The sequence below is a fragment of the Nicotiana sylvestris genome, chromosome 6, assembly GCF_000393655.2.
Source record: "Nicotiana sylvestris chromosome 6, ASM39365v2, whole genome shotgun sequence".
NCBI lineage: Eukaryota > Viridiplantae > Streptophyta > Magnoliopsida > Solanales > Solanaceae > Nicotiana > Nicotiana sylvestris.
The window spans coordinates 64,164,740-64,236,828 of NC_091062.1; the positions used below are offsets into that span (position 1 = coordinate 64,164,740).

At 39.8% G+C, this 72,089-nt stretch overlaps 2 protein-coding genes across 2 annotated transcripts; both read right to left on the reverse strand.

Annotated features, from left to right (window-relative positions):
* Positions 1-40,589: 40,589 nt before the first annotated feature.
* On the reverse strand, positions 40,590-42,109 carry LOC138870706 (uncharacterized). Its single transcript, XM_070148538.1, has 4 exons — positions 41,621-42,109; positions 41,429-41,556; positions 41,210-41,303; positions 40,590-41,129 (listed from the first exon to the last, which is right to left on the reverse strand). The coding sequence occupies exons 1-4, from the start codon at positions 42,107-42,109 to the stop codon at positions 40,590-40,592; spliced, it is 1,251 nt and encodes a 416-aa protein (XP_070004639.1).
* Positions 42,110-62,949: 20,840 nt separating this feature from the next.
* LOC104244181 (protein SUPPRESSOR OF GENE SILENCING 3) lies at positions 62,950-68,144 on the reverse strand. Its single transcript, XM_009799542.2, has 6 exons — positions 68,014-68,144; positions 65,615-66,635; positions 64,935-65,229; positions 64,576-64,820; positions 63,653-63,810; positions 62,950-63,274 (listed from the first exon to the last, which is right to left on the reverse strand). Exons 2-6 carry the CDS (start codon positions 66,614-66,616, stop codon positions 63,067-63,069), a joined length of 1,908 nt encoding a protein of 635 aa, XP_009797844.1. The 5' UTR covers positions 66,617-66,635; positions 68,014-68,144; the 3' UTR covers positions 62,950-63,066.
* Between the last annotated feature and the right edge of the window lie 3,945 nt (positions 68,145-72,089).

Consider the following 72,089-nt stretch of genomic DNA (forward strand, 5'->3'; position numbering starts at 1 on the left):
AGTTACATTATGTTATCGGGCCTATATGAGATAGGGTGACGTGGGATCACCCCCGGGTATGTGCATGGTAAGGTTACTCAGCGATTGATGGTTTTCGAAACAACTCTGGGCACGTTTGAGAACGAACATATGTTTAAGTGGGGGAGGATGTAACGACTCGACCGGTCGTTTTGAGCTTTTGCACTTCGCTCGCTAGTTCTCGGGTATGACTAGCCCTGTGTGATGTATTATGACTTATGTAAATCGCCGGTTTTGGTTTTCAGGGTAATCAGAATAAATTTGGAAGAATAGTTCTCAGTTTGAAACTTAAAATTTGAAAGGTTGACCAAGTCTTGGCTTGTTAGTATATGATCTCGGATTGGAATTTTTATGATTTGGTTAGCTCCGTTAGGTGATTTGGGACTTTGGAGCGTGATCGGAATGTATTTTGGTGGTCCATGGAAGGTTTAAGCTTGAATTGGCGAAATTGGAATTTTTGCGTTTTCCGGTTGATAGGTGAGATTTGATATAGGGGTCGGAATGGAATTCCGGAAGTTAGAGTAGGTCCATTGTATCATTTGTGAAGTGTGTGCAAAATTTCAGGTCATTCGGACCAGGTTTGATAGACTTTTTGATCAAATTCGGAATTTGGAAGTTTTTGGAATTCATAGACTTGAATCCGATGACGATATGATGTTTTGATGTTGTTTTGAGTGTTTCGAAGGTTTGAACAAGTTTGAATGATGTTATGGGATATGTTTGCATGTTTGGTTGAGGTCCTGAGGGCCTCGGGTGAGTTTCGGGTGGTTAAACAGATCAATTTAATGTTATGAAAGTTGCAGATTTTCTGGTTTCAGTTGTAGGCATTTTTGTTCTTCGCGATCATGAAGAGAAGTCTGCGATCGCGTAGGTTTAGTTGGGCAGAGGTGGAATTTGTTCTATGAAAGCGCAGAGTTAAGGTTGCGATCACGTTCGCTTGTGAAGTTGTGCTTCGCAAACGCGTGGGCAAGGCCGCGTTCGCGTCGAAGAAAGTGAGCTTGTGAGAAGTGGAAAGTATTTTTCTATGCGATCACGTGAGTTGGCTAGGTAGTGCTTTGCGATCGCATAGGGTTGATATGAGGGTCAGTCCTTTTTGTGCTTCGCGATCGCGAGGCAATTTCCGCGATCGCTATGAAGGAAAAAACTGGGCAGAATGTTTAAGTTCAAAATCTAGGGTTTAAGTCCAATATCACAAAAACCATTAGAGAGCCCGGAAGAAGGTGAAATTTGAGGAGATTTTCAGTGGAGATATTGGGGTAAGTATTCTTCAGTCATATTTAGTTTAATTCCATGATTTAGTCTTGAATTTCATCATTTAATTTGAGAAATTAGAGTGGAAATTGGGAAACAATGGAGGAAAAGTTTGAGAATTCTTTTGGGGATTTGAATGGGCAATTGAGGTCGGATTTTGATGAATTTATTGTGGGTAGACTCGTGAGAGTGTAAGGATTCTATTTTTGTAATTTTTATCGAATTTTGAGTTGTGGGCCTGGAGGTCGGGTTTGGCTAATTTCGGGATTTTTGATGTAAATTGGTTATTTTCGAGTGGGCTTTGTTCCCTTAGCATATTTTGATGGTATGAATCTGATTTTGGTTAGATTTGGAGCAATTGGAGGCCAATTCAAGGGGCAAAGGCATCGCGGGCTAGAATTTGGACCGGATTGAGGTAAGTAATGATTGTAAATTCTGTCCTGAGGGTATGAAACCTCGGATTTCACATTGTTGTGCTACTTTGAGGTGACGCACACACTAGATGACGAGAGTGGAGTCGTGCACAATTGGGGATTGTGACTTGGTCCGTCCCGTAGGACTGTTAGGTTGCAAATTTGATTGAAAACTGTTTGATATCATTGTGTTTCGAAAAGTATTGTTATGTTTTGGGCGGAATGCCATATTTAGGCCTCGTGCCAACTATTTTGGACCCTTACGGGGCTTTTTAACTACTGTTCCTCACTGTTTTGACTTAATAATTATACTCAGTCGTGCTGTGTTTTATTGATTTCTTAACTCAACCTTATTTACTAAATTTTGATACTATAAATGATATGTTGAGCTGAACGCCTTGTTTTACTGATAGTCCGAGTGGCTTGTGAGGTTGATGGTTGAGAGAGGCCGAATGCCTGATTGTGAGGTTGATGTATGAGATACACCGGGGGTCTAATTGTGAGGTTAATGACTGAGAGAGGTCGAGGGCATGGTTGTGAGGATTATATATTTATGGATAGGGCTACACGTCGCAACAATATATATGTATGTGGATCGGGCTGCATACTGCAGCGACATGTTGGATCGGGCTGCACGCTGCAACGATATAGCGCTTGGGCTGTAGGAGCCTTTCTGAAGTCTGTACACCCCCAGTGAGAACAGTCTACTATATATATGGATTGGGTTGCACGCCGCAGTGATATATGGATCGGGCTGCACGCTGCAGCGGTTATGATAGGGTACCTATTGAGCGTGAGAGCTATGAGCGCTGATTGCTGATAGTTGAGTCATGAGTGACTGAGTGGCTTCTCCGAGGGGCTATATATATGCACATATACGAGTGATGCTTTGCGTGAGGGGCCTGTTTATGAACTTACTATTTTTTTTTCACTCCTCCTTAAAGTGAGTTTCTCTTGAATATGTTGATTAAATTACTGTTTTCACTCATCTTTAGACCAAGCCTCTATTGAAAATGTTGAACAAATGCTTTAAACAATTTTTATTTAAACTGAAGTTTTTACGAGGTGCTCGAAATTTAGTCACTGATTTGGCTTTGTTACTTCCTCTGAGATTTTTAAGTTATGAATGATTATGAATTTCTGTTTGCCGAGGGGCTGTATACGAACTATGTTTTGCCCGAAGGGCCGATTATGATTTTCATCACTTTCACTATATATATTTCATTAAACCTCTATTGAAAAGGTTAGAAAGATATTTTCTAAAGGATTTTACTGAAGTTGGTAAGTTAATGAAATGATTTGAATGGTATCCTGTTTTGGGAACATATTGTAACCACAGTGGTACTATGACGTGGTTTACGTGATTTCTTACTGCTTAGTCTTCATTTACTTTTATTACTTACTGAGTTGGTGTACTCACTTTACTCCAAGGTGCAGATTCAGGTATTTCTGAGCTCGGTGGTAGGTTCATCGGAGTTAGCAAGGTAGCTGCCTGGCAATTGCAGTCCTACTTTTCTCCCTCCTTATTCTTCCTTAATGTATTCTTGTGATTTTCTCGGCCATGTTGGTTTTTATGTTGTTAGACAGTTGTAGTAGCTGCTCATGACTAGTGACACCCCGATGTCGGGCTTGTGTATTTATTCCGCACTGTTCATTTAGACTTATATCATGAGATTATTGATTAATAAATGGTATAAAAATGACTTTTATTGAATAATGGTTGATTCGGGAATTATGTTGGCTGGCCTAGTTTCACGATAGGCGCCATCACAATCGGGTCGGTTTTTAGGTCGTGACAATTAACCTTTAAAACCCCTCAATAACTTCATCCAGTGACACCTCTAATTAGCATGCAACTAAGAATAAGATCATTAAGATTTCTTTCCCACCACCAAATAGAATAAAATTTAACATTGAATAAGATGAGCTCCTTTATTTTTTTATAGAAAATGTCTTCTAAATATTTCTAAAACGCATCTTTCTTAGAAAGATTTTGCTATTAACAGCGAAGTTGTAGCTTGTTCCTCCATGCTACTAGCTGAAAATTCAACAAGAATCTCTTTGTGCATCTCCATATTCAGAAACTCATATTGATTGGTTGAAGGAAAAAAAGAAATAAGTAGATATATGTTGGAGATGGTGATAGAGTAGGAAAGAAGAAAGGGAGGGTTGGGGCCGAGTAGGGATTACAATAGGAAGGTAAGGGTTTGAGAGTTTGCGAGACAGTGCGAGTTTGAGAGTTTGCGGTTGAGGCGTGGGTAGGGGTAGGTTCAATTTTTAAAATAAAAAATTATGTGGGGCAGGTCGTGGGCCACGGGTTGGGGATTTAACTTTTTGAACTAGCACACATAAAGGCTAAACGTTATAACCCTAATCTCAGTTTCACTATATTGACCTAGCCAAGTTCTCTCTCACTCTCTCGACAGACAATGACTCATCTCTCTCCTCTCTCTCGATGATCAGAGAAAGTTACAAACGTTCCAAAAAGTGACAAGAATCTAGTGATCCATTTACAACAGCTTTCAAACCTACTCCCAAAAGTTTTTATTTTTAATCAGTCTCGCAAGATGTTGTATAGATGTTTGTGGCATATTTATATAATGCAACTACCGGCAAATAAACAAACCAAAAAGAGACAAATTTTAATTTAAAAAAATTTGCGGGGCGGGCGGGTTGAAATTTTGCAGATTAAGATAGAACCAGTATAGCACCCGCCCCGCCTATCCTTCCTAGGGGCGAAGAAGAGAAGGGATTGGGAAGGTAGGGAGTGAAAATAAAAGGAACGGTGCCCATTTAATAAATATGCTCAAAGATAATGAACTAAAAATTAAAGGAATTTTGACCTTCCGATACTATATATGAAACTCTATTACCCTCAGTAATTAGGTTTTAACTTAATTATATGAACATATGCAATTAATTATATACAAATTAATATTAATGAGTATCCCTTTATATTAAAAATTGAATAGGGAATCGCATCCCTGCTCTCTCTCTCTCTCTCTCTCTCTCTCTCTCTCTTTCTCTTTCTCTTTCTCTCCTTCTCCGTTCTTTTGCCAGTTTTTCTCCCTTGATTTTCTCTGACTTTTATCTCTTTTTTTCTAGGAAATACATCAATGAATTTTAATTGTTATAATATAGAGTTTTAACTTCGGAATTTCCTTTTATGTCGCACAATTGATGTTCGAATTCTAATTATCAATCAATAAATTTTGAAGGTATTTGATTCTCTACCATTGATACCCATTAAAAAGCTTCGAAGCTTTGAATTCGAATTTGAGTTTTCAAAACTATTGTTTATTTGGATTAGGTGTTGTTGCAAATAATTAAAAATATTCTTTGGAGTTTATATCTCAATTTTAAGGGTATTTGGTGAAGATTAGACTTGATTTTGACTGAATTTCATATTGAAACTCGAAGAAGAAGAAGAAACACGTGACATACAATATTTAATGGATTGTATTAAAGTTGTATTATAGTTGTATTTAAATTGTATTCTATTGTATTTATATATATTTTTTATTTGAATGTTGTATGAAAGTTGAAAAATAGTTGTATAATTATTTACCCTAAAAATCGAGTAACAATTAAACTTGTAATGTGGTTTTAAGGATACGTGATTTCACTTAATACCAATTAATTAATTTAGAGATAAGTGATGGGAATTGACGAGAATATAAAACAAACCGTTGCTTGGACAACGCCCTCGAGCTGATGAACCCTCGAGAGTAGTAAAGAAAGAACAGTTAAAGAATAATAAGTTGATGAACAATAGAAAAATATTATATTGCCTTGATCTGTATGTATGTAAGGTGTTTACAGATGACGGGGAACCCTCTTTATATACTAGAGAAATCCTAATTATAGTACAGTTCTAATTACGGAAGTAAATCCCATGATTGGTACAAATAACCGCCCTTGATTTGATCTGTTTCGAGATTTTTGCCGTGATCTTTGATCGGTTACGGATATCTCGCCTTTCCGTTATGCACTTCACTCGAAATCGGTCATACTTAATCTCAATTGTTGCTTTCTCGATCTCAACAGACACTTCGATCTTTAGACTCGATGCCTCATCTTCGAGCTTAGGTCTGATTCATTACGAGGCTATCCCCGATGCAACTCCCTTGTCTCGATCAAATAGTAAAATTGGGTAGGCCCGATTTTGACCGTATACAGATAGTCCCCTCATTTCTTGGAATGTAACGAGAAGAAATGAACCGAGCCTTCAATTTAGTACCTCGACCAATTATGACGTCACCCTCGTGACGTAAGTGATGGAGACGACTGAACACCGCATCTGCACAGTTCTGAAGATCATTAATTAGTGCCAATTGATGGTCGGCCACTAGTGTTTCAAACCATCATAGCAGGTATTATAAATAGACCACATTCATAGTTTTCTCAAACTTTACTTTCAAAATTTCCCTAATCTTTAAAAACTCTTATGCTCCCTTCATGCTTATCAATTCTGCAGGTTCTTCAAATCCCATTTGCCAATCTTTTCTTAAAACAACAAGTTTCATCTTCTTCTTTCTTTGAACTCATATAACAATGGCGAAAGCATCAAAAATCGTTCCCCAAAAGGAAAACACTTCTTCATCGCGGCTGGCCAATGTGATCCGGGGTCTTGCAATCTTACATTCGACTTCAAAGTCGAGAAACACTCTTCAGTCCCTGGCTGATGTGAGCCCATGTTGAGATATATATGTTCGATAGCTGAAGGCGATCTCGAGTAGATTAAAAAAGATTGACACTGAGAAAACAAAGAGGTGGTGATTCCTACCCCCCAAGAGGATATCACCACTTATGTGAAATGGTTTGTAAGTATTTATACTTACCTTTTTACGCTGGGTCCCGTCGATCCCATTATTATCGACTTTTGCCGCTAATATCACATAACCTTAGGCCAAATCCGCCCCTCTTTTTGGCTCATCGTTATTTTTCTTTGATTCTTCATGAGCAAGGTCGAAGGGATGCCATTTACCCTCGACCACCTCATTAGATTGTATAGACCCCATCTCTATCGAGGTGGATTAATAAGGCTCCATCGCCGAGCCACAAAGGTACTATTCTCGAGTACAGACAATGACAAGGATTAGGGATGGATGGGTCAGTTTGTCCGGGTTAGGACCTTCGATATAATCCCGGTCGAGAAGATGCCATTTGCCGAGGAATGGAACATAAAGCGTAAGTACAAACCCATCAACATCTTATGTTGATTGCTTTGTTTCTTTTATCTTCCTTCACCCACATATTTTCTCACCCACATTTTTTATTATGATGTAGCGGTTTCCTGGGTGCCCGGTGCAATCCCTATCCTCGAAAGCTAAATTCAGAAGCTAGTTTCGACTTCTACGTATGTTTAGCTCTCATGGCGCACTTTAGGGAGGGGCTGATAGGAGTCCAAGAATCATAGTAAGCTTATCTTATGTGCTTTTGATGCTCATCTCTGAAACATTTCTTTTCATTTGTACTTGATTTCCTTTTATGCAGGTCTCGAGGATGTTGCCGAAATGAGGCTGCACCCGCCTAGGGAAGAGGAGGTTCCGAAACCGTTGAAAGAGAAGAAAAGAGAGAGGGTCTCGCTTTATGATAGTCCAAAGCCCAAGAAGAGCAAGGATCGTAAGTCAAAGAATGACACTGCCGCTCTGCCTGCTGGCATAGCCCAAAAGCTACGAGATGAAGAAGAGGAGAAAGAAGATGCTGACTATGAGCTGGTGGCTCAAAAGAAGGGAAGCGCCGAGCTGAGCCAGTGACGGTCGAGGAGGCTCATCTTTGGACCGAGGAGATCTCGGAAGATGGACCGAGCAAATTCCCTGAGTCATCGGGGGTTGAATATGTCTCCCACTGTGACGAATAACCGGCGAGTGTTCCTGCCCGCCGTGACGAACAATTGGCGGTTGTGCCTAAAGGGTCCGATTTTGAGGCCCTCCGTAAAGGAGAGAGTGCCCTAAGTTTATTTCTTGGGGCAATCAATATTGATGATTCTCATCCCCTCCCCACATTTTCTGAAGGGCAATTTTGGGAGGCCCAGTCTAGGGAGACCCCCGACATGGGAACGTCTCATGAATGGGATGACTTATTCTGTGGCTGCTTTACGAGGGTCGATGATGTTTCCGACCTGGATGCATCAATCATTTTCGATGAGGCTTAGCGACTCCTGAACCAAGTAGATTTCATCCCCCATTATTAGGTTTACGTTTTCTTTTATATTCTTTTGTTTGATTTCCTTCCTTTCTCCATAGGCTGTGACACTTCATCGAGAAGCATTTTCCATATTCCAAGCTGAGCTGAACTGGTGTAAGGCCGATCTCAAAAGGCTCAGGAGGAGAGAGACACCCTCAAACTCCTCTATGTGCAAAAAGAATAAGAGGTTAGGAACCTCCGAGCTGAATTGGCAATAGCTCATAAAGAGCAGACCGATCTCATCTAGTAGGTAATGCAAATTTTTGGGAGCTTGACATATCAATTTAATATTGGCAAGTAACACTTAGATCTTGTAGGTTCAGTAAAAGGCCGAAAAGATTGAGCAACTTTGTGAGGAAGCTGAGATGAACGAGGCAGAGACTTTAGGGTGGAAGTAGAACATGGACCGACTCGCCTCAGAGAAAGTTACTGCTCGAGCCTAGCTATCTTCGGATGAGCGTCAACTCCAAAGCATGAAGGAAGTGAGCTCGGCCCGAGCCAAGAAAATTGAAGAGCTGGAGACTCGCTTGGCTGCTGAGCTTGTAAAGGTCGCATCTGTAGTAGAAAGAGTAAAAGCCGACACGGAGGCGGTCGTGGCTGTCTACTGAGCTGATGCTGAAGCAGCTAATGCTCGAGCAAAGGAAATTTCTGATGCTGCTCAGGTTCAATTATCCTGCGTTGCCGAGCATGCTAAATTCCAGTCTCGAAGAGAGACTCTTGAAGGGATTCATGCTCGTGGCTTTGACCGCACGGCCGATATCGAGAATGCGAAAGTGCTAGAGGCCAAAGATGAAGCTTTGCTCTCTGATGATGATGACTCCGGGAGTGCGAGCGGATCCGAGAGCGGAGAAGATAAAGATGAAGCTCCCGGGGAAGATTAGGCACTTAGAATTTTTTTTTCTCCTTTTTTTGGATTTTTGTGCAAGACCCTGAGTGGTCTTTGTAAATACTTTTGCATATATGAAAGATCCTTTTTCTTTTATTTTTGTCTTTGATTTCAGTTTCGTGTAAATTTTGTTTTGCTTTTGCCTTATGATAATTCTGATATACTTTAGGTCTTGTGAGAAATTTGACTCACTTCGTTGCCTTGTGAAAATTTTGTTGAAATCGGTTTACTATAGTTTCTATAGTCGAGTGAGTACTTGCTCGAACTCACAGTAGAAAAAACCCTTAGGTTTTGGTTTAAGTGAAGGCGGGTCCTCGAGCTTGACAATGTAATGGCCCTTAGGCTCTTGAATCGGGCCGATATGGCCTCGAAATAGTGGCTGGGTTTAAAAGTTTAATAATATAAAAATTTGTTATGCCTTAGCAAGAGATAAATCTGTAGCCATTAGGATTCAGTGTTGTCAAAATTTTTTGTTATGCCTTAGAATAAGTTTGTTCAATTTGGTACCTCTTAAGCTTTTCGAGGGTTTATGTTATTGAAACCATATGTAAATTTGCTGAGGGTAGCCCTTTTTCAACCGGTTTTATGAAAATATTTGAAGGCCTATTTGATTACGGAATTTGAACGTCTCCGAACCATGTTAGTTTCGCCGTAGACTTTAACTTGATACTTGTCCATTGGGCTTGTCTCTCGATCATACTTCAAACTTTTTAAAAGTATCTATCCCCGAGAGTGGTGGTCGTGGCCCATAAAATCGAGGGCTGCCTTTTTAAGGTCTTAAGATTTCAAAGTTTAACAATTCAAGCATGTTGATTTTTGGACGACAGTGTAAGGCCCCGTGAATTTCCTACTCAGAACCTCGAATCCCGTGGTGCCAAGTTAGGATCATGTGTTAGAAATAATGTTTTCCAGAAAATGGGATTCTGCGGTCGAGAATGCGGTCACATATCAGGTATGCGGACCGCATAATCGCCGCAAAGTGAGTTAGTGTATTGGTCAAATTTGAGGTCAACTATGCGATCGCATAACCGATATGTGGACCGCATAGTCGTCGCACATTTCCCTTTGGATTTTGTGAGGGGCAGTTCTACGATGCATTATGCGACCGCAGAACAGGTATGCGGACCGCATTTCTGCCGCATACCCAGGTAGTGTGTTCAGATTTTGGGAGCACTTTTGCAGTCCATTCTGCGGGCCGCATTTCCACTTTGCGATCGCAGACCTGACTCGGGGCTCTAATTTTCTAAATTTTAAACACGACCCCTTATCGATATATTCGGTATTATAGCTCATTTTGAGCATATTTCCTGATGCTTTTAGAGAGAGAGAGAGAGAGAGAGAGAGAGAGGGTATTAGAGAGGGAAGTGCTTCCCATCAAATTACTCCATGAAACCTTGCCAAATCTTTGAAGATAATCAAGTGAGGGCACCTAAATCTTTATCCCAAGAGGTAAGACTTCATTACCTCAGCTCTTATTCCTATGCTTAGCAATAAGGGATCACAAGTGAAGTAATTCATGGGTGTAAGAATGAATTTCTTGCATGTATATCACACCATAGATTATTAGGAGGTAGTGAACTAAAAAGGAAAGCAATTGGGATATAAAATGATAGAAATTTCTCTCAAAAGGGCCTAAGATCACAATGCACATTTAGTGTTTGATAGTATGCTCAAAACAAGCTAGAATCTCAATCTCGTCTCTAATTCTCGATTTAATTTGTAATTCTTACACAATAGATCAAACTTTATGAGAAGGGAACAATGCCTTGATGAGGCGACCTAGCCGATCGGGTCGAGATCAGACTCCGCTCAAGATAGCGGTGGTATTGGAAAGGTATTGTGAATGAATTCCGGGAAAGAAGGAAAATGAGATTGTGATTGAAGCATATGTCTCAAATGAGGCAACCTAGCCGATCGGGTCGAGATCGGACTCCGCTCAAGATATTGTGAACAAATAATGAATAGTATAAAATGCCCCAAACTAAAAGCTATGGGAAGATGATGTGAAAGTTGTATGATCCTTTTATTTGATAATGTGGTGATTGTTTAAAGTTTTGAGTTATACTTGTGATTTCTTATTCTTGTATAAAAGTTCTTTCTAATTTGATGGTGTTTAGTTATATATACTAGTGCTATTCGATGGCACTAACGTCCCTTTTGCCGGGGGCGCTATATTTTTCTTAAAATGAATGTAAGTGGCTCCATAGCGGATAGTACCGATCGTGTGTAGTGGAGTATCCTCTTTTCAAACTCTTGGTGAGCCCCTTTCTCCTTCAAGGGGTTTTGTGACATGGCTTTTGTTATAGATGTCTCTTTTGAGGTATAGCTGGGGCCTTGTCCCTGGCGTTGTTATCGTTGTCTTGGGTATTCTTAGAGGCTCCGTAGATATATGTGTGGGTTATGTACGGGCATTGGATGGGTCTACGAACTATGATGTAATTCAAATTCTCATTTTGCTAAAGTGTAATTGTATGTAATCTTGGGAACTTAATTATGGATTAATGTTGTGATTTAAAATGAACTAACTTTGTAGAATGCACTATATTTTCTCGTCTAAGCAAATGAATGAAAGCATGGTTTCCTTATTCGTATCGAGTTGGGTAGGAAGTGTTTGATAAGGCTTGATCAGTTGGGTTTACTCGATTGAGCGTCGGTCGCGCCTCCCGAGGTTGGGGCGTGACAGACAGTCCCCGATTATGGGCTTCGTAAAATATCATAAGTACGAAATTGTAAAGTAAAAAGTTCACTAAGGCATGGACCATCTGATAAGGAAAAAGTACTTCTTTCAATAGATTATTCCTGTGTACATGTTTTGTCATTAGAGCTCAGGCAATCTACATGGGCAAGGTTCGTTTGACCGTTTGTCCCTTTACAAAATTTTCCTATCGAGACCCTGTTGACACGAAACATCATCCTTGAAAACAAAACACCCGAGGGTGATGCCCCCCAGTATTCGAGGTTGATTGTAAAGAAGTCTCGGATAATGTTGAATTGTCCCTAGTTAGCACATATAATTGTTGCCTCATTAAAACCTCGCCGAAAAAACCCATTTGGGACAAAAACCGATCTAAGGGAAAAAGAGTGCAACGCGTGCTTTAAAACCTGAAGTCTTTGTGTTGAAGAATTTCCTACTGTCTTCGATCGAACACATGCAATATGTTAGGATAAAATATTGATGAAAAATGGAGAGTCATACCTTAGCAATATTATCGTTTGAGGAGTGATATGTTCCAATTATTTGGCAGTTGTTCGTCGTTCATCGTGCCAAGCGTGTACGATCCCTTTCCGATGACACCGAGGACCTGATATGGTCCTTCCTAATTTGGGCCGCGTTTCCCCTCGTTTGGATCTTAGTGTTGAGAGTGACTTTTCTCAAAACTAAGTCCCCTATTTTGAAGTGTCGAAGATTGGCTCTTTGATTATAGTATCTTTCGATTCACTGTTTCTAGGTGGCCATTCAAACGAGGGCGACATCCCGTTTTTCGTCTAACAATTCGAGACTTGTGTTCATAGCCTCGTGATTTGATTCTTCTGTTGTGTATCAAAACCTGACGCTTGGTTCCCTGACTTTGACCGGTATCAGAGCTTTGGCACCGTACACCAATGAGAACGACGTTGCCCCCGTACTGGATTTTGTCGTTGTCTGATATGCCCAAAGAACTTTGGGCAAATTTCTTTCCATTTCCCTTAGCGTCATTCAACCTATTCTTTAGGTTTTAAATGATGGTTTTGTTCGTTGATTCGGCCTGTCCGTTCCCACTAGGATGATAAGGCGTCGATAATATCCTTTTTATTTTGTGCTACTCGAGGAACTTCGTTATTTCCCTGCCGATAAATTGTTTTCCTTTGTCGCACATTATCTCAGTGGGTATACCGAATCGGCATACGATGTGATCCCAGATGAAGTGTATAACTTCTTTCTCTCTGACTTTCTCTAAAGCCTGTGCTTCAACCCACTTAGAGAAATAGTCAGTAATAAATAAAATGAACTTAGCTTTACCCGGGGCCGATGGAAGAGGACCAATGATGTCCATGCCCTATTTTATGAATGGCCATGGGGATAGGACCGAAAGAAGTTGCTCTCCAGGTTAGTGGATCTTCGGCGCATGCCTTTGGCATTTGTCACATTTTCGAACGAACTCCTTAGTATCTTTTTCCATACTGTCCCAATAATATCCTGCTCTGAGGACTTTGTGAACTAGTGATTCGGCACTGAAATGGTTCCTGCAAGTGCCCTCGTGAATTTCTCGTAGGATGTAGTAGGTGTCCTCCGGACCCAAGTATATTTCCAACGGCCCATCGAACATCCTTCTGTACAATGTTCCATCTTCGGCAAATGTAAATCGTGCAGCTTGCGTTCGCAGAGTCCTCGATTCCTTAAAGTCCGATGGAAGATGACCGATATATTTGTTCCTCCATTATCTCAGCTCCCAAACTTTTAGCTAGCTAGAGACTGCAATTATGGCCTTATACTCGGCCTCATTGTTATTCAACTTAGGGGTTTTGATAGATTGTCTAATCGTATTGCCTGTGGGTGGCTTCAAAATTATGCCTAGCCCGGACCCCTTCACATTCGAAGCACCGTCTGTGAAAAGGGTCCACACCTCCAAGGATGTACTCAATTTTAGCAATAGCTCCTTTTCGACCTCGGGCATGAGGGCTGGTGTAAAGTCGGCCACAAAATCTGCTAAAATTTGAGACTTGATGGCCGTTCGGGTTTGATACTCGATATCATACCAACTGATTTTGATGGCCCATATGGCCAGTCGGCCCGAGAGCTCGAGCTTGTGCAAAATGTTGCGAAGGGATAAGTGGTTATAACACAAATTGGGTGATATTGAAAATATGGTTTTAATTTCCTAGAGGCGCTTATTAGAGCAAGCGCTAATTTTTCTAAGTGTGGGTACCCGGTCTATGCTTCACCTAAAGTTCGGCTAACATAGTAAATAAGAAATTGCGTACCTTGCTCTTACCAAACTAAGACACCACTTACCGCGACCTCCGAGACTGCTAAATATATGTAGAGTTGCTCGTTCGTTGTCGGAGTATGAAGCAATGGTGGGCTCGAAAGGTACCACTTTAATTCTTCCAATACATATTGGCATTATGGGGTCTAAGTAAAATTGTTCTTCTTTTTGAGAAGTGAGAAGAACATGTGGCTTCGATCAGAGGACCTCGAGATGAACCTGCCTAAAGCAGCGATCCGTCCTATTAGCCTTTGTACGGCCTTAATGTTGTCCATGACTGTGATGTCTTCGATTTCCTTGATTTTATCAGGGTTGATCTCGATTCCCCGATTTGATACCATAAATCTGAGGAACTTGCCTGAACCGACCCCGAATGCGCTCGGGGTTGAGCTTCATGTTGTATTTTCTCAAGATGTCGAAGGTTTACTGCAAATGTATCAAATGGTCCTCTGCACGCAGGGACTTAACTAGCATGTCATCAGCATAAACCTCCCTTGATTTACCTATTTGTTCTTTGAACATTCGGTTTACTAGGCGTTGATAGGTAGCACCAACATTTTTTAGCCCATCCGGATTCATTTATTTTTGGTTGTACCGGGAGTAGGTATCGAGAAATCTAAAGATCTCGTGGCTGGCCGTGGCATCGATCATGCGATTGATATTTGGCAGTGGAAAAGTGTCCTCAGGCATGCTTTGTTTAAGTCTTAATAATCTACACACATTCTAAGTTTATTCCCCTTCTTGGGGATTACAACTACGTTTTCTAACCATTTGGGATATTTTACTTCCCGGATGGATCCTATTTTGAGAAGTTTGGTTACCTCGTACTTGATGAATGTATGTTTTACCTCGGATTGTAGCCTTCTCTTTGGCTTTACCGGTCTGAACTTCGGGTCCAAGATCGATGAGTGGTGATCTCCAGTGGGATCCCTGTCATGTCAAGGTGGGACCAAGCAAAACAATCTATTAATAAGGAATTTAACGAGTTTTTCCCTGAGCTCGGGAGTTAACCGCGTGCCCAGCTATACCTTTTAATCGGGCAGGTGCTCGATCAGTAGACTTGTTCCAAATCTTTGAATGTTGACTTTGTGGCATCAGAATCATCGAGGATTACGAAGGTTTGAGGTATCATGCAATCATGATCCTCGATAATTTCCCGCTATTCCGATCTGGTCGAAACCAGTGACTATGGTCTCTATTTGACCTACTATTTTTCCTTTGATTCTGGTCCCTTTGTTGATGTTAGAGTCGATAATGGTATCACCTCATCAATTGCAAACATCTTTTTGGCTGCTGGTTGCTCATCGTACACCGTTTTGACTCCTTCCGGTGTTGGGAATTTCATGACTTGAAGAAGCGTTGAAGGTACTGCCCTTATATTATGGATCCAAGGTCTTCCGAGCAGTGCATTATACCTCATATCTCCTTTGATCATATGTGTTTACCGTGAAAATGGTAATAACAATTAAATTTGATTTAGTGGTTCTAAAAATATGTGATCTATTTTTATGCTAGTTGTTATGCAGTATATGCTATGTGAAAGACTAAGAAACGAAATAAGAGCTTAAGTGCGAGGTGTTAATCAAACCGAATCGTTGTCAATGGGGGCCTTGAGCTTGCCTATTCGAGGGCCTCAGGGTCAATTCTAGGTCTCGACTGGGAGCTATCGAAGGCGATCGATGGTGACACTAACAATAATAAATAAATCAAAGACGGTTGTTATAGAGCAAAGAGAATGTTCTTGTATATTAGGTATGGAGCAACAAATGTTTACAAAATGATAAGGATCCCCTTTTATATAAGAGGGGGAATCTCAACATAGTACAAGTGCATTTATTACAAAGATATGGATATAGGATATCTAACTAATGCCACAATACGGGCTCAGACTAGCCTAGCAGATTTTGTCGGCTCTAGCTTCATGCCTTGGGAACTCCCCATTTTCTTCCTGTAACTATCGGCCTCATACTGTCCCGAGGTCGAGTGTCGATGTCCCTCGAGGGATGAACCCGACCGTGATTTCGAGCCTTCAAGATATTATACTGATGGGAAATTGGACCCTTCAATTTTACCGTATACATATAGTCCCCGCGTTTCTTAGAGTAGAATGACAAGAAACGACCTTGATAACCATCTTTCCAAATCTCCCATGATGATGTCATACTAATGGCGCAAGCCTCCATGACAACCGAGATGTCCCGTCATTTCATCTTTCCAGAATCATTCAAAGCATCACCGTTTCTTCTTCTCCAAATCGGTAACGTCGCTGCCGGTTTAGCTCCAAAGGACGCACTAAATGCGCTTATTGTTACGTCTTTCAAAGACAATAATGGCACCGTCAGTTACACTGCCGCCCCTCCTATAAATGGGAGCCTCCTTGAACCAATTTTTTATTCAAGTGTTCTCCAATTAACCTTTCTCCCATTTCTTATTCATCTTCGCCCTCAGAGATATCATTCTGAAGGACCGAGGTGAGACTCCCGAGGAGATGGCGCTCGAAGATACTGCCACCGAGGATGCACCCTCGAGAATAGGCTACGCTCTAGGCTTTTACTATATGTGTACCTCTTTGCTTCTTTGTTACTGTGTAAGGACCCCTTGTGGGATTTTGTAATCATATGTAAGGACCCCTCATGGGCTTTTGTAATTGAATATCTATGAATGAAAAATATTTCTTTAATTTGTCTCTGATGTATACTATTTTCCCTTTATTCATGCTTCTATAGAATTTGAGTGCACGACCCTACCGATTGGTGCAGCTATTGAGCCCAGGTGCGGATGTTTCTTCTAACTTTTGATTGATTAACACTGCTCCCTTTAGAACCCTTTGTCGTTCCTTGGACCGACCCCGAGTTGGACTGATAAACTCGGGTCATCGGAACCCTGACTTCGGATTGAATGAGAGTAGGTCTTCGAACCCCAAATCGAGACTTAGACTTTGGACCTTGCGATAACCTTTGAGGGGGGATTTTCTCAGAAGCTCGAGAATGGAGACTGCCTTTAGGCTTTCGATAATAGTCCCCGAGTGGAGGTTTGCTCAAACTCCGGCCGTCTGGAAACTTGTCTTGAACTCAATGTAGGTAGCCTAAAGGCGTTGTAGATAGATTCCGTATGAGGGACTGCCCGGGTTTAGATGGTACCCCGAGGCCAAGCCTATATGAAATGGCATTTTAAGTGCTGATTTTTACCTTGAGAAGAGCCTTTGAAACCGAGTACCATCTCGAGTCTTGTGATGACACTGATGGCCCTTTGGAGAGATCCCCGAGATCGGATATCATCTCAGGACTGGAAATGATGCCAAAGGCTTCCTGGAGCCTTTTTTCTTTTTGGTATAGGTCCTCGAGATCGGGTACCATCTCGGGACTGACAATGATATTAATGGCTTCTTGGAGCCTTTCTTCTTTTTGGTGGAGGTCCTCGAGATTGGGTACCATTTCGGGACTATCGATGATGCCAATGGCTTTCTGGAACCTAACTTATTTTTTATGGAGGTCCTCGAGATCGGGTACCATCTCGGTACTTGTTTGGTGTGGGGGTCTCCTACCCCGAAATGTCACACGACATTTGTTAAATGGTCGACACGTCTGCAAAGCGACCGAGGTGATCCCGCTGGCACATCTTCTCAAAGTGATTTCGGCCAGCATCTTAATCGACATCTGGGGGAGGCGGGTCGTCTCCCTTTTTTCCATATATATAGGGCTACTTCTACCCTTTTGAAGATTCCACCATTTTGAGAAGTTACCCATTTTCCCTGCATTATGCTTTTCGTTATTTCAGTATTGACGCTCTGCACTAAATCTTTGCTCCAATTCTCCGATTTTGCTATAGTCATGACTGCTACATCAGTGCTCGTTTGGTATGGAGGAGGGAGTTCCGCCTTCGATTCTCGCCTTGTTGGCTCGGGGCATTCTGCTTCGAGAGGTGACTTTTCACTAGAAAAGTGCCCCGATGCTCAGGACCAATGGGAGCATACCTTGAAGTTTATTCCTCGGATGAGAGTATTATGGACCGTGCCGAGGGATTTCTAAATGTGTTTACGTATCCCTTCATATTGGGCACCGTTGACAGGGTTATGATTGAGTTCTGTCGAAAGTATTAGGTCACCCTGGCCCAGATTCACCCGTCATTTTGGCGGATAATGTTGATGGTGAGGTTCTTTGCGGAGAAGGCAGGGCTTGGATTTATGCTTAGCCATCTTATCAAGCTATACCAACCCTTTTACCATCGAGGTCTGCTAATCTTACAATGCCAGTCGGCCATACCTTTCATTGTCGATAAGAAGATGGGGGTTGGGAGTGGATGAGTCGATTCGTCTAAGTACGAACTATTGATATTATCCCCGTGGAGTTTAGGCCATTCCCTGAGGAATGGAATTATTCACGTAAGTGGTTCAGTTGTGCCTTCACAGTTTTTCAATTATAGCGAAGGGGTGTTCTGTAAATGTGCCTTCTTTTCTTTTTCTACAGCGATATCGTGGATGCCGGGCGAGGTTCTCAATCTGCTAGATTGGGTTCGGGAGTTGGTGACCCACTCGACTAACAACGAGCGTAAGTGGCGAGCCTTATCTAAGGATAGGTGGGAGGCAAAATATCACAGTATGTGTTGTACGATTTGTTTCCTTCCTTTAGTTGGAGAAACACATTCTCTTTTTGCGTGCTAACCCTATTATTGAAGGCATTGGGGAGCCTTCTAAGGCGAGGTTGTGCCCCCTTGGGGGGGAGGGGGGAAGAAGGATCACTAGCTTCTGGTCTAAAGAATGACAACAATAAGCAAGGGATACCTTTGCAGGGCAATGGCAATCGAAGTAAGACAAACCTGGACTGGGGGCCCGAAGTGGAAGTATTGATTGAGCCTGTCGCGCCTGTGATTTCTGGTTTTGGAGAGGCGGTTTATCCTCCGCTGTCGTCTTCCTTTCCCATTGGAGGTACTTCGAGGGATACTCGAAACCGGGATCATATGCACCAAGCGACCGTGCCTCGACCGAGGTTTACTCTTTCAGAGTTGAGGGAACTAGGTTAGCAGAAGTGCACTTGACCTTCGAGGAAGCACAACAGCTTCACTCTGTGGTGAGTTTTTGGCACAAGCCTTTCGAGTTTCGCACCTTCCCTTCCTTACTGAGTTTTCTTTTGTAGGCCATCGACAAGCTTAAGTCCGAGTTGCTTCACCGTAAGGACAGGATGTGAAAAGCTCTGGATGAGAAGAAATCCCTGAGGCTCCTTTGCGATGAAAGGGAAGTCGAATTGGCATACTTACAGTATGAGGCGAGTCGGAGCTCGAATTATGATAGCTACTTGAAGGAGAAGGTAGTTTTTGTTCCGAGCGAGCGGGTGTTCCCCCTTCTAGCTCCCGAAGCTAATGTTTTTTTTATTTCAGTTGCAGAAAAAGGTGAAGGGATTGGAGCGCCTTCGAGACGAGGTTGGCCGAGCTAAGTGCAAGTATGATGAGTTAAAGGCTCAGGCAGATGCTCAGGATTCGACGGAGGAGGGTGCTTTGGCTAAGGCTTCCGCCCTTGAGGTTCAATTTCGCTTAGCTTTTGACAGTAGCTTGGTTTGAAAAGATATGATTGCGAAGCTCGAGACCGAGCTCTCAAAGATAAGGGCGGAGATTATGGATGCCCGAGCTGAAGTTGTAATGAGCCGAACTAAGGCTGACCAGAAAGCGGTGGTCTATTTGAAGAACGCTACTGATGCTTAAGCTAACCTGAGAAAGATCCTTGGCCACGAAGATAAGAGGAGAGATATATGCTCGATGTAAGTCTCAAAGGGAAACCCTCGAGGAGATCCACGCTAGGGGATTTGACCTCTTGGAAGAGTTGGCGCAAGTGATGGCGGGCGAGCGTGGTGCTCGGTTGCTTCTGTCCGACACCGAGAAAAGCGAAGGTGAGTGTTTACCGTGAAAATGGTAACAACAATTAAATTTGTAAATGGGATTATAGAAATACATGATCTATTTTTATGCTAGTTATTAGAGCAGATGGTGGTAAGAATATGAAGTTTAATGACAAAATACAAGCTAAAACGGGGAAGTAATCAAACCGAGGGGCTAGCTGCCCTGACTTCGGACTGGTCGATGGAGGACCTTGAGGTCAATATCTGGCTCGATCTCGAGCTATCGGGGGGTAGTCAGGAATGGGATAACTATTAAGATATGATTAAAACAAGGATCTTTTTGGCCAATACCGAGCAATAAATGAAGAACAAGTGAGAGAATAGTAGATGCTAGAGTGGCCTCGAGCTAGTAAAAACGAGCAAGTTAGAAAGAAAGAGAGAGAGATATTATTGATATGGTGGAGAATAGTTAGAGCTCTGCCCTTATAGAGTGTCAATGACTCCCCTTTTATAAGAAGGGGGAGCCTAGACTTAGTACAAGATACGTTGAGGGAAAAAGGAAAATGGGATGGGACGGCTAACTAGCTTTATGACGTCTGCGTAGACCGATGTTGAGCCGCTCAGATAGACTTAATCGACCCCGGATGCATTCTTCGGAAGCTTCCCATGTTCGACGGGGTTTAGGCCGATGTTATCCTTGGCCGGGTATCGACAGATCTTGAGGGAAATGATCGGCTCGAGGTCCCGAGCCTCCGAGGTGGCCTACTCAAGCAATTTTGTCAATGAAAAATTGGTCCTCCGATTTTACCGCGTACAGATAGTCTCCGCGTTTCTTAGAGGGAAGCGATAAGAAATGATTTTGACACTCCACTTCGCGGGCTCTCGCAATGATGTCATGCTGATGGCGCATCCCCCCTTTTACAAGTGTCGGGGCGTTTCACCCTTTCGCTTCTTCTGGATCATCTGATGCATCATGACTCTTCTTTCGTTGGGGTCATATTATTACCGTCGATTCAGCTCCCACAAATGCATTGATTGCGCCTGTTGTTACGCTTTTTTCAGGGCGATAATGGCGCCGTCAGTTACTTGCCCTCCCCCTATAAATGGGGCTTTTTGTGATCAGTTTTTCACCCAAGCTTCCTTTGATACCTATCCTTTCCTCCTTTCTTGCCATTTTTAGTCATTGTCGTCTCGTCATGTTTAAGGCCCACGACCTCGAGATCTTACGTCATGTGTGCCACGGCCCAATTCTCAATCCTTCTTCGCTTGGATGAGGTTGTGTCGTGGTGATGCTGTTATTGTCGTCGTTTTTGTTGTTGTTGTTGTTGTTGTTGTTGTTGTTGTTGTGCTGTCTCCGTTAGCTCGGGCGATGAAGCAGGGGACCGATTTCCTCCATCTCGGGGAGATACTTGGATTATGCACTGCTGCTTAAGAGGGGGCTCGAATTATACACCGCTGCTCACCCTCCTTCCCCAGCTTGGCATGTTACACCCCTTTTGGATTCCAAGGGGGGTATGGCGACAGTCTCCGCTAGCTGTTGCCCCCCGGGCCGAGGCAACGTCTCAAAAAGTGGTTTTATAATGGCAGTATTGGCAGAGTTCGTACTAGCCAAAATTTTCACCCAGCCACTTCTTGTCTTCTTCCGGCCTCTCTTTCATCATTTTGCTCTTCTCCCTCGCCTTCCTCTTCTACCCTTCCTTTTGAAGATGTCATTCCGGGAGGATCGGGGTGAGGTCTCCGATGGGATTGGACTTGAAAGATATTGTCTTTGAGGTCATACGCCTGAGGAGATGATGTCGGAGATGCCGCATTTCGGGAATAGGCTAGATTCTTAGGCTCTTGTTGCATGCATATCCTTGAACTTCTTTGTTTATGTGTAAGGATCCCCTTGCGGGCTTTTGTAATCATATGTAAGGACCCCCTGAGGGTCGTTGTAAGCGAACATTTTTATGAATACAAAGATATTTCCTTGATTCCTGCCTTTGATACTTGCTGTATTTCTTTATGTTTGTGGCAGTTATGAATGCATGATCCTGTTTTGTAGCCTGTAATACTGACCTCTGATGCAAGTATTCCTTATGGCCTTCGGTTGATGGAAACAGCTTCGTGCGGGGCCTTTCATGGTTTCTCGGACTGAACTCGAATAAGGCCAATAACCTCAGTCCGCTGGGACCCTGATTTCGCGCGGAAGCGTGGATAATGTTTTCGGGCCTCAAAATAACCCTCGAGAAGAAATTTGCTCGGGGACCCGCGGATGGAGGACGCCGATGATTTTCTGAAGGCAGCCTCTGAACGGAGGCTCGCTCGTGCTCGAACCATCCTGGTCAGCACCCGGAGCCCGTTTTGTACGGGTGTTGTTAAAAAACTCTCATTCCTTTATAGGTTGGTTTCCCTTGGTGGAGACCTTCGAAGTTGCATGCCAGTCTTGTGGTGGTAAAGGCGTTGTTGGCCCTATAGAGCGTTGTCTTACTATGACGGAGGTCTTTGGGGTTGAGTATTGCCTCGAGGCTGGAGGTGGTGCTATTGGTTGGCGTCTTCGGTCAGCTTTGAATCATCACAGTTCTTCCAATGTATGGCATAAGGTTGTTTCCGCCCTCCCAAGGGCTACTCTTTCTCATGCAGTTGCCATTTCCCGCGCCACGCTTCCGGTAACAACATGCCTTTACGTCTCCCCGCCTTTTAGTCTTCTAATTCTACGGCTGCTATTGCGACAATAACGGGTTTAATCTGACAAAAAGGGGGGACGCTCCCTCCCCCCATTTTTCGGGGACATCGGGGCCTGCTAATTCCATGGTGCCAGTTGATAACGCCTTTAATCGCTGTTGCCGGGGATGACAGAGATTGGTCAAGGACAAATCGCTCTACTCTAGTGCTGACTGCTGGTATTATACCTTAGGAACCTGAATTATTTGCTCGAAAAAATGGAGCAATACTCTTTAGGTGGAGCGCTCCTTGCTTTGCCAGTTCTGCCTTCTCCTGTTATATTTAGACGGGCGTCTGTAAGTATCGGATGATCCCCCTGAGGCGAGTCCATGCTTCTCCGAAGAGTGGGAGGAGTTGTGGGCTTCCGATCCAGGAGATGATGGCTACAGACGGGATACGCACTCGTAGGGTGATGGAGCTTTTAGTGAGGCTAAACGGGTCTGTGTCTCTCGCAAGAGAACATCGTCCGAGCCTGCTATTCTTGAAGTTTTGACTCTGTAGCGGTGGTTCCTCTTAGTGATCATGCTTCAACCGAGGTCAGTTCTTCCCAAGGTCGAGGGGGCTAGGCCTGTAAGAATGTGCTTCGGCCTTCATGGAAGTTCATCAGCTTTACTTTGCGGTGAGCCTTGGCACAGTTCTTCCACATCTCGTGCCATCCCTTCTTTACCAAGTTTTCCTCCTGCAAGATTTTGATAGGCTCAGTTTTGAGCTACTCCATCATGGGGCTAGACCTCGGAGGGATCCGGATGAGGGTGAGTCCTTTAGGCTCCTTGGCGTGGGGAAGGATGTTGAGTCGATGTACTAGCAACATAGGGCGTACCAGAGCTTGAGTTACAAGAGCCATCTAATGGGACAGGTGACCTTTCGTAGTGAGCGTTTCGCTTTTTTAACCTTTGAGGTTAGGCTTTTGCCTATTCTTTAGTTTGCATAAAGAAGGACAAAGGCTCAGGAGTACCTTAGGGGCAAAGCCGACCGAGTTAGGAATGCTTGTGGTGAACTGGGGGCTTAGGCATAGGTTCAAGCTTTGGCTTGAGTAGATATGATTGCGAAGCTGGAGTTGGATGTTACGAAGGTCCGGGTTGGAATAATCAATGCTTGGACTGAAGCAGCATTGGGTTGGACCAAGGTTGACGATGAAATGGCAATCCATTTGTAGGACATCACCGATGTCCAAGCTGAGTTGGAGCGGGTCCTCGATCGTGAGAAAAGGAACGAGGGATACATTCGTTGTGAATCCCGAGGAGAGGTGCCTGAAGAGATCAGCACCAGGGGTTTTGTCCTTCTGGAAGAGTTTGAGTGAAGCCGAGGCTGGGGGGTCATAATTTTCTGGAGCGGAGCGTGGATTTCGCCGCTTTTCCATTCTGTATTTGATATTTGCAGAGCATGTTTGTAGACGGAGAGCGTGCCTTTTGCATAAATAAGAGAAACTTGAAGCTTTTAACTCTTTTATATCTCTTTCTTCATTGCTTTCGACCAGACATGCTGGTTTCGGTGTCCGGTGGGAGCCCTATGGGTACGGAGCTTACTAGATAGGCCCCGGGGCTCTTAAGTGTGCTTTTTGATGTGAGTAGGCGTCAGGGCCTTTGTGCTTTGCCCAGCTGTTTAGGCCTAGTCTCCGAGTTGGGCCCTGATTCGAGCTTACCTGACCCCCGATCTCCCGCACCTATGTGGGCGAATGGTGATTGTCTTTATTCCTTGCCCTTGGGCATTTATGTTTCAACTATCTCTGGTCCAGTCTCTGAGTCACGTTGTGACTCGAGCTTTAATTGATCCTCAAGTTTTTTCGTGTCTGCATGGGCGGGTGACGATGGCCCTTGTGCTTCAGGTTGAAGCGACCTTTTAAGTGTGTGGCCTGGAGGCTTGTTCGGCTGGCGACAATGGCTCTTACACTTTTGCCCGTGGGCATTTTGTAGTTAACTATTTTGGATCCGGTCTACGAATCGGGTTATGACTCGAGCTCATTTTAATCCTCAAGTTTTCAATTTTCAAGCTAGCGACAGAGGTTCTTATACTATCGGTCGTTGAAACCTTTTAGTGTGCGGCCTGGAGGCTTTTTTGGCTGGCGACAATGGCTCTTATGCTTTTTCCCGTGGGCATTTTGTAGGCTTTGTTTTCCTCTCATTAAGGTCTTTCTGAAATGATTTTGCCTGACCCGTCGTTGGCTCTGGAAGAACCTCGATTTCAAGTCGTTAGCGATGTTCGAGCACTTCGGAAGGTTCTTAGCTCGTAGGCTGAGTAGCTCGAAGCCTTGTGATTTTGGAGCTGACATGGTCGAAGCCCGTTTACCTGTTGAGGAAAGCCTATTTTAATCGGTTCTTTTTGAAGTATATTCAAAGTAATGGCATGCGATTTTGTTAGCGACAGTCGGGCATCCCCGAGTCGCGTTAATTTGGCTGGAGCAGCCGTTTTGACCATAGTCATATGTGTTTGGCCGGAGCCATTTTTGATTCTGAGTGATAGTTTAGGCGTCTACACCGAGGGTATGCCCTTTCAGGACTCTTACAAATGTGACGTATAGCCTAAACTTCGAGATTGAGTTTTATGCCTGTAGAAAGATCTTATAAAATTTTCATGCATGTTGAGGTCTTACAGTTTGTGGTGCCTGTTGAGGTCTTACAGTTTGTCATGCATGTTGACGTCTTACAGTTTGTGTTGCTATGTAGAACAGCTCTGGTTATACCAAGTCTGCCTGCTCGAGGTCTTACGGCCTTGGGGTTTCTGGTGTACGGTGATTGGCGACAGTCTCAGAGTCATCGAGTTTGTATAGGCTCAAAAGTCATTATTCGCGAGCTCGGAGTTACCTTGTTGGGGCTTTATGAGCCCGGAGTTCCGACCCTGGGGTCGTGTGGGTGCCCAATTGTTGACGCTAAGTCTCCGAGTATTTCAGGATGCATTTGGTGGAGGTATCCCTATCGAGAGTATGTTGAAATTCCCTTTTTTGGAGTGTGAGGTGCTTTTGGTGACAAATACCCTTTGATCTATTGATGTAGCTGTGTTGTTGCGTTGAATAGATCTTTGTTGGACCGAGTTTGCTCACTTGGGGTCTTATGGCCTCGGATTTTCAAGCGCGTGGCGATTGGTGACAATCCCTGGATATTCAAGGTACCCCTGATGTTGGTTACACTAGGCAATTTCCGAGTTGCCTTACTTGAAGGCTTTGTGATTTTGGAGTTTCAACCCTGAGGCCATCCGAGCGGTGAATTGCTGGCGTCAGTCCCAAGTGTTCGGGACGTTTTTGGTGAGAGAATTGTAACCTTACTTTGCAAAGGCATTTTTTGACAAAAGATATTCTTTGATTACTTGTTACAATAGTACACGTATTCGCCGATGAGAGCCTGACTATACGGACACAGTTTTTCTGACCGTTTGGTCTGGTACATTGCTTCCCTTTTCGAGCAGGTATCTTTCTGGGGAAACGTCCTTCATTGTTCAAAGGGTTGCCTGCAAGAGGAGTCTTGAGTATTTGCGGAGTTTTCCTTAGGCATCTCGCAGTTGTTGCCTCGTTAAAACCTTGCCGATAAAACCCTTCTTTTGGGACAAAAACTCGGTCGAAGGAAAAGAGTGAAACGGGTAAGTTTTTAGAGCCTTTGAGGTATTCGGGAAGTGCCAGCACTATGACAGCTCCGGTCGAGTCTGAATTTGAAACAAAAAGGGAGAAGGCCGTACCTTGAGTGAGATGCGTTGGCGATGCCTCAGGGTTGATTTGTTGTAATTGCCTGAGTTAAAGACGCGACACAGACTTTCGCTTTGTTTTGTCAAGTTCGATCGAAGGTGAGACCCGATCCATCCTTTGGCTTATTCGGGGGCGGAGGCAGGAACGTTGGTACCACGTCATGTATTGCGAACATTTCCCTTACCGCGTGCTGTTCCCCGTAGACGGTTTTGATCCCGTCCTTTGTTGGGAATTTTATCATCTGGTGAAGGGTGGATGGCACTGCTCTCATGTAGTGTATCCATGGCCACCCGAATAAGGCATTATACCTCATGTCTCCCTCGATGACATGGAATTTGGTGTCTTGAGTCGTGCCCGCCACGGTGACCGGGAGGATGATTTCTCCTTTTGTTGTTTCGCTAGCCATATTGAATCCGTTGAGGACCCGAGTGGTGGGCACGATTTGGTCGAGCAACCCGAGTTGTCCTATTACCCTCGACCTGACAATATTGGCCGAGCTACCTAGATCCACGAGTACACGCTTTATCTGAAAAGAATTTACAAAGAAGGAAATTACCAGGGTGTCGTTGTGGGGTTGAGATAGGGTCTCGGCGTCTTCTTCGCTGAATGTAAAGGTGTCTTCGGGGACATATCCTCGAGTCTGCTTTTCTCTAGTGATGGATTTTTTTTCTTTTTTTTTTCTTGTCATTACAGGTTCCTGCAGGGCATCGGCACCCCCCATGATCATGTGGATGATGTGTTGCAGCTCATTTGCCTCATTCTTCTTGGTTGCATCCCTTTCTCGGAACTGATTTTTGGCTCGATCGCTAAGAAACTCTCGGAGATGTCCTTTGTTAAGCAGTCGAGCTACCTCCTCTCGTAGTTGATGACAATCCTCAATCCTGTGGCTGTGCGTGTTGTGAAACTCGCATACTAAGTTGTAATTCCTTTGTAAAGGATCTGACTGTATTGGTTTGGGCCATTTGGCGTCTCTGATCTTACTGATAGCGAACATAATGTCTCACACATCGACGTTGAAGTTGTATTCTGACAGGTGGGGTGCACCTATTGGTACTACGTTTTGATCGATCCTGGCTCTGTTGATGAGCCCTCGAGGGTCATGTACTCGATCCACCCTCCGATCGTTGCGGGGTAGGTTGCGCCTCAGGGCATTCCTCCTATCCTCGAGGTATGGTTGAGACATTTCTTTGTTTGGCTTTGGTTCCTTTGCCAGGATCCTGTTCGAGTATATTAAGCCCGAAGGGGCTCCTGACTGGTCATCCTCGGCTCTAATCTTCGATTGGTACCGGTTATGGATGTCCGACCAAGTCACAACTGGATACTCGATCAGGTTCTATTTCAGCTATTTTGAAGCCATCGAGCTTCGTTCGTTTAGGCCTTTGGTGAAGGCCTATACTGCCTAGTCATCGAAGACTGGTGGTAGCTCCATCCGTTCCATCTGAAAGCGGGACACGAATTCCCGCAGCATATCGGTCTCTCTTTGCTTGATTTTGAAGATGTCGGACTTCCTTGTTGCTACCTTGATGGCTTCGGCATGCGCCTTTACGAAGGAATATGCTAGCATGGTGAATGAATCTATGGAATTAGGAGCCAAGTTGTGATACCACATCATGGCTCCCTTCGAGAGTGCTTCCCCGAATTTTTTCAGCAATACGGACTCGATCTCATCCTTCTTTATATCGTTGTCTTTTACGGTGCAGGTGTGGGCAGTAACGTGTTCATTTGGGTCAGTGGTACCGTTGTACTTAGGGAGCTCCAGCATCCTGAAATTCTTTGGAATAGGCTTTAGGGTCGCTTCCTCGGGGAACGACCTTTGTATGAACTTCTTCGAATCGATGCCCTTGAGCACCGAGGGTGCACCCGAGATCTGACCGACCCTAGAGTTGTAGGTCTCGACCTTTTTATCGTTGGTTGCTATCATTTTCTCGCCTGACTCAATCCTTTTGGTGAGGTCCTCAAGCATCTTTATTATGGCAGGGTCGGCTACCGATCCATTATTGCTCGATCTCTCGGGTACTTGTTCGGCGGGGGGAGCTGTTTCCGGTACTGCTGTGCTAGGAGTCTTTGGATGACTTTGTAACTGAGCGATGGCCAACTGTTCTGTCTGCAATATTTCAAAAATAACATGAAGGCTAACTTCTTGTTCTTCTCGGGATGGGTTTTCTGGGCTTCCTGTCGGTCGCTATGCCGTATGCTTCTGTCGGTGTGCGAGGTTTCGTCGACCTGTTGTGCGTCCTGTGAGTCCGCGTCCACTAGAATTGGCCCGAGAGCGTTCTTGGGGTTCTATGGTTGCATTCTGGCAGCCGAAATAGCCACACCATTTTCCCTTTGGTTTTCGAGGTTGTTGTTCTCGATTCTGTTTACCGAACCAGACATTTTGACCTGAAATCAAGAGATCTTGGACAAGAAATTGTGAATGATAACTTGTGTTTTTGTAACGAAACCAGCAAGAAAATAATCACTATTATTTTTAGCCCCACGGTGGGCGCCAAACTGTTTACCATGAAAATGGTAACAATAATTAAATTTGTAAATGGGATTCTAAAAATACATGACCTATTTTTATGCTATTTGTTGGAGCAGATGGTGCTAAGAATATGAAGTTTAATGATAAAATACAAGCTAAAACGGGGCAGTAATCAAACCGAGGGGCTTGTTGCCCTGGCTTCGGACTGGTCGATGGAGGACCTCGAGGTCGATATCCGGCTCGATATCGAGCTATCGGGGTTTGTCGGGAATGGTATAACAATTAAGATATGATTAAACAAGGCTCTTTATGGCCAATACCAAGCAATAAATAAAGAACAAGTGAGAGAATAGTAGATGCTAGAGTGGGCTCGAGCTAGTAAGAACGACCAAGTTAGAGAGAAAGAGAGTGAGATATTATTGATCTGGTGGAGAATAGTTAGAGCTCTGCCCTTATAGAGTATCAATGACTCCCCTTTAATAAGAGGGGGGGAGCCTAGACTTAGTACAAGATACGTTGAGGGAAAAAGGAAAATGGGATGGGATAGCTAACTAGCTTTATGACGTCTGCGTAGACCGATGTTGAGCCGCTCAGATAGACTTAATCGACCCCGGATGCATTCTTCAGAAGCTTCCCATGTTCGTCGGGGTTTAGGCCGATGTTATCCTTGGCCGAGTATCGACAGATCTTGAGGTAAATGACCGGCTCGAGGTCCCAAGCCTCCGAGGTCGCCTACTGAAGCAATTTTGTCAATGAAAAATCGGTCCTCCGATTTTACCGCGTACAGTGAGGCCGACGGGCCATAGCCCCCAGGGGTAATTTAGATTTTTCTTTCCTATTCTACATATAGCATTCTTAAATCACGTTTGTAAATGGAGCTTATATTTTTCCGCATGTATGTATAAAGAAGAAACCTTGCGGTGTTTCTCCTGCATTTCATTTTTCCTTGATTTTAGCAAGATGAACTGGTCTTTGAGCTGAGGGAAATCCTTAGATTCATGGTATGGCCTTGAGGCTTATTGGACTGGCCCGTAGGCTTTTACGCGCTTTTGCTCTTAGGCATATTTAGGCCAACTGCTTTGGGCTCAGTCCCCGAGTCGGGTATCGACTCGAGCTTATTTGACCCTCAAGTTGTCAAATTTTAGGCTGGCGACAGTGGCTCTTACGCTTTTGGTCGATGCGACCTTTTAGTATATGTGTGCTGGCGACAATGGCTCTTACGCTTTTGGTCAAAGCGACCTTTTAGTATATGTGGGTTGGCGACAATGGCTCTTACGCTTTTGCCCTTAGGCATATTTAGTTAACTATTTTGGGTTCAGTCTCTGAATTGGGTTATGACTCGAGCTCATTCAACCCTCAAGTTTTTGAATTGCAAGCTCGACCTTAGGCTCTTACGCGTTGGGTCGGTATGACCTTTTATATATGTGGGCTTGCGACAGTGGTTCTTATGCCTTGGGTCGATGCGACCTTTTATGTAGGCTTTATTTTTCCCTCTATAAGGATTTTTTGAAATAGTGTTTGTCTGACCTTCGATTATTTAATAAAAACCCTCGATTGTGAGTCGTTATATGGCGATGATCGAGCACCTCGAGAGGTTCGGCTCGTAGGTTGAGTATCTTGAAGCTAGTGTTTAGGAGCTGACATGGTCGAAGCTCTTTTGCCTATATCGAGGCTAGCCTATGTTACCGATTCTTTCCGAAGTAATTCAAGGGCTGTGATTTATAGCGATGGTCGGGCGTCCCCGAGTCGCGTGAGTTTGGCTGGTACAACCTTGTGACCGGAGTCATTTGTGTTTGGCCAGAACCTTTAAGTCCCGAGTGAAGTAGTTTCGGCATCTATATCGAGGGTATGCCTTTTTAGGGGTCTTACAAGTTCGATATATAGCCGAAAATTTGAGGTCGGGTTTATGCCTTTAGTAAGGTCTTACAAATTTTTTCATGCCTTTGAGGTCTTACAGTTTTGGATACTTGGTACAAGTATTGTTCATGCCTTGCTTGAGGTCTTACAGATGTTGTTGTTGCCTTATGTTGGTAGTATGAGACCGAGGCTACCCGTATGTGGCCTTACGGCCTCGGTTTTTGGTAAGTCGATGGAGATGGCGATTGACGATATTCCCTGAGTCATCGAGGGTTTCTTGGCTCACGAGTCATTTCTTGTAGACTCGGTATTGCCTCATTGAGGGCTTCGATTTCGGAATTCCCGACCCGAAGGTCATGTGATCTTGAGTATTTGATGCCCGTACCTGAGTGTCTGGGACATTTTTGGCTCTAGATCCACTTTGTGATCTTGATGTTGCCTCATCGAGGGCTTATAAGTTAGGAGTTTTGAACCGGAGGTCGCATTGTTTTAAGTAGTTGACGCCAGTCCCCGAGTGTTGGGGACATTTTTGGCTCTAGGGCCATTTTTTGCAAAAATGTCGAGCTTCCTTGAAGTGCAAAAATGATTTTGGGAAGTATTGTTTGATTACTTGGTACAAGTACACATGTTTTTGCTGATGCGGGCTCGGTTGTTCTATGCGGATACAGTTCGTTCGACTGTTTGGCCTGGTACAGTACTTTCCTATTGAGCCCCCATTTGGGGTATCTTTGCTTCTCCGAGTAGGTGACCTTCCGGGGGGATGGCCCCCAGTATTTGAGGTTGGTTCCAAAAGAAACCTTCATCATCTGATGGAGGGTGGAAGGTATTGCTTTCATGTAGTGTATCCACAGCCTTTCGAGCAAGGCGTTGTACCTCATGTCTCCCTCGATGACATGGAATTTGGCATTTTGGATTGTGCCGCCCACATTGACTAGAAGGGTGATTTCCCCTTTTGTTGTTTCTCTCGCCATGTTGAATCTGTTGAGGACTCGAAAAGCGGGTATGATTTGGTCAAGCAGTCCGAGCTGCTCTACCACCCTTGATCTGATAATATTGGCCTAGCTACCTGGATCTACAAGTACACGTTTAATCTGAAATGTATTTACAAGAAAAGAGATTACCAGTGCGTCCTTGTGGGGCTGAGACAAGGTCTCGATGTCTTCTTCGCTGAATGTGAGGGCATCCTCGGGTATGTAATCCCGAGTTCGCTTCTCTCTAGTGATGGATATTTTTGTTCTTCTCATCATGGGCTCTTGTGGGGCATCGATGCCTCCCAAGATCATGTGGATGACATGTTGTGGCTCATTCGTTTCATTCTTCTTGGCCGCCTCTATTTCCCGGAACTGATTTTTGGCCCGATCGCTAAGGAATTCTCGGAGGTAACCTTTATTTAGTAGTCTGGCTACTTCCTCTCGGATCTGGTGGCAATCCTCGATCCTGTGGCAGTGTGTGTTGTGAAAATCACAAAATAAGTTATGATTGCTTTGGGAAGGATCTGATTGCATAGGCCTAGGCCACCTGGCGTCTCTGATTTTACTGATGATGAACACGATGTCTGATACCTCTACATTGAAGTTATATTTCGATAAGTGAGGTGTCTCTGCTGGTCCCGTGTTCCTGTTAAATTAGGCTCTATTGATGAATCCCCGAGGGTTTTGACCCCGGTCCATCCTTCGATCATTGCGGGGTATGTTACGCCTCGGGGCATTTCTCCTGTCGTTGGTGTATGGCTGGTACCTTTCCTTGTTTGGTTTTGGCTCCTTCGCCAAAAGCCTGCTTGGGTATACCAAGCCCGAGAGGGCTCCTAGTTGGTCGTCCTCGGCCTTGATTTTTTTGTTGATATCGATTGTGAACATCCGACCAGGTCATAACGGGATATTCTACTAGGTTCAGTTTCAGTTACTTCGAAGCCACCGAGCTTCGCTCATTAGACCTTGAGTGAAGGACTGTACTGCCTAGTCGTCAGAGACTGGTGGTAGTTCCACCCGTTCCATTTGAAAGCGAGATACAAACTCTCGCAGCATCTCGTTCTCCCTCAACTTGATTTTGAAGACGCTAGATTTCCTTGTTGCTACTTTGATGGCACCGACATGTGCCTTTATGAAGGAATTTGCCAGCATGGCAAATTAGTCTATGGAGTTAGGAGCTAGGTTGTGATACCACATCATGGCCCCCTTCGAGAGTGTTTCCCCGAACTTCTTTAGTAAGACAGACTCGATCTCGTCGTCCTTTATGTCGTTGCCCTTTACTGCACAAGTGTAAGCAATAACGTACTCATTGGGGTCTGAGGTCCCGTTGTATTTTGGAAGGTCTGCCATCCTGAACTTCTTTGGAATGGGTTTTAGAGCCGCTTCCTCTGGGAACGACCTTTGTATGAACTTCTTCGAATCCACACCTTTCAGGATGGGGGTGTGTCCGGGATTTGGTCGACCCTGGAGTTGTAGGTCTCGGCCTTTTTGTCGTTGGCTTCTATCTTCTTCTCGCCCGATTCGATCCTCTTTGTGAGGTCCTCGAGCATATTTACGATGGCGGGGTCGGCTATCGACCCGTTGTTACTTGACCTCTCCGGTACTTGCTCGACCTGGGGAGCCGTCCCCGGCGCAACCGTGCTGGGAGTTTTCTGGTGAATTTGCAGCTGGGAAATTGCTAGCTGTTGTGCCTGCAACATTTCAAAAATAACGTGGAGGCTAACCTCCCGTTATTCCCTAGCCGGGGTTTCCTGGGCTTCTTGTTGGTCTCCTTGGTGCACGCTCCTATTAGTGTGGGAGCTTACATCGACATGTTGACCATCGCGTGAGATCGCGTCCACGGAGATCGGTTATGGCGCATTCTCAGGGTTTCACAGTTTTACTCCCGCCCCTGGAACATCTACACCATTTTCCCCGTGGTTCCCAAGATTTTTGTTCACTGAGTTGGACAATTTGACCTGAAATCAAAGGTCTTGGGCAAGAAAAAGTGTGAAAGATAACTTGCGTTATGTGGTTAAACCAGTAAGAAAATAATCACTATTATTTTTAGCCCCACGGTGGGTGCTAAACTGTTTACCGTAAAAATGGTAATAACAATTAAATTTGATTTAGTGGTTCTAAAAATACGTGATCTATTCTTATGCTAGTTGTTATGTTGTAGATGCTATGTGAAAGACTAAGAAACGAAATAAGATCTTAAGAGAGAGGTGTTAATCAAACCGAATTGCTGTCATTCGGGGCCTCGAGCTTGCCTATTCGAGGGCCTCGGGGTCTATTCTAAGGCTCGACTGGGAGCTATCAAAGGCGATCGATGGTGACACTAACAGTAATAAATAAATCAAAGACAGCTCTTTATGGTCAATAATAAGCAATGAATGATGAACTTTTAAATAGAACACAATAAATACGAGCAATAAATAAGATAATAAAATCAAGAGAATATGTTAGAGAGCAGAGAGAATGTTCTTGTATATTAGGTATGGAGCAACATATGTTTACAAAATGATAAGGATCCCCTTTTATATAAGATGGGGAATCTCAACATAGTACAAGTGCATTTATTACAAAGATATGGAGATGGGAGATCTAACTAATGCCACGATACGAGCTCAGACTAGCCTAACAGATTTTTTCGGCTCTAGCTTCACGCCTTGGGAACTCCCCATTTTCTTCCTATAACTGTCGGCCTCATACTATCCCGAGGTCGAGCATCGATGGCCCTCGAGGGATGAACCCGACCGTGATTTCGAGCCTTCGAGACGTTATACTAATGGGAAATTGGACTCTCTAATTTTATCGTATACAACGTGGAACTTCATTTTTTGGATAGTTCCACGTTTACTGGCAACATGATTTCCTCTTTGGTGGTTTCACTCGCCATGTTGAAACCATTGAGCACTTGAGCTGTAGGTATGATATGACCCTGAAGGCTGAGTTGCTCCACGACCCTCGATCGAATAATATTCGCCGAGCTACCTGGATCAATCAATACACATTTAACTTGAATTTTATTCAAAAGGATAGATATTACTAGTGCATCATTGTGAGGCTGTTCGATCCCTCCTGCATCCTCATCGTTGAAGGACATGGTATCTTCTAGTAAGTAGTCCCGGGTACGCTTCTTCCTTGTGATTGTGACTTTGGTTTGTTTAAATGTCAGACCTTGAGGGATATCGACCCCATCGAAAATCATATGAATCACGTGTTGTGGTTCCTCCTGTTCATTTTTCCTGTTTGCATCCATGTCTCTGAAGTGATTTTTTGCTCGGTCACTCAAGAACTCTCGATAATGACCTTTATTGAATAAACGAGCTACCTCCTCCCTTAATTGTCTGCAGTCCTCAGTTCTGTGACCATGGGTTCCATGGTACTTGCATAGTTTATTTGGATTCCTTTAAGCTGTATCGGTTTGCAGGGGTCTGGGCCACCTAGTATCCTTGATTCGTCCAATGGGTGACACAATACCTGAAGCATTGATGCTGAAGTTGTATTTCGATAACCATGGTGCCTCCTTAGGCTCGATGTGTTTATCGAAGCCATTCTTAATCATGAGCCCTCGAGAATTTTGACCTCGATCATTCCTTTGATCATTTCGAACGGGATTATGTCCCGATCTGGTGTTTCTTCGATCTGCGCTATATGGTTGGTATCGATCTCTGTTCGATTGGAACTCTCTGTCAATGTCTCTTTGAATCCTGCCTTCGGACCTGTTTGGGTAAACATAACTGGATGGAGCTCCCAACTGATCATCCTTGACTTTGATCTTTGATTGGTATCGATTATGCACATCGACCCAGGTCACCGCTGGATATTCAATCAAATTCCGCTTTAGTTGACGTGATGCTATCAAACTTTGCTCGTTCAAAGCCCGAGTAAAGACTTGGATAGCCCAATCATTGGTAACCGGGGGTAGGTCCCTACGTTCCATCTGAAATCGAGATACGAATTCCCTTAGACTTTCATTGTCCTTTTGTCTGACTTTGAAGACGTCTGACTTCCTGGTCGTGACCTTTATGGCTCCGGCGTGTGCCTTTACGACTGAATAGGCGAGCATAGCGAAAGAATTGATGGAATTGGGCAGCAAATTGTGGTACCATATCATTGCCCCCTTCGATAAAGTTTCTCCAAAAATTTCAACAAAACGGATTCAATCTCACCATTTTCTAAGTCATTTCCCTTTATTCCGTATGTGTACGAAGTGATGTGTTCATTGAGATTGGTGGTCCCCTATTGTACTTGGGGATGTCTGGCATACAGAAATTCTTAGGAATGGGCTTTAGAGCCACACTTTGAGGAAAAGGCTTATTTCTTCGAATCCAAGCCCTTTAGGATCGGGGGTGCCCCCGGTATTTGGTCAACTCGTGAGTTGTACGTTTCTACCTTTTTATCATTAGCCTCATTTTTCTTTTCACCTGATTTTATCTCTTTAGTGAGATCCTCGAGCATTTTCATGATGGCGGGATCAGTTCCCGATCCATTATCATTCAATTTTTGCTACACGGGTTCGACCCTATGAGCAACTTCCTATGATGTATCGAGTTCGATTCTGCTTGGAGCTCGATCCTGATTTTGGAGTTGCGCTATCGCGGCCTGTTGAGTTTGTAGCATGTCAAATATCATTCGAAGGCTAATTTCGCTTGCTTCACCATTTTGTCGTTACTATCGGTTGTCCGGGCGTCTCTGCGGACGCTATTTTCAGGGTCGGTGCCTAAATCTCCGCGAATGGCTTCATGAGAATTGACATCAACCGGATCCATGGTCTATGGTGTGTCGGGATTGATTGGAGGCACTCCACTTCCCGGGGCGGCTACGTGTTCGTTTTTGCCATGAAGACCAAGGTCGGTGTCAGTGTGAGTAGGTATTGCTTGAGAGTTTTACATGTTGATTCCTGAAATCAAAAACACTTACGAGAACAAGTGTAAAAGCAGTGTATGTTATGAAGGTTAATATTAAGCAATAACTATCATCCTTAGCCCCACGGTGGGCGTCAAACTGTTTACCCTAAAAATTGAGTAACAATTAAATTTGTAATGTGGTTTTAAGGATACGTGAGTTTACTTAATATCAATTGATTAATTTAGAGATAAGTGATGGGAATTGACAAGAATATAAAACAAACCAATGCTTGGACAGTTCCCTCGAGTTGATGAACTCTCGAGAGTATTAAAGCAAGAACAATTAAAGAACAATAAGTTGATGAACATTAGAGAAATATTATATTGTCTTGATCTATATGTATGTAAGGTATTTACAGATGATGGGGACCCCCCTTTATATACTAGAGGAATCCTAATTATAGTGCAATTTTAATTAAGTAAATTCTATGATTGGTACAAATAACCGCCCTTGATTTGATCTGTTCCGAGATTTCTACCGTGATCTTCGATCGGTTACGGATATCTCGCCTTTCCGTTATTGCACTTCACTCGAAGTCGGTCATACTTAATCTCGATTGTTGCTGGCCTCGATCTCAACGGACACTTCGATCTTTAGACTCGATGCCTCATCTTCGAGCTCGAATCTGATTCATTATGAGGCTACCCCCGATGCAACTCCCTTGTCTTGACCAAATAGTAAAATTGGGTAGGCCCGATTTTGACCGTATACAATAATGTATGAATCGTTTTATGAAATTTGTATTTAAGATATAAGTACTATTTTTTTTTACATAAAGTTGTTGGTATGTATTAAAATTGTATTAAGAGAAGAGGTTTTGATTGAAATTTTAGAAAGGAAGAAGAATACACCATATATAAAATATATACAAAATACATACAAATGACATATTTTATAAAATTTGTATTCAAGTTGTATGATAATGTAGTTATATTTAACTAGATAAAAATATGTGTGAAAGTTGAAGATAAATTATAAATAAATTGTATATTATATAATTAGTTATATAAAATTTGTTTGTAATTTAAATATTGTTGTAGATATATCAAATTTATATACTTTTTCATAACAAGTTAATTAAGTGCTTGATTAAATTCACCAACTTGCAGCATTAGAGTTTAAAAAATTGACTAATACCATATTTCTACAAGCATTCAACATGAAGTATGACTTAGCACCCACTTTGCAACTGAACAGCTCCCTCCTCAAACGGCGAAACCTGGTAAGCCTTTTTCCTCAATAGTGTAAGTGTGTAACATGTCAGTTAATATAAAAACAAATTGTCTAAGTATATAGAACCACTGCGTAGTGTGATGAGCGACAAATGACAATAATGGAAGGAAGTCTAAGATCCGAATCTCGATGGACGCCAATCGAGCTGTAAATGATCGAAATTTTACATTAAAATATTTTGTTTATAGATAGTTGTCCTCCGAAATGTATAACTTAGTCTGGAATAGATTAACATTAGACTGGGACGAGCGCAATACACACACTAAAATATGCTCGCTAGTCGAATATAGTAAAGCAAAATATCGTATCCACAGGGATTGGAGTTAAACAGTAATTTCGTTGTTTATAGCTCGATTGCTATCCAAGATGATCAGCAATGGAAATGTATATGATTAAAACTAAAATTAACTAAGAATCTATACTTTTGACTAGTGACAAACAACGCAAATAGTAGGGAAAGGAAGATATCGTTGGTTATTAATGTTCAAGGGGGTCTCTTGATTTCACTTGGTTATTAATTCAATTGTTTAGTAGAAACTCCTCTCTCGATTAAGTCTCAACCTCACAAGATGAATCAATTTAAGATCGGTGAAGATATGCAAGAATTCGTAATGGATTGGTCTTTAAGAGAACCTCTCTCGATTATCCTCCTAACTAGGTTTAATCAACAATTCAACTAGTCTTTTTCGATTACTAAGATGAATTAATGAATTCAACCACAAAATATAATGCAAAGATATCACAAGTTATGCCTCTCTCGATTACATGAACAAGTGAATAAGATGTAATGATTAAAACATCCAAAACGATTTCAATACATAAAGCTAGAGTTAATATCCACAAACAAGTATCAATGCACCAAATCCATTAAACCCTAAAGAGAACTACTCCAAGATATGGAGTAATTCATCATAATAATGTTTAAATCAAAGGAAAACATAAAACGATCCACACTCTTGTCTTGAGTGAGGATTGAATGATGAAATCCTTGTACTTTTGCTTCCCCACCTCCTCCTTAGCTTCCATAGGTCTAAGATGTGTCAAAAGTCCTCGAAATAACAATCTTACATATATTTATACTAAGCAGGGTCGGGCCTAGACGAATATACTTTTTCCTGTGCGAAATAGGATTCTGGCTCTGTAAAAATTATACAGGCGCACCGCATGGGGCGACGCGTCATGCAGGGCATTAGTGGGGAGATCTAGAGACTTGACAAAATTGACAGCAACATAAAATAGGCAGCTGCAAGGCGCCACACGCCGCCACACGCGTTGCGTCTGTGGTGATTTCTCAGAGTGAGCCTTTTTCTTCACGTTTTGATATCCATATGTGGTTCTCAACCTCCGAACGCGATCCCGGCTTAATCTCTTGGGGTTTTACTCGGACTTCAAAGCTCCAAATTGCTCAGATTCATTCCATAACATTTATATAGCTCGGAATCACTCCTACAAAGTATAAAATACACATATAATGCAAAACACTAGCGATTAAAGATCAAACTCAAATAAAGTGCAGTAAATTAGAGTACATTAAGCGACAAAAACACGAGACTATAGCCTACCATCCACACCCCACACTTGAATCATTGCTCGTCCTTGAGCAATCAGACCACACTTTATATAGACACAACCTCATTAAACAATTCTCTTGCTCATTATACCAAGAATAATTAAAACAGATTAAGCCCAATAGTGTAACATCTTCACCTCAAAATTTGACTTACAAGTACCACGTATTATTAACAACTCACTCACTTACTCCAACATAGAGGCCAAGAATTAGCTTTCCTTCATGAATCAAGTGCCCTCACACAACAACTGAGAGTAGTTCCACACACAATAAAATTTAAGAATAATTAGGAACTCAAGATAGAAAGAATCCACTATCTCTCAGAAACAACATTCATATGCCACAAAAGATACACCATAGGCTTGCCCGTAGTGTACTACTTTACTAATCGAGTTCATTCAGTCAAGGATTAAGTAGGACTTTAATAGGTTGTAATATAGGCTACGGGACGGGTAGGATACATTAAGATATAAGAGTGACTACACCTCCCTAAGCACTTTAATACATATACTTTAACATTTAAGACCCCACACTTATGTCAAATGATAACTCCACCTTCATATCAATATGCATCAACTCCCAAATTATTTAAGCACAATTACATCAAGAGTTACCACTTATCAATGAATATTTTGCACAACAATAACTATTTTTGTCTTTCTTTTTCAATTCAAGTGACTCTTACTTTTTTAAAATATTTCACCTTTCTCCTTATATCATTAATTCCACTCAAAAGCCAAATCAACCACCCCACACTTCAACTTTTACAAAGTTCATAACAATTTAAGTGTTCATGAGGGTTACAAGGTTCAAATAGATGGTCAATTCAAATAAATGGGTAAGACTTATATTGTGGTTACCAAATAAACGAGATTACAGGATCAAAGGGATTAACTAAGATACATAACAATTAGGCGGGTAAACATATATATCTGGCTCAACAAAGAAACGCCTATATCACTTTCAAGACTGAAGAAACTACTATTTCGCTTTGCAAACACACACAGCAAGTTCTAAATACCAAATGCAATGCACAGAATAATACAAAAACCTCACACACACATGGCACATAACTCAGTCAGGATCGGACTCATTAAGACACTCTAGCAAAAACAGTTAAGCAAAGTTAAGATCATACAATTTAAGGTACTTATACAAAAGTAAAAAACTGAGCCTAAGCATCACAACTACAACACTCACTATTCTCAAGGTATAACAAAGTTAAGAGATGTTGCTTCAAATCAAATCATAATACAAGGTTTCCTACTTCTAACAAATAAAAACTAACTACACCCGGTTCAAACAAAACCCTTGGAAAAGAACTGCGGCCCAAAGAAAAACAAAGGAGAATTATTACACTACCGACAAAAGAAAATCTTTGTCTTTTTTCTTTCGACTATAATCCTTCAAGAAACTTGTCGATATGATATCCATCGTCCGGAAAAATCAAAATTTTTAAAAATTTATGTTTTTTTCCAATTTTTTTCTATCTCTAACTAACAAAATCAAAAAATATAAATAAAAAAAATCACCCTAACTAAAGAAAAAAAACTAAGACTAATATACATACAACATAAAAATATCCCCCACCCTACACTTTAAGTTGTGACATGTCCCCATGACACACAATTAAAAAGCATAAAGTAAAATAAACTTCCCTGAATATCTAGTCAGGGTCTAAGTCGAAGTCGGGATCCATTCCACGCGCCCGAACTAGTGCACACATTCATGAGACAGCTTCTTTCAACCTTTTTGGGATACACCTCACACTTGTCTTTTGCATTCACTGGGGTCTTTTCTTTCATACCCTTCACCTTCCATTCAACACTTGCAGCAGGCTTCACTCCAGTTGCTACATTCATCTCAAAAGTCACCGTCTCCTCACCCACTCTAAGCATGAGTTTTCTATCATGTATATCCAATATAGCTCTAACCATTGCCAAAAATGGTTTTTCTAGGATGAGGGGGACCTCTTTATTCTCCTCCGTATTTACCACTATGAAATCTATAGGAAATACAAACTTATCCACCCTTACCAAGACATCATCCACTATACACTCGGGTGTAATAGTTGTTTGGTCTGCCAGCTGCAAAGATATTGGTACCGACCTTATCTCTCCAATATCCTTTTCCAGTTTCTTATAAATAGACAATGGCACTAGTTTAATTGAGGTACCAATCAGATAAAGATTTATCAAGGTTAAGAGGGTCTAAAGAGCAAGGTATGGTAAAACTCTCAGAATCTCCACACTTTTGTGGGGGTTTGTTTTGTAAGATTGCGCTGCAATACTCTGTGAGCTTCACTACTGAGGTCTCTTCTATCTTTCTCTTCTTTGTAAGGATCTTCTTCAAGAGCTTTACATAAGCTGGCATTTGGGATAGAACTTCAGCAAAATGACAGGTTCACATTAACCTGTCTCAGCATATCTAGAAATCTCTCAAACTACTTTTCCATCTTTTCTCTATAGAGCTTTTGGGGAAAAACTAGAGCAGATATGTGCTTGCTCACATCATCAGATTCCTCCCTTCTTGAAGTTTCCTCCTTCTTTTTCTCAGCTCCCTTCTTGCTTTCTTCTTCTCAGTCTTTTTATCATCTTCAATTTTCAGCTCCTTCCCACTTTTTCTTTTCAGGCGCAACTTCATTGTGAATTGGAGTAGGATCTTTCAACACTTGTCCGCTTCTCAAGGTCATAGCATTTACCGTTTCTTTGGGATTTTTCTCAATATCAGCTGGCAGAGTACCTAGGATTCTTTCAGATAATATATTTGCAATTTGACCCACTTGTCCCTCCAAGTTCCGCAAACCTGTCCCAAGTTCTTTGATAGATGCACCATGAGCATCTAGCCTCTCCTCTGTCTGGACAATGAAGGACTTTATCAGATCTTCTAACCCAGACTGATTTGATTGTTGAGGCTGAAACTGCAACCTCTGCTGATTCTGGAAGCCTAGAGCTCCTTGAAATCTGGAGTTATTTTGTTGCCATGCATTTGTTGTGCCCTCAGGTGAACTCCATGAAAATCTGGGGTGCTTTTGACCCATTGTATTGAAGTTATAATTACCCACAACATTCACTTCCTCCATGGTAGCTTGACACCCATGAGTAGGGTGTCCTCTTCCACATATATTACATGTTGTATGGGGCTCATTATGTATAGAAGCTAAGGTCAGCTTCTTTATTTCTTTTGCCATGACTGTAAGCACGTGATTTTTGCCCTATATGAGAATTACTCCCAAAAAATTCAAAAAATAAAATAATTTTTATTTGGTGTGCAATTTTTGTGATATTTTGTGATATTTTGTGTAACTATTTGTATGTTTGTCTGTGTATGTTTATTTGTTAAATTATTGAAAATACAAAAATATGTCGCATTTTGCATGTAGGATTTAATTCTACAATTGTTAGTAATTAAGTTTGTTTTACAAAAAAATAAAAATTACAAAAATAGGCATCATTTGCATTTTTAGCATTTAATGTCCAAATATACAATTTTATGCTTAATTATTACTTAATTATGTGTTAATTGTTATTGGGAGTTAATTTGCGCTTTTATAACTTAATTTAGTTCTTAATAATAGTTTAAGTATTTTTATAATTTAGTTTTAGAGAAATAAAAGAAGAAAAGAGAGCGAAAATATAAAGAAAGTCGGAATTGGGCCTCTTCTTCGATTTCAAGCCACAGGCCCAAAAAATGGCCCAATCTTCCCAAACGACCCAGTCCATTCCGAACTGGGTCGACCCAATCCATACCTAAAGACCCAATACCCCTATTATCTTACATTTTTACAAAACAAAACAAAAGAAAACCCTAAAAAAGAGCTAAGCCATCCGCCCCCCCCTCCTATCTATCTTCATCTTCTCCAACCTCCAAGCCTCACCTCCCATGGCTTCCCTTCCTCACACCCAAATCCACCAACATCTTGTCCTTGTCCTTTACGTCAAGCTTGGGGTTCACTTGATGCACTAGTTGGTAGACTTAGAGCTGCTCATGCGTCGGCTTCCTCCTGCGACCACGCGACTATTTCTTCTTCGTCGTCGAGCTCGAGCTCGAGCTTCCATGGCGACCTTCTTCGTCGAGCTACATGTTTGACGCCGCCATGAATGACCACTGCCTTCTCATCGTCAACCTTCTCCAAAAAGACCCAACAAGCTTCACTTCATCGTCTTCGAAGCTCCCTCGTCGCCATCGCTGCCTCGTCGCTGCTGCCTTCCTCCTCGCGTCCAGCCATTGCTGCTACTGTTCACGCAGCTGTGCTTGTGTCGTCACTTCATCTTCTTCGTCCAATGAACAATAGTCCAAACACTGCTTTCTTCTTCGTGTTTCGTTGACACAGCAACTCGTCGCTGATGACTCCATGGCTGACCCTTCCCCGCCGGCTGTTGCTGCTCGAGCAGCGCTTCTGCTGCGTCAACTGCTGCTGCTGCTTCGGCGCGGCTTCATTTGTTTCTTAGGTTCGTGTTCGTCGTCGTTTGGTCGAGCTTTGATCGAGGTTTGTCGAGACAGTCCGTACATATTTCGTTTCAATCCGGTTAGTAGTTTTTGAGTTTTATTTTGTCCGTATTTTATTTTGATATTTCTCGAATCTAAAATCGGCAAATGTTTGTTTTGATCATGTCTATCGTTTGAATTATTTTTTTTTTGTTTGTTCATGTGTTTTGTTGATTTTAATTTTCAGATTCAAATGGGAAATTAATTAATTTGTTTTTCATGTTTATTTCATGTTTGTTTTATTGTTTAGGAAATATTTGTTAGTTTGATGTTTGTTAGATTCAAATTGAAATTTAATTGACTATTTCTTCAATTTGTTTCATGTTGTTATATATTTTCCAGAAATTATTAATGTTGTTTGAATCGTTTGAATCCATCATGTTTGTTGTTTAAAATAGATTTCATTCATGTTCATACTTTGTTTGTTTGTTCTTGAATCCGAAATTTGTATAGATTGATTTCTTGTTTGCCATTTATGATTATTTCTTGAATTTGTCTCATAATCTTGTTTAAAGTTTAATATAGGAATTGTTTGTTGTAATGTTGTTATAGTTGATTTTAAGTTCAATATTATTGAATTTAGAAATCTAAATATACTTGTTTGATTGTTGTTGTTGAATCTGAAAATAGATTTGTTTGTTGCTAAAAATATTGTTCAACCAAATTTTAGTTATTCTTTGTTGTTCAATTTGTGTTCATGTGATTTGTTATTGAAATGTTGTTGAAATCATGTTCATGTGATTTGTTGTTGAAATGTTGAAGAAATCATGTTCATGAGATTTGTTGTTTGAATTTATGTAGAAATTGGTCATATTGGCTATATTTTGGTTGAGTTTGATTAATTGATTTGTTATAGCTGATGGGGTAGTTTGGTAATTTGCAGTACATTCAGGGGTAGTTTAGTAATTGCAATAAGGTCGGAGGGGTAGTTTAGGAATTGTACATTTTGTAATTTTTTATGTGAAGCATGGGGGACAAAATGTAATGGGGTGGATTGTGATATAGTTGTTTAATATAAAGGGGGGACAAGACAAAATTTAGTAGGGAGGAATCTTGTATTTGTTTAGTGAAGCATGGAGGACAAAATATAATGGGGTGGTGATGATATATTTATTTAATGTAATGGGGATGAGTGGGAAGATAATGGGTTTGGTAGGGGAAAGGGATTGCTTTTAATTGATTAAAGGGTTGGGATTATATATAGGAAGTCTTGAACACAAGACAGGAGGAACACACGGAGAAGAGAATAACAGAGAGGAACGAATCTGAAGAAAAAAAAGAACAGATAGACAGAACAGAAAAACACAAACAGAGAAAAAAAAAAGAGCTGAATATTTAAGAGAGAGAAAAATTCCGAAAAATATTCAAACCTTCAAATAAAAAAAAACAAATAAGAAATCTTTTGCTTTCTTTCATTGTTTGAAATCAGAATTAATTGTTGTTTCATCAAAGCTTGAAGCTTTTGTTTTTTTTGGGATTACTGCTCCACTGGTTTCAAACTCTGTTCCTGGGTTGTTACTGCTGCTGGACTGTTGTTGCTGTGCTGTATTGTTATTACTGCTGTTGATTCTCATCTTCTTTTGTTTCCAATACCAGGTACACGACTGTAATACTAGCTATTGCAAAGCTAATAATGTGGAAGCATGAATACATATGAAGAATGAAATTTTGAAGTTTTAATATCATTTTTATTTCCTTTTATCGATTGTATTTAAACTATTTCATCTATTATTGAATAATAATTGAAATAAAAAAAATAACACAAGTTAGTCTTTAATGAATCGGTTTGGCAAAACAGGTTAATTCACTAGTTATGAAGGTTTCAAAATTATCAACAGTAGGTTAATCATGAATAAGTAGATAAATTTAGTTAAGGCATGAATTTGAATTAATTTTCGAAAATTAGGCATTAAGGCATTTGAGTTCAGGCAAGATTAGAAACTTCGTTTAAGTCTAAAAGACTTTCTAAAAAGATTTAGTAATTATGGTTAAAATCTAGTTTCAAATGGTTGTGAATAATTAATCTCAATAGTTTTTTTTATAACAACGCTGAGTTTTTATCTAGCTGTATTTGATTCTTTTGAATATTAGTTGTCAATTTTTTTATATAATTTCGAATTTTTTTAAATAAAATTCCTTTTCATCAATATTTGTATTAATCTAGCAATTAGTATGTCATGTTTTCTTAAATAAATAAAATAAAAGCTAGTAATTAATTAGGATTTTCTTCCTTTATTTTAGAGACTAATTTTTATAGAAAAATGTAGTCGCTTTAAGATTTGTCCATTTAAAATAAATGAGATGAGCCTCGCTTAATAAAATGCATAGATTGCGGGGCCCTCAATAAATGTACATTTAATTGCTTAGAATTCGGGAGGAGCCGTTTAGCAAATTTCTCGGCCCTACCCAAAATAATGATACGCTAGTCGCTTTAGGCGCGTATTTAATAATATTATCTTCTTAAACTCGGGTGCGTATTTCATGCAACCCAAATCCAAATCCCAAAACATTGAATAAAAATGTGTTCCGGATTGCGGGAGCATTTCATGTGACGTAATCCAAAGACATGTTTTAAACAATGTTCACATTCTTGTAAAAATAATAATAACAATAATAAAAGCGGTAAAAAGATAAAATTTGCACATGAGCTCATAATTGTATAAAAATCAGATATTTAAGCCAGATATGACAGTTGAGCGACCGTGCTAGAACCACGGAACTCGGGAATGCCTAACACCTTCTCCCGGGTTAACAGAATTCCTTATCCGGATTTATGGTGCGCAGACTGTAATACAGAGTCATTCTTTTCCTCGATTCGGGATTAAAATAGGTGACTTGGAACACCCTAAATCTCCCAAGTGGTGACTCTGAAATAAATAAATAAATCCCGTTTCGATTGTCCTTTAATTGGAAAAAACTCCCTACGCCCCCGCGGGGGCGGAAAAAGGAGGTGTGACAGCTCTGGCGACTCTGCTGGGGATTGGTAATCCAGAACCACTGGTTCAGGGTTCAAGAATTCGAGCTTAAAATAATTGTTATAGTTGGCTTTATTTATTATCTGATTTTTACATGATATATGCCTAATGTGCTAAATGATGTTTTTACCGCTTTAATATTATCTGAATTGTGTATATACAACTGCTACGAAACCCTTCTTCTTTCTGAGTCTTCTGAACTTATGGTGTACACGTGCGCGTGGCCTACCTTTCTGTTAGAAGTCATACCAAATAAGACGAAGTTGGGACAAGTAACTAGGCCGGGCAGACTTTCGTGCTCCCGGTACGTTGCCCCCACTTCGGCTCAAGCTGTCCACTTGGGTGAGTCAGGGCTAGAACAATATGCCTCAGGTTTTTTCACTTAGAATAACTCAGCTTCATGCCGGATCCCTAGTAGGAGCGATTGTTTGCATCACTTGCATTTGACTTTGGAGGCTCAACACAGGGGTTGGGTCTGTCTAGGACAGGTGTACCAAAAAAAAAATGAAAATGACCGTCCTGATGCATTTTACTTGCTGCTACTTGCGCATTTATTTGATCCGGATTTGTGTGTTGACTGACTTTTGAATATCAGGAATAATATTTTGAAATTAAAAAATAGATAAAAAAAAGGAAGTAGCGGTTAGGGAATTGATTGTTTATTTTTGTAAAAAACCAATGCACAAATACTGTCAAAACTCTGCCGAAATTTTAAAAAAATGTTTTATTAGTTTGTTTTACTAAAAAGCAAAGGAAAAATAAAAATAAAAATAAATCGTTGTTCTGTCTTATTTTTCAAAAAAAAAAAGGAAAAAGTTTGTCTTCCCCTGAAAATGACAATGAAAAAGAGTCTTACTTTTTAGATTTTTTTTATTTGTTTCTAAAAATGCCAAAATGAAAATGAAAAGAGTCGTGCTTTGAAAGTGGTTTTGTTATTTGTTGCTGAAAAAGAAAAAAAATCCTGTTTTAAAATAGTTCGGTTTATTGGCCCGAACTACGCGGGTTTGATTCTCACCGGATGTGAGATACGTAGGCAACCCTCATCGGGTCCAACCCCCCTTTTTGCTAAAAAATAGCCAAAAAAAATATGTCAAATTTTAATTTTGTCATAAAGAAGTCGGGTGACGCTGTTTTGTCAAGACATAGCCGAATGTTCCCAAAAAGGACGCCGGAAGGCTGACTTTACATAAACAGCCACCTTTTGGGTCATGTTTAGGATTTTAGTCCAGTTGACCCACACAGCCTTAAAAATCTTCGTCCCCGAGGCGCTGAAGGGTCGTGTTTGTAACACTAGGGTTTTATTGTAATTCAAAAAAAAAAAAAAGAGTCAGCGGTCAAATGAATACCGTTGGGATTTTTAGTCAAAAATAAACCGAGCCAGCTTCGGCCGCATCTTAAACTGTTCTTGCCAAAATAGCTTTAGAGTATCTTTCAGTTGTCGAAAAGTTATTTTTGTAAAAGAACAGACAAGTTTGTAAAGTGTCATAAAATAATCCTCCCCGACCTCAAAACTCATGTGAGATTTGGAAGGGGCCACATTTGCAAAAATAGCCGTTTGGTTGCATTTGTCAAACGGGAAAAGGAACTGGCCGTTTGTTTTTGAGTTTGTAAATATTTTGATTAGAGTATGCGGGTTGTTTGATTTTTAGGTTTGTAGGTCATCTTTAAACCTTTGAAACCCAGTTTGTTTTATTATGAAAACTGATAATTCCAAAAAAAAATGTCTCATTGTTGTTACATTTTATTTGGTCCGAACTACGCAAGGTCTGATTCATGCGGGGTCATGATACGTAGGCAATCGCATAAGATTCGACCACGAAAAAAAATGATGAAAAAATGAATGAAAAAAAAAAGAAAAAGAATGATGAAAAAAATGAATGAAAAAAAAATCGAAAAAAAAAGAAAAATGAAAAAAGAAGAAGATGTTGTTAATAATGGGGACCGACTGAGTCCATTCTAACCTGTTTTGTTTTGAATCGCAAAGAAAGAAGGTGGTTGGTTTGTGGTAAGCCGAAAATACAAGAACACACTTTGTGGGGATCAGACTTGATAGCAGAAGCACTCACATCCTATTGGGGACTTGTTGACGGAGGTTGATGATATTGAAGCTAGCAATGGTCTGGGCAATACTGATGCGAGGCTCAGTGGCTGAGATGCCAGTTTTGATAAAGTGGGAGGACGCTCCGTTCCTTGGTTAGCAAGAGAGAAGCTTGTGGTGGCTTATTTTGTTGTCATTTCTGTTGTCCGGATTATTCTTAGGGTTGTAATCCGAATATTGTCTTGTGTCAAACCTTTCTATCTTTCCATTTTTGTCATATCAGTTTGTTTAAGTTTTGTCGAGGCTGTGTTAGGATTTTATTCTGGTTGTTTTGTTTGTTTTATTATTCAAACCATTTCGCCGGTAGTCTAATACAAAAGCCGGTCTTTTATTGTTTCCAGTCATCTTTTTGTTTAGTCCTTTTATCATTTTTGTTCAGCGCCGATTCTCGTGACATGACTTGCGCACATATTGGGCCTAATCTTAAAAGTTAATCATAAAACCCTGGGAAGGTGATCAAAGCATTTAAGGGAAATAAGAACAGTTTGAGATTATTTGAAGCCCGAGTCATGTGGAACTGGGGCAAGTAAAACTTAAAGAAAACCGTTAGATGCAAGATTCGCCAAATTAGCATGAGGGTCGTTCATGAGAATGAGAGTGTCACCCAACAGTGCTTTAGAAATGACAATTGAAAAAACAAGTGTTTAACATAATTGTCAAGTCCAACACCATCGGAAGAGACTATAAATCTATGTTCAATTGTGTTGTTTGCACTTGGCATGTTTTAAAGACTGGAATGACGAAGGCATTTTGTTCTGCTACCTAAACACTTTATCCTTCGTTACCCCTTTTTGAGCCTTATTTATTTTCTTTCATACCCCTCGTTCGGAATAGCAACGACTAAGAAATACGAGCCTGGAAGGTAAAGAAAAAAAATCAAAAAAAAACGAAAAAAAGAAAAAGAAAAATGATAACAAAAAAAAAGAAAAGAAAGTCAGAAGAAAAAGAGGAATTGGGAACTACGTTCGACCTGATTCCTCAAAGAGGATACGTAGGCGCCTCACGGCTCAATCATGGTGTAATAAAAATAATAAAAAATAAGTAAATAATCCCCAAGCAAGAAACTGGGGCAAGAGTTGTGCTCGTTGTAAGCAAAATTGGTTCCGAAGGTTGTAATTTTAAAACCCCAAATTTATTTTGTTTTTGAGCCTTTTAATACCCTTTCTTTCTAGCCTATCCAAAACCCGCATTACGGTCCAAAGAAAGACCTTCTGACCAGTCTGCAAAAGATGCCAAGTCAGACAAATGAGAGTCTTACCGGTGAACATAACACTCTGTTCCACAACAGAAAGGACTCTAATCTCCAGCAGAGAGAGTCATACCGGCAACACTCCAAATCCCCAGCTGGAAAGTGATATAAATGAGAGAGTCTTATCGGTGAAAATCTTCACGGACACCATAAGGCGATGAAAGCTGAGAGAAAAACCAAAATGAGAGAGGCTTGATAGTGAAAACCCTTCGGGCACTACAAGTCGAATAAGATTGGGAATCAGATGGAGAATTGCCAATTGAAGGTCTTGAAAGACGATTGACGGCAGAGGATAGGCCACAGGTGCATGTCATGACCATTAGAGTCGGTATTTGCGTTTGATAGGTTTTTATTTATAGTTTCTTTTGTTAAAGAGTCATCTTTTTCCGTTGTCTTTTATTCTGTTTCCTTTTTATCTTTTCCTTTCATAGAAATTTCCCCAGTAGAGTCTGTTTGGTCAGAACTAGTGGGAAATGACTTCAAAATAGGCCATCAGCTTTCCAAGATAAGATCTGACTAGTACATACAAATGGTATAGTCAGCAAGGAACAAGCGCGAGGCCAGTGTCAAGAAAGATATCTCCAGCAAAAGGAGATTGACAAAAGGATCAACGAGTGTCAAGAGGGATATCCTTGCCAAAATCAAAGGTTATTAAAACCTCAAGGCCAAGGCCCGTGGACAAACAAGGAGAGCAATAAGCATGATTTGGGAAATTCATGCGAGACTAAAAGGTCGGGAAAATGTAAGTTTCTGAGCCATGCCACGAAAGAAGAGGGATATCCCCAGCAGAAATAGATTACCCCCAGCAAATAATATCATCCCCAACAAGTTGTGGGATGCAGAGCAAGGAAGGAAAAAGGGAAAAACCGTCCCCAGTAGGAGTATCACAACCAACCACCATGTTTTAAACTAACAAATTTTGTTTAAATTGAAACAGGTAAAGGAAATGGCATTAGTGACAGAAATGCATGCCATAAAGGAGACTGTCAAACTGGGGCAGAAAATTTTCCTTTCATTTGGAAAATTTTCTGGAAATCAGGTACCCATTCGAGGAAGAATAAAGATAACACCAGTCTCAAGGGAAGTGGTCTTTGAACCAGTGTTGCCCCAATATAATAAGTTTCAATGGAGGAAGTTGTTCTCCAGCAGACAGAACAAAGGGATGACATTTGTGCTCAGAAAAGCAAAGAGCCATTATCATCCCCAGCAGCTACCAGAAGAATGAAACATCGATTTGAAGGGATAAATTCCCCAGCAGCGTTATCCTCAACAACGTTATCCCAAGAAGATAACACTTTTATCCCCATCGGTGTTGAGAGAAAATAAATAATAAAAAAAAAGAAAAAAAAAACAAAAAAAAAACAAAAAATTTTGAATTTGAAGGAGGGGGAGAAAGGAGAGTCCCACAGTGGTATTATCCCCAGCAAGCAAGAACAAAGCAGCGCGAAGGAAGGAGAAAAGAAAAGAAGAAATTACGAAGGTAAGTTTCTCAAATCATTGATCTTTATATTTTCCTCCTAGGATAAAAGTCCTAATCTGATGAATCTTTTTCCCGATAGAAATCTTGGTCCAATGAAATTTTTCTCCCAAGAAAAGATATCAAATCTTAGTCCGATGAATCTTTCTCCTAAGATAGAAATCTTGGTCCGATGAAATTTTTCTCCCAAGATAAGATATCAAATCTTAGTCCGATGAATTTTTCTCCTAAGATATCAAATCTTAGTCCGATGAATCTTTCTCCTAAGATAGAAATCTTAGTTCGATGAAATTTTCTCCTAAGATATCAAATCTTAGTCCGATGAATCTTTCTCCTAAGATCACAACAAAATGGACCTAGTTTGACGATTTATCTCCTAGAGTCACAATCTTAGTCCGATGAAATTTTCTCCTAAGATACCAAATCTTAGTCCGATGAAATTTTCTCCTAAGATATCAAATCTTAGTCCGATGAATCTTTCTCCTAAGATCACAACAAAATGGACCTAGTTTGACGATTTATCTCCTAGAGTCAAAATCTTGGTCCGATGAAATATTTCTCCCAAGATAGTATAATAAAATCTTAGTCGGATGAATCTTCTCCTAGGATCAAAATCTAGTCTGATGAATTTTCTCCTAGGATAATTTGAAAAAAAAAAGAAGAAGTTTGAATTTGAAAAAAAAAGTTGTTGAAATCTCGCCATCCAAAGAAAGGAATGACATTTTTTGAAAAGTTGTTGAAGTCAGGAGCCCCCTGAAGAATAGAATGGCGATTTATTAGTTGAAGTCAGGAGCCCCCCTGAAGAATAGAATGGCGATTTATTGGTTGAAGTCAGGAGCCCCCTGAAGAACAGAATGGCGATTTATTGGTTGAAGTCAGGAGCCCGCCTGAAGAAAGGAAAGGCGTTTTTAAAAGAGGGTTGTTGAAATCTCGCCATCCAAAGAAAGGAATGGCATTTTTTGAAAAGTTGTTGAAGTCAGGAGCCCCCTGAAGAATAGAATGGCGATTTATTGGTTGAAGTCAGGAGCCCCCCTGAAGAACAGAATGGCGATTTATTGGTTGAAATCAGGAGCCCGCCTGAAGAAAGGAAAGGCGTTTTTAAAAAAGGGTTGTTGAAATCTCGCCATCCAAAGAAAGGAATGGCATTTTTTGAAAAGTTGTTGAAGTCAGGAGCCCCCCTGAAGAATAGAATGGCGATTTATTGGTTGAAGTCAGGAGCCCCCCTGAAGAACAGAATGGCGATTTATTGGTTGAAGTCAGGAGCCCGCCTGAAGAAAGGAAAGGCGTTTTTAAAAAAGGGTTGTTGAAATCTCGCCATCCAAAGAAAGGAATGGCATTTTTTGAAAAGTTGTTGAAGTCAGGAGCCCCCCTGAAGAATAGAATGGCGATTTATTGGTTGAAGTCAGGAGCCCGCCTGAAGAGAGGAATGGTGATTATTTTCAAAGTTGTTGTTGAAATCAGGAGCCCGCCTGAAGAGAGGAAAGACATTTTATTTTAGAAGTTGTTGTTGAAGTCAGGAGCCCGCCTGAAGAGAGGAATGACGATTATTTTCAAAGTTGTTGTTGAAATCAGGAGCCCGCCTGAAGAGAGGAAAGGCATTTTATTTTAGAAGTTGTTGTTGAAGTCAGGAGCCCGCCTGAAGAGAGGAATGACGTTTATTTCAAAAGTTGTTTATTTGAAGTTGGGAGCCCGCCCAGATAACAGAGGCATACATTTCAATCTTTACATTTCAAGCATTGAAGTTGGGAGCCCGCCCAGTTAACAGAGGCATACATTTCAGTCTTTATATTTCGAGCATTGAAGTTGGGAGCCCGCCCAGATAACAGAGGCATACATTTCAGTCTTTACATTTCAAGTGTTGAAGTTGGGAGCCCGCCCAGATAACAGAGGCATACATTTCAGTCTTTAATTTTCAAGTATTGAAGTTGGGAGCCCGCCCATACAACAGAGGCATACATTTCAAGATCAAGTCAGAGGACAATAAAACAGAGGGTTACAATAGGAATCCCCAGCAGGAAACAATAAAATTCCTCGGCACCGGGAAATAGAAGGTTGCAACAAGAGGTCACAGTACAAGCTCAAGTACATGTGTCAAAAGAAGAAAAGCACCAGAAGAAATGCATGCAGACAAGAAAGCAAGGCAACAAAAACAAATTGCAGTCTAGCCTAGCTTCTTGTTTTCTTTTAAGCACGGTGTAACAAGGAGATCGGTAAGCAGTAGTAATAGCATGCAACAACAGTAACATTGCAGTCCCACGGTAGTCCCAGCTACCAAAACTTCCCGAACTACATTGACCTGATTCCTGTTTAGCCCAGGATATGTAGGAAACCTTTGAAGCAAAGGTTCGGTCAAATCTTTTTCAAAAAATGCTTCACACGGAGTACTCGGATGGGCAAAAATCGCTCACTTTATCTTTTCACGAAAACCCTTCGTGTCTTCGGGCAAAGAGGGGCAGCTGTAAGCACGTGATTTTTGCCCTATATGAGAATTACTCCCAAAAAATTCAAAAAATAAAATAATTTTTATTTGGTGTGCAATTTTTGTGATATTTTGTGTAACTATTTGTATGTTTGTCTGTGCATGTTTATTTGTTAAATTATTGAAAATACAAAAATATGTCGCATTTTGCATGTAGGATTTAATTCTACAATTGTTAGTAATTAAGTTTGTTTTACAAAAAAATAAAAATTACAAAAATAGGCATCATTTGCATTTTTAGCATTTAATGTCCAAATATACAATTTTATGCTTAATTATTACTTAATTATGCGTTAATTGTTATTGGAAGTTAATTTGCGCTTTTATAACTTAATTTAGTTCTTAATAATAATTTAAGTATTTTTTATAATTTAGTTTTAAAGAAATAAAAGAAGAAAAGAGAGCGAAAATATAAAGAAAATCGGAATTGGGCCTCTTCTTCGATTTCAAGCCACAGGCCCAAAAAATGGCCCAATCTTCCCAAACGACCCAGTCCATTCCGAACTGGGTCAACCCAATCCATACCTAAAGACCCAATACCCCTATTATCTTACATTTTTACAAAACAAAACAAAAGAAAACCCTAAAAAAGAGCTAAGCCATCCGCCCCCCCTCCTATCTTCATCTTCTCCAACCTCCAAGCCCCACCTCCCATGGCTTCCCTTCCTCATACCCAAATCCACCAGCATCTTGTCCTTGTCCTTTACGTCAAGCTTGGGGTTCACTTGATGCACTAGTTGGTAGACTTAGAGCTGCTCATGCGTCGGCTTCCTGCTGCGACCAAGCGACTGTTTCTTCTTCGTCGTCGAGCTCGAGCTCGAGCTTCCATGGCGACCTTCTTCGTCAAGCTACATGTTTGACGCCGCCATGAACGACCACTGCCTTCTCATCGTCAACCTTCTCCAAACAGACCCAACAAGCTTCACTTCATCGTCTTCGAAGCTCCCTCGTCGCCATCGCTGCCTCGTCGCTGCTGCCTTCCTCCTCGCGTCCAGCCATTGTTGCTACTGTTCACGCAGTTGTGCCTGTGTCGTCACTTCATTTTCTTCGTCCAATGAACAACAGTCCAAACACTGCTTTCTTCTTCGTGTTTCGTCGACACAGCAGCTCGTCGCTGCTGACTTCATGGCTGACCCTTCCCCGCCGGCTGTTGCTGCTCGAGCAGCGCTTCTGCCGCGTCAACTGCTGTTGCTGCTTCGGCGCGGCTGCATTTGTTTCTTAGGTTCGTGTTCGTCATCGTTTGGTCGAGCTTTGGTCGAGGTTTGTCGAGACAGTCCGTACATATTTCGTTTCAATCCGGTTAGTAGTTTTTGAGTTTTATTTTGTCCGTATTTTGTTTTGATATTTCTCGAATCTAAAATCGGCAAATGTTTGTTTTGATCATGTCTATCATTTGAATTAATTTTTTTTTTTGTTTGTTCATGTGTTTTGTTGATTTTAATTTTCAGATTCAAATGGGAAATTAATTAATTTGTTTTTCATGTTTGTTTTATTGTTTAGGAAATATTTGTTAGTTTGATGTTTGTTAGATTCAAATTGAAATTTAATTGACTATTTCTTCAATTTGTTTCATGTTGTTATATATTTTCCAGAAATTATTAATGTTGTTTGAATCGTTTGAATCCATCATGTTTGTTGTTTAAAATAGATTTCATTCATGTTCATACTTTGTTTGTTTGTTCTTGAATCCGAAATTTGTATAGATTGATTTCTTGTTTTCCATTTATGATTATTTCTTGAATTTGTCTCATAATCTTGTTTAAAGTTTAATATAGGAATTGTTTGTTGTAATGTTGTTATAGTTGATTTTAAGTTCAATATTATTGAATTTAGAAATCTAAATATACTTGTTTGATTGTTGTTGTTGAATCTAAAAATAGATTTGTTTGTTGCTAAAAATATTGTTCAATCAAATTTTAGTTGTTCTTTGTTGTTCAATTTGTGTTCATGTGATTTGTTGTTGAAATATTGTTGAAATCATGTTCATGTGATTTGTTGTTGAAATGTTGAAGAAATCATGTTCATGAGATTTGTTGTTTGAATTTATGTAGAAATTGGTCATATTGGCTATATTTTGGTTGAGTTTGATTAATTGATTTGTTATAGCTGATGGGGTAGTTTGGTAATTTGCAGTACGTTCAGGGGTAGTTTAGTAATTGCAATAAGGTCGGAGGGGTAGTGTAGGAATTGTACATTTTGTAATTTTTTATGTGAAGCATGGGGGACAAAATGTAATGGGGTGGGTTGTGATATAGTTGTTTAATATAAAGGGGGACAAGACAAAATTTAGTGGGGAGGAATCTTGTATTTGTTTAGTGAAGTATGGGGGACAAAATATAATGGGGTGGTGATGATATATTTATTTAATGTAATGGGGATGAGTGGGAAGATAATGGGTTTGATAGGGGAAAGGGATTGCTTTTAATTGATTAAAGGGTTGGGATTATATATAGGAAGTCTTGAACACAAGACAGGAGGAACACACGGAGAAGAGAATAACAGAGAGGAACGAATCTGAAGAAAAAAAGAACAGATAGACAGAACAGAAAAACACAAACAGAGAAAAAAAAAGAGCTGAATATTTAAGAGAGAGAAAAATTCCGAAAAATATTCAAACCTTCAAATAAAAAAAAATCTTTTGCTTTCTTTCATTGTTTGAAATCAGAATTAATTGTTGTTTCATCAAAGCTTGAAGCTTTTGTTTTTTTGGGATTACTGCTCCACTGGTTTGCAAACTCTGTTCCTGGGTTGTTACTGCTGCTGGACTGTTGTTGCTGTGCTGTATTGTTATTACTGCTGCTGATTCTCATCTTCTTTTGTTTCCAATACCAGGTACACGACTGTAATACTAGCTATTGCAAAGCTAATAATGTGGAAGCATGAATACATATGAAGAATGAAATTTTGAAGTTTTAATATCATTTTTATTTCCTTTTATCGATTGTATTTAAACTATTTCATCTATTATTGAATAATAATTGAAATAAAAAAAATAACATAAGTTAGTCTTTAATGAATCGGTTTGGCAAAACAGGTTAATTCACTAGTTATGAAGGTTTCAAAATTATCAACAGTAGGTTAATCATGAATAAGTAGATAAATTTAGTTAAGGCATGAATTTGAATTAATTTTCGAAAATTAGGCATTAAGGCATTTGAGTTCAGGCAAGATTAGAAACTTCGTTTAAGTCTAAAAGACTTTCTAAAAAGATTTAGTAATTATGGTTAAAATCTAGTTTCAAATGGTTGTGAATAATTAATCTCAATAGTTTTTTTTATAACAATGCTGAGTTTTTATCTAGCTGTATTTGATTCTTTTGAATATTAGTTGTCAAATTGTTTTTTATAATTTCGAATTTTTTTAAATAAAATTCCTTTTCATCAATATTTGTATTAATCTAGCAATTAGTATGTCATGTTTTCTTAAATAAATAAAATAAAAGCTAGTAATTAATTAGGATTTCCTACCTTTATTTTAGAGACTAATTTTTATAGAAAAATGTAGTCGCTTTAAGATTTGTCCATTTAAAATAAATGAGATGAGCCTCGCTTAATAAAATGTATAGATTGCGGGGCCCTCAATAAATGTACATTTAATTGCTTAGAATTCGGGAGGAGCCGTTTAGCAAATTTCTCGGCCCTACCCAAAATAATGATACGCTAGTCGCTTTAGGCGCGTATTTAATAATATTATCTTCTTAAACTCGGGTGCGTATTTCATGCAACCCAAATCCAAATCCCAAAACATTGAATAAAAATGTGTTCCGGATTGCGGGAGCATTTCATGTGACGTAATCCAAAGACATGTTTTAAACAATGTTCACATTCTTGTAAAAATAATAATAACACTAATAAAAGCGGTAAAAAGATAAAATTTGCACATGAGCTCATAATTGTATAAAAATCAGATATTTAAGCCATATATGACAGTTGAGCGACCGTGCTAGAACCACGAAACTCGGGAATGCCTAACACCTTCTCCCGGGTTAACAGAATTCCTTATCCGGATTTCTGGTGCGCAGACTGTAATACATAGTCATTCTTTTCCTCGATTCGGGATTAAAATAGGTGACTTGGGACACCCTAAATCTCCCAAGTGGCGACTCTGAAATAAATAAATAAATCCCGTTTCGATTGTCCTTTAATTTGAAAAAACTCCCTACGCCCCCCGCGGGGGCGGAAAAAGGAGGGGTGACAATGACATCAAGTTGTACCTGCACAGATGTGTTAGTATCAACTTGGTGAACATCAGTTGATCTTCTTCTTTCAGTAATCTCCGAGGGCCACTAATTTGCATCTTCAGATAACTCATCTAGAATAGTGACTATCTCCATTGGAGTCTTTTTCATCAACGGGGCTTCAACTGCATTGCTCAATGTTCTACGTGAGATCGGTGTCAAACGATTCCAAAAGTCCTGGAGTTGCATCCAGAGTTCAATTTCGCTGTATTGATACTTTCTGACAATCTCCTTAAACCTCTTCCGTGCTTCAAACAAAGTTGCAGTCTCATTCTGGCAGAAGTTATGGATTTTTCTTCTAAACTTGCCCATCTTAGCTGAGGAGAAATATTTAGTAAGAAATTTTCTGGTTATCTCCTTCCATGTTCTAATTGATCCCTGGGACAAGCTTCGAAGCCAATGTGCTTTGCATCATCTTTGAGAGTGAAGGGGAATTCCCTTAAGTAAATGCGTTTTGTGAAACACCATTGTATTAAAAGGTGTTCATTATCTCGTCAAAGTCCATTAAATGATTGTTTGGATCTTCGTTCATCTTTCCTCTGAAGACACAACTATTTTGAAGGGTTTAGAGTAACCCTTGCTTCAACTCAAAATTATTGGCTGCAACTGGTGGAGGTCTCACACTTTATAAACCTTGGTTGTAGACCGGTCTAGCATAATCGCCAAGTGGTCTCCCTTGGTCGAGAGCTATGTTTCCGAGCTGGTCTGCACCCAAGGCTTATTTTGTGCCATTCTTCGAGACCTCTCTTCTTCATATGCAATTTATGCATCTCTAATAGCTACTTCCTCAGTATCCCGAACAGATTTTTCTGTTCTTTAGGTTGCCTCTCTTGCAGCCAAATCAACATTATCATCATCTCCCACCATCTTTTCATTGGTTGAGGATTGTCCAACCTTCTCTATTTTCGGGAAGATTTCTTTCCTTCCTCAACTGTCGTAGTTGTTTCTTGATTTCTGGTTTGTATGGTTGAACTTCTTTCCAGAAGATCAAGTCATGCACCAATCTAGCATGTAGCATGCGAACAATCAAAGAACACCAAGCGTAAAAAGAGAAAAATAAAATAAAAAGAAAAATTTCTGAATTAGTACTACAAACTATTTTAGACACTATTGATTGCCAATCCCCGGCAACGGCGCCAAAATTTAATGAGCGCAAAACACACACTAAAATATGCTCGCTAGTCGAATATAGTAAATTAAAGTATCGTATCCACAAGTATTGGAGTTAAACAATATTTTCGTAATTTATAGCTCGATTACTATCCAAGATGATCAACAATGGAGATTTATATGATTAAAACTAAAAGTAACTAAGAATCTAAACTATTGATTAGTGACAAACAACGCAGGTAGTAGGCAAATGAAGGTATCAATGGGAGAAAATAGGGTTGATAGGATAGGTACAAAATAAATTTTTGAGATATAACTCTAGATAATTCACTTCTAATGTTCAAGCGAGTCTCTCGAATTCACTTTGTTATTTATTCAATTATTTAGTAGAAACTTCTCTCTCGATTAAGTCTCAACCTCACAAGATGAATCAATTTAAGATCGGTGAAGATATGCAAGAATTCGTAATGGATTGGTCTTTAGGAGAACCTCTCTCGATTATCCTCCTAACTAGGTTTAATCAACAATTCAACTAGTATCTTTCGATTACTAAGATGAATTAATGAATTCAACCACAAAATATAATGTAAAGATATCACAAGTAATGCCTCTCTCAATTACATGAACAAGTGAATATAGATGTAACGATTAAAACATCCAAAACAATCTCAATACGTAAAACTAGAGTTAATATCCACAAACAAGTAACAATACACCAAATCCATCAAACCTTAAAAAGAAATACTACATAAATATGGAGTAATTCATCATAACAAAGTTTAAATCAAAGGAAAATATAAAATGATCCAAACTCTTGTCTTGAGTGGGGATTGAATGATGAAATCCTTGTGCTTTTGCTTCCTCACCTCCTCCTTAGCTTTCTTAGGTCTAAGATGTGCCAAAAGTCCTCAAAATAATATTTTTACATGTATTTATACTAAGTAGGGTCAGGCCCAGGCGAAAATACTTTTTCCAGCGCGAAATAGGATTCTAGCTCTTTAAAAATTGCATAGGCGCGCTGCATGGGGCGAAGCGCCATACGGGGCATCAGCCCCACGCGTCGCGGCTTTGGTGATTTCTCAGAGTGAGCCTTTTTTTCACGTTTTGATATCCATATGTGGTTCTAGACCCTCGAACGCGATCCCGGCTTAATTCCTTGGGCTTTTACTCAGACTTCAAAGCTCCAAATCACTCGAATCCATTCTGTAACATCTACATAGCTCAGAGTCACTCCTACAAAGTATAAAACACATAATTAGTGCAAAACCCTAGCGATTAAAGCTCAAACTCAATTAAAGTGTAGCAAATTAGCGTGCATTAATCGACTAAACACGAGATTATAGTCTATCATCATGCAGCTGAGAATAAGGACGAGGAGGGCAGAGAAAAAAGGAAATGGGTGTAACTGAATCTCATAATTTAAGGTATTAATAATGGATTGTATATATATATATTGTAAAACCTTATTTAGGGCGGGTACTATACGAAATTAGGACAATTTAGGTAAATAAATTTCAATTATTGTATAGGAAAAAAAATTCAAAATTAAGAAGATGGGCCTGCATTTTCAGTTTGACTTTCAACGCACTCCTTTTTCTTCTTTATATTTAAATCCTTTCCCCATCAACTTTTGAGGTGGTATTAGTTGCACTAAAAATAAGGATAAGGGAAAACCGTAAAGTTTCAGTGTGCAACCAAATTTTGCTAACATGTTTAGGGTACAATTTAGGTATTTTGCCTAAATATAAAGAACAAAGAAAAGAGAGTTTTTTATTCCTATACACTATTTGAATCCTTATTAAAAAAAATATCTATGTATTGGTATTTACCCGACCTAAATACATTTTAGTTATAAAATATATACAATCCACGACTCCCAATCTATTATTTGTGCCTTCAATCAAGAAATTTAGTTACACCTTTTTTCTCTCCTCTCTCCCCTCTCTCTCCAAATTCTCTCTTTCTCCCCATATCTCGAGTAAATGGAGTGCTTTGAATAGTAACGAATTTCCCAACTAAATCTGCTAGTTAATCGTGAAATTCCATTCTTCTCACTTTTAATAACTATAAAACATTCCCTTCAGCATCCTAAATTCCTTATATTGTTATTATTTTTACTTTTTAAACTAGAACATCAGCTAGGTGACCTAATTGTCAATGTCCACAAGAACTTACGAGGTGATACTGCTGCCATAAATTTTCAGTCCACAAATTGTGCATTTAACTGCTCAGAAATAGATATACAAAATGAGTTAGCAGTAAAGTATTGGGCTAATAAGATCATTTATAAGCAGAATTATAACTCTTTAAACTTAAAATCCAGAGCATAATATAAAATTCAAATTTGAAAAGACAAGTAACCGAAACAGAAGTCCTCATATAACAAGTCTCTCCTTGCATTGGCAAGTCACGACTCACATGCACGCCATTTAGACCACTTAAATATAATTTTTATACAAATTTTATATTATATGTCTTTTGTATACTTTGTATCTGAGTTATACATAGTAAAAATAAATTTCATGCAACTAATTATACATTATACAACTTATCTACAATTTTCTTACATTATTTCTACTCAGTTATATATAACTACAATATCATACAACTTAAATATAATTTTTATACATTATTGTTCAACTTTCATACAATAATTAAACTATATATATATATATATATATATATATATATATATATATATATAATAACAGAATACAATTTTACTACAATTTCGTAATTATAATGTATATCATATCTTCTTCTTCTTCAAGTTTCAATTTGAAATTCAGCCAAAATCAAGTCTAATCTTCACCAAAACACCCTCAAAATTGATATATAAACTCCAAACCATATTCCCAATTGTTTGCAACAATACCCAATCCAAACAAATACTCCCTCCGTTTCATATTAGATGATGTAGTTTGACTCGGCACGAAGTTTAAGAAAAAAGAATAAGACTTTTGAAACTTGTGGTCTTAAAAGCTTAAGGGGTAAAAAGTTTATGGGGCCATGACATTTATGTGGCTATAAAAACTTCTCATTAACGGTAAAATGAAAGAGTTTAAAGTTGAATATTTTTCAAATTTAGAAATGTGTTATTTGTTTTGGAACAAACTAAAAATGAAAGTACCTCATCTAATATGGAACGGAGGGAGTAATGGTTTTTCAAAATCCAAATTTGAATTCAAAGCTTCAAAGCTTTTTAATGGTTGTCAATGGTGGAATTGCTGCACTCTTTTCCTTTGCTTTACATCACTAAAATTAGGGAATGAGAGATAGAGAGACGTAGAAAGAATCCCAGTTCTTTGCAACAACACCCAATTCAAACAAATAATATTTTTTGAAAATCCAAATTCGAATTCAAAGCTTCAAAGCTTTTTAATAATTTTCAATGGTGGAATTGCTGCTCTTTTGTTCAAGATACGTGGGGAAGGGGTGGGATGTGGAGAGAGAAACGTGGAGGGAGTGGGATACGAAGAGAGAAACGTGGGGAGGGGGATTTGTACGTTACAGTAATTGTAGGAATTGATTAATTATCTTTAAATCCTAAAAATATACATAATTAGTAATTTTTTATATAGGAGGTAATTAAAGTAAAATCTGAGTAGGAAGAGTAATAAAGTTTTCAATAGTATATAGATATGTAAAAATCTACAAAGAAAAGGTGGAACAAGCCAAATTCATGTTGAGCAGGACTTGGGCCACTCCCAATATGAAATTCAATCCCCCTACCCAAAAATGAAATCATGCCGAAGCATTACTTATATAGGGTAGAGCAACTGGCCGCTCCTCACTCACAAAAGTAGCTTGTGGCAAGCGTCATCAACGAACCTAGTCGGTCACAAGTAATAATCATACCGTATAAGTGGTCAAACATAAGGTGACAGAGGTTTTCACAACCCAAAAACAAATAAAAATGTCTGGAAGTGCAACGTTAGTTATAGACTAATAAATTAGTTCAAAGGTATTTGAATACAGCATCCCAATTTCATCAGAAATTTAAAGCAACTATATTTGTTCACATGGAGCCATTGCTATTCAGATTGCTTTGGGGAGTACTTCTCCATGAGCTTAGCCAGTTCGAAGTCAAAATTCTTCTCAAGTTCAACCTCCTCTTCCCAGTATTTGCGTCTCAATGCAGCTATCCTATCTTCATGACTTCTCATCAGATTCTCCCTCTCTTCCACAAACTCTTCCATTTCCTTGTCCTGAAGTTTGATAAATTTTGCAACACGCTCTGCCCTGAAACGCAAATGATACATAAGGAAAATCTCAAAGAATATCCATCAACCACCATTAGTGTGGCAAACCTACAGTTTCTCAAAAAGAATGGGGATACATTAGTGTGGCATGGAGGTTTCTGAAAGCATCAATGTTATAGATAAATATGTCAAAAAGCTTAATATCAGGTCTAGATTTCCCTTGCAACACACAGAGAGATCAAATGGAGTAGCCACTAATTTTTCATGCTGTGAAAACCAAATGGGTCCTAACAAACTTCTCCATAACACATAGCAGGGGATTAACAAGATCTGGTTTATCTGATGTAGTTCCAGATGTAACACAGCATAGCTACCAAACTACAGGTACCGAAATAAAGCCTTCACAAGAACATTTTACCTCACACGATGATCCTCAACCGAGGAAGTATTTGCATTAGATTGTTGGACCATCTCACGCTGCTCCTGTTGTACCTTTTCAAATTTGTCCTCCTCAGCAGTCCTGGCATCATGAATTATTTTGATCTGATCCTTGAAAAACTGTTCTTGGTACTCCATCTGCAGAAAGTATAACTATATGATTCAGATTGTATGTAGAGAACAGAAATTAAGGTAGAGGACAACATTCTAAAAGCACAAGAAAGGGTTGATGGCTGCTTGCTCCCCAAAAAAGAAACACAAAGGATGTGAAAAAAACAAAATCGAAATGCAGAGGGAAAGAAAGTTTTGACTAAATGAATGTCAAGCAAGTCAGAAATGTCCTAGTGCCAGTAGTAGCAATTCTAGGACGTGATATGTGCAACATACAGACAAAGTTCATCAAACATTCATTAACACCACTATATGGAATTTAATACCAGAAATTACAAAGAGTTAATATCAAGGAATATGTCATTTAAATACATGAGGAGGTCCCCCAACAGGATCCTAGTCAAACAATGAACACCATATCCTCCCTACATTCAAATGAAATCCATTATCATTTCTTATCCTAGAAAAGGAGATAAATAATAGCATCACGATAAACAATAGCAAAATAGACGGACAAACAAAATAAGGATGAAATGACTCAGAAAGCACGCTTTGTATAAACAGTCCCTAATTAAATACAAGCATCTTCTTGAATCGAGATTAAAGCTAGCATAAACTCAGTAGATAAGATATTGCACTTCAGTGAATACACATTAAGAGCCTATTCTACATTTGAACTCAGCAAGGCACCGTCAAGGTCAGTTACTGCAGCCTTTAACATCTCAAGGTTTCATAATAATTGATCAAATGGTGAGCAAGTAACATTTCCATATCTGGCATTTTCTTACATACCTCTTCCTTGATTTGTTCATGGTGCATTTTTGTTTTCAATCTGACAATCTTGTTCTCTTCCAATGTCTGACGGTGCTTTTCACTCACCAGAGTGAGAGACTCTTCAAGAGCTTTAGCCTGCTTCTGGTGTTTAGCAGCTTTGTTCTTGAACCAGTTTAGCTGTTGATTATCCTCCATCATCTGCTTCGCTGGATTTCCAACAGCTTCCTGGTATGACCTCATCTCGAACTTCAACTTTGATTTCCCTATAAATCCCACACAGCAAATCAAACTTTAATCAATGTATTTGTTACTTACAGGGAAGATCAGTGTTCTCCGAAGTACAACAGTTTGTTCAAAAAGAAAATAATCACAAATACCAGGTGAATGCTGGTTAAAGCTGTCTATGTCTCTTTTCTCTGCCATGTAACCATAAAGCAGACGCTTCCCCCCTGAATAAAAGCGAGCTGTACCGCGTTCCCATGCGTCTCTGTCTCTTCCATTTTCAGAAAAATGCTCACGCAGACGGTCAGCCTCAATGTATCCCACGGCAGAGGCCTCAAAAATCAATACACTCATGCCACGATGGCCTTGTGGACCATATGAATGTCGAGCCTTGACAGCAGCATAAGAGCTAAAAGACTCAAGCAGCTCCTGATTTCCCATTCCAATCCACTGAGAAATGCGGCTCAGACAGACAGAGAGAGAGAGAGAGAGAGAGAGAGAGAGAGATACGTATTAGACATTAAGCCAATAAAGTGTTAAATAAAAAGTATATCAAGTACTCCCTCCGTTCCGATTTATGTGAACCTGTTTGATTGGGCACGGAGTTTAAGAAAAAATAAAGACTTTTGAAATTTGTGGTCCTAAACAAGTCAAAAAGGGCCCAGAGTATTTGTGTGGTTATAAAAGCTTCTCATTAAAGGTAAAATTGTAAAAATTGTAAGTTTAAGCTAAATTGTTACCAAATTTAGAAAGGGGTCATTCTTTATGGAATGTCCAAAAAGGAAATAGGTTCACATAAACTAGAAGAGAGGAGAAGACAAAAATCATCATCTACCTTGTCATTTTCATCTTTGTCATGCCTCGTGTTCATGATAATCACCATTGGTGGCCACACTATTTCTTTATCTTTAAACTCTATGCCATCCCATTTTCCATACACTTCACCTGGAGGTACAACAGAAGTACCTCTCTCACGCAGTTCTTCCTCCAAAAGTTCAGCAAGTTCTCTGTGTATTTTAACCCTTACTCCTTTCGTTTTTGCATGGGTCATCAGTGACTGCAACCCTGTAAACCACTCAATTGCACCTGGACCACCTTTGCATGCAGGGCAGTGCCACTGTCGTTCAGGATTATTAATCTCAGTAACAGTAAAACTTTCAAGAGATTCGAAAAGTTCTTTGAACCAACGATTTTTCTGGCGCGTCTCATAACTCATTTCAGCCACATCTGAGTCAAATTCATCACTCCGAAGGTCATCATCACTTTCATCAAGAAAATCTGATTCATTATCCTCGCCATCATGTTCACTGCCCTGAACATCATTAGCGACAGGGGAAGCATCTTGGTCCTCCTTCGGATCAGTTGAGGCAGCTCTAGCAGACCAATCCCATCCATTCTTCAGAGCAGGAGGAACTGCAGCAGGTGAAGGGGTGTAGCAATTACCAAAACCTCCGTCAAATAGCTGCGGCCTGGAGTTATCTCTGCCAGCAGGTTTTCGAGGATCAATAGGTGTAGACCAGTTATTCCTAGAACCCCTTCCTGGTCCAACATTGTTACGCATGCCCAATTTCTGAACGACATCTGGATGACCCCACGCTTTGGTATTCTGGTTTCCCCAAGTTTTCGGACTGGGATTCTGAGGAACCCATTGCTTCCCAGCACTGCTTCCACTCTTGTTCTTAGATTTCCTAGCATACACTTCCCATCCATCATTTTGTTCAGAGTTAAAGCCCATATCTCCAACACCTAGACTTATCTCATCAACCGTTGGTGTAGTTGTTTCACAGATAGCTTTCTGCTTTGCTGACGACTTCCCAACCCCTTTGCTGGAACTCATCTTTGGATGAAACTGTGAGCTGGAAATAAACACATATGATATGGTGTGATCATAAATAACATTAAATCACCGTTTATCATCAGTGTCAGAGAAACAAGAAAATAAAACATAGCTAGCGTTTCACTGACATTGCTTCATCACATGCAAATGACATGCATGGCTGAGAATTAGAAAAAATAGGGTAAACATAAACAAATATACACTTGGTGACGGGGGTATAATGTCTAATAACCACCTAAGTCCTTTCCAATACACACAGATACCAGCTGATATAAAATTGAACAGTTAATAGTCAGCAGACAAATAGTAAGGCTTCAAATTAGCATATCTAGAATTGATGTTTCTCAAGGACCAGAAGGAAGATAATCAGGGAAATAAATCAAGGAAAAAGAAAATGCAAGTTCACTTGAAGAGCACAAACCCCAAAACATAAAGTGTAGTGCATATATGATGCCAAAGTACCACTTCTAATGGCCAACTAGAAAATGGCGAAAATGGGTTCCCAACTGGCTCCATTCATGCCCATAACTAAGAGATAATAACCAGCATTCTACGAACAGAACAAGATTAATAATATAAATAGAAGAGGCCAACTGGCTAACTGATTTGTAACCTATATAGATTATCATTGCCTCCTCTCCTCTACGAACAGAACACAGAAAAGGGAACAAAGGGCAATGGAAACCAAACACAAAAGACACTCACTTAAGCCAATTCAATTCAAATCTAAAACAAATAATGAGATATTAAACACTCTATCTTCAAAGATCCCCTATGTTCTTCACAAATTAAAATCAGCATCTATTTTACACAATTATTCTAGCTGCAACAGTCCTAAAATAGCTGTCAAATTTCTCTTCCTCAAAATCAAATCAAATATATATGGTTGGTTTCCCCGAAAAGAATAAACCCATATCCAATGTATGTAGTTCCAAAAATTGGCGAAACAGTTTAAGCAATAGTATTATTTTCAGACCCGTTTTATGATAAGAGAAGGGTGGTGAAAATTGAAAACCCTTCTATCAAAAGTAACATTATACATCTATCCTATATAACGCAGAAGAAGGGTCAAGGCTATTAACAAGAACATTAAGAAAAACCCCATTTACTGAAATATCAAGAAACTCAAACCCTGGAAAACGATAACACACACACACACACTACATCTTTTCTTGTTTATATAATTTTGTTTTCAGAAAAATGCAAAGAAAGTGAAAGGCATGAGTGTAATCACATAAGCATGAATTAACCAGAAAAAGAAAAGGAAATAGAAAGAATATTGGAATCAGGGTCTCTTTATGATACAAAATGCATTAAAAACCCACCAGTTTAAAATCAGTAAAAGGGTTTAGGGTTTTGGTCACAAAGGAGAAAATCAAGAAATAGGGAAAACCTACCACTGGGCTTCGCCGGAGAAAATGATCGCCGGCGGAAGAAAGTGTAGAAGCAAAGTTGGCTGGAGAAGGAAGACAGTGAGAGTGCGGGCTTAGCTGATCTTTGAGTGGGAAGGAAAAGAGGAGCCCAAGTTAACGAAAAAAAAAAAACGCGTTAATGAAAAAGGACTACTATTGTACCATGTCTAGTCAGAGTGTGACACCTGGTATTGTACTCCATACTAATATTGGTAGCGGTAGTGGGAAAGAATAAGTTTGGTTGACAGAGAAATTAATTATTTGGGTATTAGTTATTTAACTCTTATGTGGGGATAAAAATAATTAACTTTGGGATACTTCGGATTCTACCCCAATTAATCGTGCAATAAACTTATTTTAAATTTAATTTTAGAATTAATTATCTTTTATCTCGTGTAAAACGAGTTAAAAATAAAATCATATCATTAAAAAAATAATATTAATCAGATGATTATTTTATGTTAGAGGCTCGTCCAGTATTACGGACAGACTAATAGTCTATTTGGCCAAATTGAAAAAATCAGCTTATTTTAAAAAATACTTTTTCCAAAAGTGCTTTTTTAAAAGTCTTTCAGAGAGTTGCCCAAAATATTTTTCAGATTGATTAGCCAAAATCAGATTGATTATTTCAAAAATAATTTGTGTTTGATCAAGTTTTTCAAAAAGTGCTTTTAAGTATCAAATTACGAATAAGGACCAAAACGATTTACTTAATGGTTAATGTTATAAGTAAATAAATAATATCAAAAAAAAAATTAAACTTTTCATTTTATTTAAGTAGAATATAAAAATAAAATTAAAAAGTACTTTAATTTTTTAAAGCTGATTTATATATATTAGAAAATCATTCAACAAATATAAAAGCAATTACCCCTGAAGTCACTATTTATTAGGAAGTTATTCTAAAAATAAGAAGAAACACTTATACATTAATATCCTAAGTATTAGGTCTAAAATAAGTAAGATTATTTTGGTATATATCATATTTTATTAAGGATATTTTTTATAAGAAGAAAAGTCAAAACTGTTTCTGCTTCTGCTTCTAGGGAGAAACTACTTTTTTGTTTCTCAGAAACTACTTCTAGTTCTTCCCAAAAATACTTTTTTTCTACCAAAAATCTTGGCCAAACCGGGAAAAAAGTACTTTTGGCATTTTTTTGGCCTTTGGAAAAATTTGGCCAAACATGCTACAAGTAAAACTAATACGTAATACATTAATTAATGATGTTGCAATGTTTAATGAGAAAAAAAGGATGGTACTAACGAGACTTGTGTAGTGTAGTGAGATTAAAGACTAAATATTCATACGAGTAATTAGGGGTGTACATGGACCGGGTTGGTTCGATTTTTATCAAAATCAAACCAAATCGACTATATCGCTTTGGATTAGTCCAGTTTTGTCGGGTTTTTTGTTACCTAAATATTATTTCAATCTTACTTTGTTAAATTTATAGATAAAGCTTTGATAAGTGAATATATGTTTAGTAAATATGGAAAAAATTGACAAACATATGATCTATTAAAATATTCTAATGGGAAGAATTTTTTTAGTAACACATGAGAGTTATTTTCTTAGTCGTCTGACAATAATATTTCGTTAATTTACGCTTTCAAGGTTAATACATGAGAGGATCCCAAATATTTCTACATTTTCTAAAGAAAAATCACTATAAAGTCTTAAAAATATAAATAAAATTTATATATTTATATGTCGGTTTGGTTCGAGTTTTTTTACTCAATACCAAACCAAGTCAAACCAAACCTAATCGAGTTTTTTAATCAATTTGGTTTGGTTTTTCAGTTTGGTGCAGTTTTCCGATTCGGTATGAACACCCTACGAGTAATAGTAGAATTTATGTCAAAGTGGTTAAAGAAATTTCGTGACTCCAAAAGTTGCTCATTAATCTTTGGTTCATAAATCTATATATAATTGCCCGTGAAAAATTGGTGGAGTTATTATAAGCAAAACTAGGATAAATAATTTGAGTACTTATAGGTAACACCAAACTTAAGATAGTAAGTATCTATATGGTGTTTTATTCCCTAAATAGATTATGACAACTTAAAAAGCAATCAAACATTAAATGATTTTTTGCAATTTTTAGTACGATTTTTTGGTTTGAACACAGAATAAGTAATAGAGTGTTTGAAACTTTGAATGGAGACTCTAAACTAATACTATGCCAAACGAGTTCTAAATGTGCCCGCTACGATAAATTACAAAATTATGTAGTGCTGTATGATTTTTTAATAGAATTTTGATCCTGAAATCTTTTCCACAGATAAGCTAATTTGAATCTTCCTATATGAATTATTTTGATACTCAATCATAAATGTATCTGGTGCAATATATGCACCCATCATTTAAGAACCAGGAAGCACAAGAATTGCTCAGTTGAGTAACATGTCGAGCTTTAATGTTCTTATTACTTAGTTGAAGTTGTTTCTTATTCTACTATAGATCATTCTAGTTGGTAAAACTGAAATAGAATGATTGAATAAAGGGATGTGTAACGATCCGACTGGTCGTTTTGTGTATTTAAGCCTTGTTTCCCTTTTGATGCTTTCTGTAGGTGTATTTATGGTTTTATGACTCGTGAGGATGGTTGGTTTCATTTCGGGTAGGTCTTAGATTGATTTGGATCGACTGGTTCTTAGTTTGGAGGCTTAAGTTGGAAATGTTGACCGAGGTTTGACTTTTTTGAAAACGATCCCGGAATGGTATTTTGATAGTTCCAATAGGTTTGTATGGTGATTTTGGACTTAAGTGTAAGCTAGGAATTGAATTCGTAGGTTCCTAGATTGAATTGCCTCTTTTTGCTAAAGGTTGTCAATTTGAAAGTTTAGAAATTTTCTAAGTTTGACCATAGTTTGACTTTATGGCTATCGAGTTTGAATTTTTGTTTTGGGAGTTGGAATAGGTCCTTTTGTCAATTGAAACTTATCTGCAAAGTTTGGTGTCATTCCGAGTTGGTTCGGTAGGATCAGACGCTTAGTTGTGATTTTAGCGATCCTTGAGTTTCATTATGAATTCTATGCGTTTTGGTATTCGATTCGTAGTTTTGGATGTTATCTCAGTATTTTGGGTTCGCAAGCAAGTTCGTATAATATTTTTAGACTTGTGTAGATGTTTAGTGTGAAGGCCCAAGGGTTCGGGGTGAGTTTCAGACGTATTTCGGATCAGTTTGGACTTGGTTCAGGACTGCTGGTGTGCTGGTGTTGTGGTTACCGCAATTTCGAACACTAGTTCGCAATTGCGAAGAAGGCAGGGGGTGTCAGGTGTCACAAATGAGATGCTCTTATCGCAATTGCAAAGGTGGGTCATTTCCTAGGCTGGTCGCTTTTGTGACATTTTGGTCGATTTTGCGACCTGGGCAGACTTCGCAAATGGGATATTTGAGTTGCATTTGTGACATTCCCTGAACTTGTCAGGCAGGCAATTGTGATCCTTTTATCGCATTTGTGAACCTTGGGTCGCATTTGCGACTTCTGCAACAGAACAAAATAGTGGGATTTTGGGACTTGGTCTCATTTTATCACATTTTGGAGCCCTAGACTCTGTGGAGGCGATTTTAGGAGGAGATTTTCATACAAAACTATTGGGTGATTGATTTTGACTAAATTTTGATTATATAATATAATTATTTATGAATTTTAACATCTAAACCATGAAAATTGAAGAGAAATTTTGGGGTTTTTTTTTTACTATATTTAGAAAAATAAAAAATTGAGTTTTGAGAGTCAAATTGGACTCGAATTTGAAAACCAAATACATATATGGACTCGTGGGTTATGGGTAGTCGAGATCTACCCTTCGACTAGGGTTTGACCGGGCGGGCCTAGGGTTGATTTTTGTTGACTTTTCATGAATTGTGTGAAGATCTTAACTTTATTAATCAAAATTGGTTTCTCTTGTATTGTATGATATATTAAGTCATTTTTGTTAGATTTGAGGTGCAGAGGTAAATTTTAAAGGAAAAGCATTTTTAGAGTATTGAATTGGCTTAATTGAGATAAGTATCATGCCTAACTTTGTGTGAGGAAAACTTTCTCTTAGGATT

Excerpts from the sequence above, each read along its gene's own strand:
- LOC104244181 (XM_009799542.2), bottom strand. The coding sequence starts at position 66,616 with ATGAGTTCCAGCAAAGGGGTTGGGAAGTCGTCAGCAAAGCAGAAAGCT. Across the intron at positions 63,811-64,575 it reads ATGAACAAATCAAGGAAGAG|ATGGAGTACCAAGAACAGTT; the intron begins GTATGTAAGAAA and ends TACTTTCTGCAG. Across the intron at positions 63,275-63,652 it reads GTTGAGGATCATCGTGTGAG|GGCAGAGCGTGTTGCAAAAT; the intron begins GTAAAATGTTCT and ends TTTGCGTTTCAG.
- LOC138870706 (XM_070148538.1), bottom strand. The coding sequence starts at position 42,109 with ATGGCAAAAGAAATAAAGAAGCTGACCTTAGCTTCTATACATAATGAG. Across the intron at positions 41,557-41,620 it reads AGAAAAATCCCAAAGAAACG|TTGCGCCTGAAAAGAAAAAG; the intron begins GTAAATGCTATG and ends TTCACAATGAAG. Across the intron at positions 41,130-41,209 it reads TCAGTAGTGAAGCTCACAGA|ACCCTCTTAACCTTGATAAA; the intron begins GTATTGCAGCGC and ends CTTGCTCTTTAG.